The 72,089-nt window shown below is 37.9% G+C and overlaps 1 non-coding gene and 1 pseudogene across 1 annotated transcript; one reads left to right on the top strand and one right to left on the bottom strand.

Annotated features, from left to right (window-relative positions):
* Positions 1-31,311: 31,311 nt before the first annotated feature.
* Positions 31,312-31,417, bottom strand: LOC125493070 (small nucleolar RNA R71). Its single transcript, XR_007269451.1, has one exon. It is a non-coding gene; the product is annotated as a small nucleolar RNA R71 (small nucleolar RNA).
* An 18,928-nt stretch (positions 31,418-50,345) lies between these two features.
* LOC130589865 (uncharacterized) lies at positions 50,346-56,546 on the top strand (annotated as a pseudogene).
* Positions 56,547-72,089: the final 15,543 nt, after the last annotated feature.

Here is a 72,089-nt window from a genome sequence, read left to right as displayed (position 1 = left end):
GCTACTTCTCATTACATTTCTATCTCAAAATGTCGAGGAACAAAGATTTTCCACCTAAATTTCCCTCATCCTTGCATAAGAATTAAGGACTAGACAATAGATACTGAATCATAATTTACATCTGCAAGTCCATTGCTGGGTAAAACACAACAAAAAAAGTCCAATTTTCATTACATGATAATCGCTCATTCAAGGAAGCAGCCACATCCTCCAATTCACGCACAGATTAAGCCAAACACAAAACCACACACTAATCTGATTTACAGTGATAAAAATAGGGAGATGGTATTAGTAAAGTCTACATCTTTAGGATGCAACCTGATTTTTCCCCACCATTTACTGGAGAACTTTTAGAAAACCCAACCCAAAAACAAATTATTGCAAACACCACGAGTATTACAAATTAAAGATGGTATAACAGATGGTATAACGCAGATTACAAAATCAGGAATTCTCTAAAAACTGAAAATTTTCAAACTGGGAATTCTCTCTTACTTAGAATTTCAAACTGAAAAATTAATGAAATAATGAATTCGATATATTATTACTGTCAATTTTCGCCCAAATTCACTGGTGGCCTGGGTAATTCGGGTTTACAAGTGATGACCAACAGAATCCGAGTAGAAAGATGAAATGCCCAGTATTATCGCTGAAGCTGACGCCGGAGCCGATGCCGCTGCCGTGAAACAACGTCGATGCCGTGGACCAACGCCGAAGCCGACGCCGCTGCCGTGAACCAGCGCCAAAGCCGACGCCGGTGCCGTGAACCAACGCCGAAGCCGACGCCGGTGCCGTGAACCAATGCTGATGCCGTGCGTCGCTGCCGTGATCCAACGCCGAAGCCGATGAGTGCTGCAACGTTTCTTCGAAGGGTTTTGGAGGGAGTTTTGTGTGAGAATTGTAAGAGACGTGAAAAGAAAAAGGTGCGAAATGGTAGTATATGTTTTATGTTAATTGGGAAACTAGGAATTATTATTTTTCGCAACAAATATATTCGCAGCTTTAAAAAAAAAGTTTAAGGTAACGAGATTCTTTTGTTGCTGTAGATAACTACATTTACTCTAACGAAGTACTTGTTGCTAAAAATATCTTTTTTTTTTTAAGGAAATCCCCCCTCGTAAGTATGCGTGGAGGGAAAACGAAAATTCATTTATGGTAACAATCTGTAGTCACGACTTATATAGTTTGTTGCCAAATAGAACTTTTAGTAACAAAATTATTTGTTGTTGCCAAAAATTGTTGCCAAAAATTGATTTTCGTGTAGTGAAGTTCAGGTTTGATTAAGTACGATTTGGGAGCAAAAAGGCCAAAATAGGCCCGAAATGGCATTTTCGTTCCCGAAATGCAACCAACAACAAATGCAAGCCTATGAATCTAAAAACTAGTTACATTATACCTCATATAATCATGTTCAAAGAGAATTTGGGGTTAAATGACTCGATAAGTATGATTTGGGAGCAAAAAGGCCAAAATAGGCCCGAAATGCCCTTTTTGTTCCCGAAATGCAACCAACAACAAATGCAAGTATATCAATCTACACACTAGTTATATTATGCATCTTATAATGATGTTCAAATAGAATTTGGGGTTAAATGACACGATAAGTACGATTTGGGAGCGAAAAGGACAAAATAGCCCCGATATGGCCTTTTCGTTCCCGAAATGCAACCAACAAAAAATGCAAGTCTAAGAATCTACACACTAGTTATATTATGCCTCATATAATGATGTTCAAAGAGAATTTGGGGTTAAATGACTCGATAAGTACGATTTTGGGGCGAAAAGGCCAAAAGAGCCCCGAAATGGCCTTTTCATTCTCGAAATGCAGCCAACAAAAAATGCAAGTCTAAGAATCTACACACTAGTTATATTATGGCTGATATAATAATGTTCAAAGAGAATTTGGGGTTAAATGACTCGATAAGTAAGATTTGGGAGCGAAAAGGCCAAAACAGGCCTCAAAATCTACACAATAGTTACAAATTGGAGAAATTACACAGACCTGAGTTTATGTCTCATGATTTATTGACCTTCCGCCATTTCTTAGGATCCTCAAGTACATGTATCCCTTCCGTGTGATCTACACGCATATAGTTCTCCGACATATTCACATCATCTTCCACACTAATTTCAGGATAGGTAAAAGGGGAGAGGTCCTCAAATACATCATATTCTTCCTCATTATTAGCATCACCAATACGGAGGATACTCCTTTTACCAGGTACAACAATTGACCATTTATGATCAGCATGATCAGTTACAAAAAATACTTGATTGACTTGTGATGCAATTACAAATGGCTTCTCAGTTTCACGTAGACGACTAAGGTCAACAAGAGTGAATCCGCAAGGATCATCGTCTCTTACACAACGTCAATTATCGTCAACCCACTTGCAACACAAGAGGCAAATATTAAAAGCACAGTAGTCCAGCTCCCATATTTCTTGTATTCGCCCATAATAGTTTCTTTCAGCACGTACATGCGACTTATCTTTCGAGCTTGCATATTGTGTAGACGACGCCACAAGTGAAACACCATTATTTTGTTGCGATCTTGACTTCAGATATTGACGTTCAGTCCAAAATGTAACCATTAATATCATAACCCTCATAAGAGCGTACAGTTTCACGAGACCAAATGCTAACCACTTGACTGTTTCAGGAACACTTTCATCCAAATCATTCAGTACTCGTTTATGAAACCAATCAATGAAAGTCTTGTTATGCATTTGCGTCAATGCCATCACTCCTTTTCCAGGATTACTAACACGTAATTCCTCCATATGTTCATTTAAATAAGGATGGACAGCTGGTCTGTGATGCAATACAAATAAGTGAGCTTGTTTACGCTTTTCTAGGGAAGGTGTGATCAATTTTGAACCAATTGTACCCTTGCCCTCAAGTCTTCCCTCGTGTCGGGATGTCGGAAGTCCAACAAGATCAACACTAGCAAAATACTCAGCCACAAAATTACTGATCTCTTCACCCAGAATCCCTTGAATTATACTACCTTCTTATTGTGCAGGATTCCGAACTTTATCCTTCGGCTCGAAAAAAATCCCTTGAATTATACTACCTTCTGATCTCTTCACCTATAATGCCATACAATGACTCGAAAAAAAATCCATTTCTCTGCACGCGACATCATGTAGCAAGCTGGTGGCAAATAATTCTTCTCCGAATCCTCCACCTTTTTACTTTTCTGAGTTTCATCATCAACCCTTTCCTCCCCTATTTTCTTCTTCCTTCCGTCCCTTTTCTGAGCCCACAACTCTGGTCGAAGCCCCTTTTTCCAAGTAAAGTCGTGACGCCTTAACATCTTTTGTCTTGCCCGGAATATTCATAAGTGTCGCGAGAATAGCTTCACAAACATTCTTCTCTATGTGCATGACATCCAAACAATGTCTGACCTTTAGATCTTTCCAATATGGGAGTTTCCAAAAAATGGATTGTTTTTTCCATAATCCTGTAGGTCGATCAACCTCACTAGCAGGTTTACCAAAGACTGTTTCAATGCCCTTCACCTGATTATAAACTTCAGTACCAGTTAATGGTCTATGAGCAACTTCTTCTTCAACCGTCCCATCGAATGCCTTCTTCTTAAACCGATAGGGATGGTCGCGGCTGAGGAGCCTTCGTGTGCGCATATACACATGTTTGCAGCCCTTAAGGTGTGTAGATTTCATGTCATCTAAACAAATCGGGCAAGGTTGTTTTCCTTTAGTCTTATACCCAGATAAGTTCCCATAAGCTGGATAATCGTTCATAGTACAAAAAAGCATGGCACGCAGAGTGAACATCTCATTAGCATACGCATCAAATACTAACACTCCTTCGTTCCACATCTTCTGTAAATCTTCAACAAGCGGCTGAAGGTATACATCTATGTCATTTCCAGGTTGTTTGGGCCCCGATATAAGAAGCGACAACATCATGTACTTGCGTTTCATGCACAACCAAGGAGGCAAGTTGTAAACCACTAAAACTACTGGCCATGTACTATGTTGCGAGCTGAGATTGCCAAAAGGGTTCATGCCACATAATCCAAGCCTCAGATTCCTATCCTCATTACCAAATGACTTATGCACCCTGTTGATAGTTTTCCACTCAGGCGAATCAGCCGGATGCTTGAGCAGACCGTCTTTCTTCCTACGATCTGCATGCCACCTCAAATTCTTCGCATCTCCTTTAATTGAGAACATGCGCTTAAATCTAGGTATTATGGGTAGATACCACAACACCTTGCTGGTGGTCCTTCACTACCTCCAGCTCCTTCACGCTTGTACCTCGACAATCCACAACGTGGACACTCATGTAAATGCTCATACTCATTACGATAAAGCACACAATCGTTAGGACAAGCATGTATCCGCTCGTACTCTAAACCAAAGGACACATCAGCTTCTTCGCATAATAGTACGACTTTGGCAGTTCATTTCCATCAGGGAGCATCTCAGCTAAAACTTCCAACAACGATGTGAAACTAGAGTCCGTCCAACCAGCGTTCGACTTAATGTTGAACAGTGTTACCACCGCGGAAAGTTTGGTGTACTTTGTACAACCTGGATACAACGGCTTTTCAGCAGCCTGAGACATAGACTCAAAAATACGAGGTCGTCTACACGACTGATCTTCAACCTCGTGTATCATCTCGTCTACCCGATCCCTATCGTCATCTCCAAATTCATCATCCAAATTCTCATCCCCTAACTCATCATCACCCTTCTTTTCTTCACATACATCATTCTTTACTCCAGAGCTTCCATATACCTCCCCTGCTCACCATGCCAAACCATACGTGGTATTGAGGCCTAAACCCACGGCGAAAGACATGCTCCCTAACCACATGTATACTACTAACCTTGCTCACATTTCTACAATCAAACAAGGACAATAAAAGTCGACTGCTCCAGAGGATGTTTGATATTCTAATGCATTTACAGAATTCCGAGACCCCATTCACAAACTCAATCGATTCACGACTACCATACATCCAAGTACGATCCATCTCATTCAAGAAGACCACCTCTAATAATTAAACACAACATTCATTATAATGCATCAATCATTATTAAAGTACATACACTCACATATTCAAATCACACACGTATACAACAAGCTAAGATAGTACATGTTCAATTGTATGCATGCAGCGCAAGATCCTTATCACTCCAACCTAACCCATCCTTGGACGTCTAATCTCACTAGTGAATATATGCCAACTTTTCAATTCTAAGGAAAATCCGGCAGCATTTCCCTACAGTTCTCCAAGTACACAATGTAGATAATTGCTTATCTACATATGTACCCAGAGAACAATGTAGAGAACGATAAGCCAAGATTTCCTCAGAATTGAAAAGAAGACACACATTCACCACCTAAGTGAGATCAAACGTCCAAGAACAGTCCCAAACCGGGGACTATTCAAGACTTACTCCTAATGAGTAAGTCTTGAACGGGTATCTAGGCATATGATGATGATTCAAACAACTTGTAATTTCATATATTAGCTAAATCACATTGCGTTTTCATACAATATCATATCAATAAATTATAATAACTTAATAATTTAAAATACAATTTACTCATTATCAAATTAATCAATAAAAGACAACGAAATTAAACTAGTTACCTCTTAACACCAACGACGAGCAATGAAGAGAAAAGAGATACTTGGAACTTTATTTGCCTTCCTTAGCCTCTTCTTCCTACAATTGACAAAACCCACATTGCACATTAATCATTTAATTCAATTAAGAAAAACAAAAGTAACTTAAAAACAAATTAATTCATACTTCTTAATCACTAACCTAAACCACTCAAATGGTGGAGAAGAGAAGATAAGAGAAGAGAAGAGAAGAGAAGAAAAGAAAAGAGAAGAGAAGGGTAATGGTGACGTGTGGTGCGCAAGGTGGTGGGCGCAATGTGTGGTGTGCGCAAATGTGGTGGTGCCAAATAACCACTCGAATTAATGTGTGGGGGTGCAGTGGTGGGCAGCAATGTGGTTGTGGTGGAGCAAAGTAGTGGGCAGCAATAGTGGTGGTGGTGGTGGTGCACTCGAATTACGGCAGCAGTAGTTGCTGTGGTGGTGGTGATTTTTTCGCTCGTAAATATTCTCTAAGGAGGGAAATAGAATTGCTCTTGATGGGTATACTCTACTATACATGCACGCAATATAATTTCATAAAAAAAAATATACATAGCGTTGCGCTTGTAAAAAAAGTGCAGCCCTACATAACAGAAGGGTTGCGCTTTTCCTACAAGTGCAGCCCTACTTAGTCAGAAGGGCTGCGCTTTTTTAACAAGCGCAACCCTTCACTTAGTAGGGTTGCGCTTGTAGAAAAAGCGCAGCCCTTCTAAATGTAAGAAGGGCTGCACTTTTTCTACAAGCGCAGTCCTACTAAGTGAAGGGCTGCGCTTTTCTTCAAAAGCGCAGCCCTTCTGTTATGTAGGGTTACGCTTCTGAAGAAAAGCGCAACCCTTCACTAGTAGGGTTGCGCTTGTAGAAAAACCGCAGCCCTTCCTTTTTTTCCCCTAGTGGATGAATCTCCACAACACAAGATGTATGCACTTACAGTTTGATGATTTGGGACGACCAACAGGTAATTATTGATTGTAAAATAGTTATAATTTATCATGCTTATTACAATTTAATGTTTAGATTTCTAATTGTTATTCTATTAGGTCTGTGGCAAGCAATGTATGGTATTTCAGACGGGTTTTCTATATGCAGGCTTAACATCAATTGGAAATGGAGAAAAAATTCTCCTTCATTGTTGGATTTTATGTGGACAGACATTATAGTAAGATATGTTAGAACCAAAATAGGCTATTTTAGCCCATTTTAGGCCATTTTACTTCGAAATGAATGAATATGAGTAGTTTGAAGTTAGCTTAGATTATAAACACCTCAAAAATTATATATATACTTTGTTTCATGTGTTTAATAGTAATTTTGATTGATAATACAAAATATAGACATGTTAGAACCAAAATAAGCCATTTTAGCCCATTTTGGGTCATTTTACTTGAAAATGTATGAATATGAATAGTTTGAAGCTATTTTAAGTTATAAATACCACAAACTTCATATATATATAGATATATATATATATATATATATAATACAAAATATAGACATGTTACTTTGTTTGGGTCATTTTACTTAGTTTTATGTGTTAAATAGTATTTTTGATTGAAAATACAAAATATAGACATGTTAGAACCAAAATAGGCCATTTTAGCCCATTTTGGGCAATTTTACTTGAAAATGAATGAATATGACTAGTTTGAAGCTACTTTTTGTTATAAAACCCTCAAACATCACATATATACTTAGTTTCATGTATTTAATAGTAGTTTTGATTGAAAATACAAAATATAGACATGTTGGAACCAAAAATGGCCATTTTAGCCCATTTTGGGTCATTTTACTTAAAACATAATGAATATGAATAGTTTAAAGCTAGTTTAAGTTATAAAACCTCAAACATCATATATATACTTAGTTTCATGTGTTTAATAGTAGTTTTAACTGAAAATACAAAATATAGACATGTTAGAACAACAATAGGCCATTTTAGCCCATTTTGGGCCATTTTACTTTAAAATGAATGAATATGAGTAGTTTGAACTCTGAAAATTATAAACACCTCAAACATCATATATATACTTAGTTTCATGTTTTTAATAGTAGTTTTGATTGAAAATACAAAATATAGACATCTTAGAACCAAAATAGGCCATTTTAGCTCATGTTGGACCATTTTACTTGGAAATGAATGAATATGAATAGTTTGAAGCTAGTTTAAGTTATAAACACCTCAAATATATATATATATATATATATATATATATATATATATATATATATATATTATATATATATATATATATACTTAGTTTCATGTGTTTAATAGTATTTTCGACTGAAAATACAAAATATAGACATGTTAGAACCAAAATAGGCCATTTTAACCCATTTTGGGTCATCTAACTTGAAAATGAATGAATACCTTGAAGCTAGTTTAAGTTATAAACACATCAAACATTATATATACACTTAGTTTCATGTGTTTAACAGTAGTTTTGTTTGATAATACAAAATATAGACATGTTAGAACCAAAATAGGCCATTTTTGCCCATTTTGGGCCATTTTACTTGAAAATGAATGAATATGAATAGTTTGAAGTTACTTTAAGTTATAAACACCTCAAAACTTATATATTATGATAGAAAAAAGAATATGTTTCACCTTTACGACGAGATTCCATATAGAAAGCACTAGTTGTCTACTGTGAACACTAGATGGAGGGATTTTAAGAGCAAATTGGTATCTTGTTGGAACACAATGACCAAAGTTAGATCAAAGAAAGATAAAGATAGATGATACTTCGTCAGATGTATGCAAGCACATCAAGAAGTAGGATTGACTTACCTTCAAAGAGGCTATAATGTCAGATGAGGCTGTAGTAAGTTTATAATCTAATTAGTAACTTTGTTTTATTAAATTAAATTATATTCTACTAACTTAATGTGTGTGTTTTTTTTTTTTTGGCAGAAAAAGCGAGAAAAGGCGCTCGAGAGTGCAAAAATGAACACACATCATCACCACTTAGGTCAAAGGAATGATGGGGATACTAGAGAATTGTGGAATCAGGAGAACTTTTGTCCACCTAGTTTTGATTTTGAATCGTCATTTATTACACCATCCTTCTCAGTGTCCTCTCATATTAACTGGGGTGATGATTGGTGGTGCGCGATGCGTAAGAAAGATCATGTTACTAAATTGCGATTTATACGAGTTGAGGAAACAAAGGTTCCAGCTCACAAATACGTATGTATATCAATATAACGTTTAGTTTGACATATGAATATATTTTTCATTTATTAACTACATTATTACTTTTAACTTGTTTTTTAGGAAGTTGGAGTAGAAGGAGAAGCCCTTTTTATGGCTCTTGGAGAGAACCTAGATCATTCGGGTCGTTGTTATGGTTTTGGAGGCGTTAATGTTGGCTATAGGAAGGCTTTTGGGCATCCACCTCCTAGGAACTATTGGAGCTCGAGTTAGGAACAAGAGGAAACATTAATGCAGAAAGTGACTGAAAGGTTGAGAAATGACATTGCCACATGCAGAATGTGGTGATTTCACAGCCCACTCAACCACCTACTCAGACACCTACTAGACCATATACTTTTTTTGCTTCACCATTTTCTGTGCCATCTCCTTCATAGCCCACTCAACCACCTATTCCACCATTTGCTTCACCATCTATAGGGCCATCTACTTCACAACCCACTCAGCTACGTACTCCACTATCTGGATTTTTCGACACTCATTCTCCTCAGTTGAAGGTATATATATTTATTATATATACATGTACTTTATACAAATAATTATCATATAAACATATGCGTTATACAAATAATTATCATATATACACGTGCTTTCTACAAATAATTATCATATATATACATGTGCTTTATACAAATAAAATTATATATTCACGTGCTTTAAATAAATAAAAATTATATATTCATGTGCTTTATACAAATAATTAACTTACATAATTAATTATAACTTTATGTTGTTGTTAGGACGAGATTCCATGTCGATTGTATTTGATAAATCCAACTAGTGGAAAGACTTGTCTAGTGGCAGATGCACATTTTTATGCTTTTGATGAGACCACTATAGTTCATGGGTCTAGAATGATGAATGATCACCTTGTAGTGAAAATTCATCGTTTTGTAGAGAAGCATGGTCATTTTCCACTACCTGTCCCCATCCCTACATATGAAATCGACACTATAACTACTGCTTTGGGTACGTGGGTGCAATGCCCAAAATATTTAGTGCAAACATTAGATTATGAGGTAATTGTTCAAATCTTATCCATTTTTGTAAAAATAATAGCATTAATTTAAATTTTCGTAATCTTATGCACATTCTCAACAATAATTATTAGGTTACACTGACACCTAATAATAAAAAGGGATTTCGGGGAGGCTGTTAGATGTTCTAGCCAGCAGCTTTCGGCCGGTTCGGCTACTAGTTATAATCCAGTTGTCGATGATGTATCGTTCTTGGACTCTCTCACTGATGACTATAGGGAGTTTGCAGATACACTTGCCCTTGCCGTCGCAGACGATGATGTTGTTAGTGTTACCTTGCTCAGCTCCTTGTTCCATTATTCAGGAGATGCCACCACTTATTTGACCAAGGAGGATATTACTTAGTTCCTGAAAGGAGAGATGCTTAATATTTCTATTATCCAAGTCTAAATGAGGTAAAAATAATCAAAGTTATGATTTTTTTACATTTCATTATATGGTAGTTGTATTTTTCACATAAAATTTACTTTTGCTAATGAGTTTAGGGCAATACAGTCTGACTTAGATGGATTTGGGGATGCTATCGAACGTCTTTGTTGCATGTGTTTGGAGAGTACCGTGGATGTGAATGCATTGGAGAATATAACGAGTTATATTCAATGTGCTTTGACTGGTTCCGTCGTTCTTAGTGTTAGAACTAGGGGAAAAAAAAGGAAGGGCTGCGCTGGAAGGGTTGCGGTTAACAAGAAAACGCAGCCCTTCTTATTGTAAGAAAGGCTGCGGTTTTTGGGTTAACCGCAACCCTATTAGTGAAGGGCTGCGGTTCGTCAAAAACTGCAGCCCCATAAGTAATAAAGGGCTGCGATTATGCCTTTTTTTTTATTATGTTGAAAAGGAATTCGAATTATTAGACGCGGGTGGGCTTAAAAAGATAAGTGTACACCTAGCTAGGGTTGTATTAAAGTTCCCTCATTCTCTCTCCTCCCTCATAATACTCACCACGCACCCGTCGGCCGTCTCTCTCTCCTCATAATACTCTGCGTCGCCTCCTTCACAATACGAACCACATCTTCGACGTCGACGATGAAGTTATGGCAGATTTCAACTCTAAAAATTCCTACCTATCTTTTGGGCACTCTTTTCTCTCTCCTCATCACTGCGATTGTTGTTGTACGCTCCTTGTTTTGTTCGTTGATCTGTCCGTTGCTATTCGTTGATGTTTGAGAAAATTTCCTACACAACCCCACCGTTGCTGGTTATATTCAGATCCGTGTACACAAAGAGCCACGATGTCATCGACGAAAAAATTTCGCTCATTCTCAGGTTTTTTGGATTTTTAGTTGTTGTATTACATTAGCTGTTGAGAAATTCGTTTTTTAGGATCTTTAGATTTTTTAGAGTATCTTTTTTTGGATTTACGAATGGTTGCTTCAATTTCATCGATATACTTCTACATTTGTTCAGATCTGCACGCTTCTTTTCTCAATTTCATAACTGTTGATGTTAATTTGGTGTTGTGGAATTAATTTCGTGTTTTTGTGAAGGAATTAATTTAGAATTTCGACGAACCACATCTTCTATGTAGTTTTTATCAATTTGAAATTCTTTTTGTAATTTATTTGTTACTTGTGATATTTAATGTTTTTAGTTGAGCTGTGACTTTTTTTTTGTATTTTAGGTTTTTTATTTCATTTTCTTTTGTGGAACTAATTTGATGTTCTTGTTGGCTTATAATCTCGTTTTGTTGAAGTATTCATTTGATCCTTTCATCTATAATGTTGCGGTCACAAGTAATTTTGTTTGTAAATTTCAGCTATTCTTGGTATATTTAGGAGTAAAAAAAATGCAAAAAAACAAAAACAAAAAAAATTATTTTTTTTAGGTCAAAAGGGTTGCAGTTTTGGGCATAAACCGCAGCCCTTCATTTTTAGTGAAGGGCTGCTATAGAAAGGGCTGCTGGCCAAAAACGCAACCCTTAGGGTTGTTTTAACCGCAACCCTTCCGTTTTTTTCCACTAGTGTAGTATCATCTTCACGCCAATCTTTTAAGAGTAATAGTCTATCTTATATATAGTTTTACAAATATTGATGATATGTGATTTTCTTTAGTAATTATTGTTACTCAATCTTACAATAGCTGTCATTGGATGCTCCTTGTCATATGTCCCTCGCTCGGGATAGTTTATGTCTTTAATTTCGCTAGCTTACACAAGGAGCGAAAGTTAAGGATTAGAACACCTATGATAGCATAAGTTGATCGGTTTGATATTTTTTAAATAAATTAAAATTATAACATACAAATTTTAACATCTAAATCATTTGATGTTGTGTAATATAGTGCTTTTAGGAGGTTTCGGTTGAGCGAAAACACAGTTCGTCGGGAGAAGCTTTTTTAGAAGCATGTTGAGGCACAATAGACTTGTTTTATTCAATTAAAAGCCTACGTTATTCTCGTTATACAGTAAATTTCCTCATTTTCTTAAAACTTTTGATAAAGTGCCCACAATAACAAGGAGGCACGAATTGCGGTTATTTGTCATGCGATACATATTATTGACATACCCGCTTCATATTTTGGTTCGCAGAATTTCGACGAAGTAAGTTTTTGTTTACTTATAATTATTCATTTCATATTTTATGTATTTAACTATTTGAGGCTAACTTTGGTAAATTATTTTCAGGTTGCTCGTACCTTTACCCATGATCCTTATACGGAAGATCAAATCGATGTGAAAAATAAGTGGGCAAGATACTTTATTGATAATTGCATTGCGTAGGTTAGGTAGTTAATGTTAATTTTCTTTATTTTTCTAACTTTCGACGAATATAAATTAGTGCAACTTGTACAAACCAACATTATCGTACTGACTTGGATTTGATGATATATATATATATATATATATATATATATATATATATATATATATATATATATATATATATATATATATATATATATATATATGCTTGATTCGTACGATAACTGTGTTGGATTCAATCATTTATTTATTTTTAAACTTGGAATTTGGATGTGGATGTTGGAGGAAAATTGGTTCTTAGAGGATGATGGATGTTGGTTGTTGGATGAATTTTGGAGGATGGATGTTGTTTGTTGGATGAAATTCGGATGATGGATATTGGTTGTTGCATATAATGTTGTACAGGTTAATTCCCAATTATTGGTTTATCCAATTTAAAAACGGAGCTCTTCGAAATTTGTACAAAAAATTTTGTTGCATTTTTCTTGTTGCATCCTGCTTCCTGCATAAGGCGGTTGGAAGGGAAATACGTGCATAAAAATATGAAAAAAAAAACAGTATATTGCTTCGATTTTTGGGGAAAATCGCAAGAATATGCTGTATTTAATAATAAAAAATATGCATAAATTCCAACAATATGTGTATTTTTTATTATTAAATACGGCATATTGCTGCCATTTTCCCCATAAACCGCATCAATATTCTGTACTTTTTTGATATAAAATACTAATATTGCTATGGTTTTCCCCAGAAACCGCAACAACATGTTGAAATATTGCAGCGGTTAAAAACCGCATCAATATATTATTTACCTATTGCTGCGCGGCCAAAACCGACGCAATAGGCCACTTAATGACCGCAACAATAAGCATTTAATCTACTAGGGTCAGCTTGTCTTTTCGGACCCATATTTTATTTACATATTTTACATCTTTCGCAACACTCCTTTTCTTGACATTACAATTATCCATAAGGTGTCCATTTTTTCCATAGAAGTTGCAAATCAAATATTCAGGTAGATCAACATATTTTCTTTTACGAAAGTCACTTTCAAAATTATTGGCATTGTGCGCTTCTGGTATGTATACCCTAAACCAATTATGTTTCAATTGCTAGTTGTACATGACATATAATCTATGGTTTTTTGAAAAGATGGCCATTTTTCATACATTTTTGAAGAAATAACTAATTGTAATTTCAAGAAATCAACAAAAGTGTTTAGATCACTATTTATTTTTCTCGAAATTTCCAATTCTCTTTTTACTTTATCAAGTTCATCACTTAACTTAGCATCATGAGGTAACATTAGTGGAACAATTCTACATCTTTGTCATGATTCCTTTAACTCAGTTAGCTGAATTTTTAAAGTTTCATTCTATTTCTCAAGACCCAAATTTTTAGCTTCCAGCACAATGTATAGCATAGTGTTGTTAACAACTTCATTTTTTTTTCAAGACTTAAAATTTTTCTCTTCAACACTTTTTTCAAATTCGTAATTCTTTTGCAACAATCCTTTACAATCCTTTAATAAATGCTTATATTCCAATTCCACACCAGTCTTTTGCTTAGATAAATTTTTTACTTCTTTTTTCATGTTTGAAAATCATCATTCATTTGTCGACAATCATCAAAGGCATTTCCAAGCAAAGTAACAAGTGGTTTTTTGAAAGAAGATGCATTGAAATTTTTAGTGAAAGAAGAGTTTTCTCATTGTCTTCAGTTTCATCTCGTGAATTCGAATTTTTTTCCATTGGACATAAGTGAGATTCGTCCAAGCACTGTGCCTTTCTCTGAGTTGTCTATACAACATTCATACACAATTTTGCCTCATTGCACTGTGCCTCTGACTGTTCTTCATAGTTCGAATCTCCCCCAATGACAACAATCATTAATTTCTCGAATCTCCTTTCTTTAGGCTTCTCATCATCCCATAAGGGAAATTTATTTATCTTGTAATTGTACTCACCATACTTGAGACAACCAAAATTAGGAGCACTTTTCTTAAAGTTAGAGGTAGCGCTCTTACCTTTCAAATTCCCACCTTTTTTTATGATTGTTGTTTTTGTTCTTTTTGAGAAAAAATTTAAATCTCCTATTAATAAGATCAACATCACCGTCGCTATTACTACCTTCAGTTCTTAAAGTTATGCCCTTTATTTTTGGTTCACTAGTCTTAGAATCTAAAACAAGTTCATGAGTCATTAATGATCCAATAAGTTGTTCTAGCGAGAGGTTTGTCAAATCTTTAGCTTCTTGAATAACAATTATTTTGGGGAGACAACCATTTGTTAAACTTTTTAACACCTTTCTTACTAAATCTTCATAAGTATAGGTTTTGCTTAGAGAACGCAATTCATTAGTGATTAGTATAAATCGGGTAAACATCCCTTTAATAGCTTCAATTCCTAATTCATAGAAAATAGTTCATATTGTTGCACAAGTAAATCAATTCGAGATTATTTTACCTCATTCGTACCTTCGTGGGCCAATTCTAGAGTGTCCAATATCTCCTTTTATCTAGTGCAACCGGAGATTCTTGAGTATTCATCAGGTCCAATTCCATATTGGAAATTTAAAGTTCTTCTCGGATTTAGCATAGCCGACTGAATAGTACTCATTTTCATCTTTGTCGACCATCTTTCCTTTAGTATTTTTGGCTTCGATAAGGATTGATCTTTTCTTATAATTTTCCAGCATTCATAATCCCATCATTGGATGTAGATCCTCATCCTAGCATTTTCCACCATTCGTAATCTTTTCAGTTAAAAACCGAAAACTTTGAGTGTCTTTCGCGAGAGTCATCTTCCATGTTCATGACTTCTATTCTTTAGGTATGAGCCTTTTGAGAACAGCCTGCTCTGTTACCAATTGTTGGAGTACAAGATGACATTCAAGCAGGAAGGGTTGAATTGAGTGATAAAATCTAATCGATTTCGTAAAAACAATCATTTGGCACAATGCCTTACCCTAAGTTATTCGCACGTAAACTCTCTTTTAATGTTTTCGCTCAGTTGAATTTGTACCAAAATTAAAAACAATTAAGTCAAATAACAAGACATACACATGAATTTAACGTTGTTCAATATCACTTCTGAGATATACTTCCACACTAGCGATGATGATGTTGATCTTATTAACTGACCCCCACCAACAAACTGACCCCCACCCTCATCCACCACAACCTGACCCACACCCTTACCCACCACCACCTAACCCCCACCCTCACCCATCAGCCCCCTTTCCCCCCACCTCCATAAGCCCCCCTTTTTCTTCCACTACCAACCCCCCTCCCTACTCCATCCCACAACCCTCCCCAGGACCCCAGCCCGCGGCCCCCCTCCCCTTCGAGTCCCATAATGAGGGTTTTACTGGTAATCCAATCTTCTCTAACATCTTTCTTTATGTTAAAGATGAGATTTGTAGACTGGCGCAAGAAGATGAATGAAAGAGAGAGGAGAGATAAAATCATAATTAATTTTAACCCCCAAAAAAATTAATTTCTACTTTGCAATTTCGTGAAATCCAACTTGTTATAATAACAATGGATTCGAAGGGGAGGTAGGGAGGGGGAAGTTACGGGATTTGAAGGGGAGGGCGGGGCTGGGGGATTGGGTGGTCGGAATGGTAGCAAGATATGAAGGGGTAGGGGAGGGGGAAAGGGGGCAAGGGGGGTGACAGTGGGGGTCAACTGGTGGTGGGTGAGGGTGGCAGTCGGTGGTGGTGGGTGAGTATATGGGTCACGTGGTGGTGGTTTAATTTGGGTGGGTTAATAAGAGAGTTGAGAAAATTAGGGTTAGGGAGAGAGATGAGAGAGTAAGTTAATCATCCTAATTTCATATATCTAATTCAGCATAAAGTTCTAATATGTTAATTACATTGCATACACTTGAAATCAAAATAACTAGACCTAAACTTCCATATCCTCAATTCACCGGGATTTCATGCACATCCAACCTTGATAACGTTCTTAGATCACTGTTACACACATTCATGTTATTGCATAAAGTGTTTATCATAATCAAAATATCAAACTTAAAATCACAACAAACTTGTTGGTTAGAGACTTCATCATGTACAAAGTCTCCAATTTCAACCATAGACCAGGCACGGTTTCCTCCTCCGCGACCTTAGTAATGATATCTTCTGCAAGACACAACATGATTGTTGAATATGCCTTCTCTTCCATAACAACCATCTCACCGGTAGCCGGATTTGATGACCACTTTGCCAATGGTGCACCCTTGTTGCCTTAATAAAGCACACAACTTGATTTGCCATAGACTAAAACTATTCTTCCCAGTGAGTCTATCGATTTTCACATTCAACCCAAACATCTCTCTTATAGATCAAACCCTAACTCTTGATACCAATATATTTTAGCAAATGTGAGAATGAAATAAATAATGAATGTAAAAGCAATAAAATCACACACAAATTTAACGTGGTTCACCAACAATGTGTTGGCTACATCCACAGATAGGCGAGAGAAAAAGCTTTATTGATCTTGAGGAATTGTAGAATTACATAAAATCATTTCACACTAAGGACGACTTAAACACCTAGGATTAAAATATATAAAAATCCATGTAAAAGAGTGCAGCTCGGTCTGCCGGGACAAAATTACTCGGTCGGGCGCTGCTGCCCTGTTGGACGCGAGAGCAGAAAATTGATACGAAGAAAAAAGTTCGTCGCCCGGGCGGGTGAGGGAAGCAAGAAACTTCGACGTTCTCCTACCTCCTTAGCATTAAACACATCAACTAACACAAACAATCACTAGGAATTACAAAGCATGATGATATATGGATAGAATCGGTTGAAGATCTTGTGTAGTCATCCCCGAAAGTTCACCAAAAGGTAGCACACATCCATTAAATCTTTGTATTCACTGACCCTTCAACAAGTTCCTCCGTGATAGCTCACAGCAATATAGATATTGGTATATATTATGTAGGATGTACATAGGTTTAATATCTCGCTTGGAAAGAGATGTCATCAATCCCTTTCATTAATTTCACACGTCAATTGCAAAATCTTGTTCAAACAAAGGAACGTAACAGTACTAATATCCTCAAAAAGTGCCATAAATAGTCTTTAAATGGCTTATGCCTATCATGATATTGATAGCGATACCAATGCATCAAAAAATGGCCTTGATTTACTGTATTCCCGCGCACAGTGTCCGATATATAGAATCTAGATAAGGAGACTTATAATTGGGTGATAAGCATTTGCAGCGAAAGAGTGGAGCATCTATCTTCTTATTACGAAAAAGATAAATGAGAGTCGCAAAGCCACGTATATAACTGCATGGAAAGTGTACATTAGAAGAAGTTGAAAAGAATAACTTTGTAATATTATTCAACTAATCTTATATGCAATGCATTTGCGCTACTACCTTTTCGTTCTTTTTTTTTTGTTTTTCTTAAATACATTTTTTGCCTGACATCGAACTGTCAATAGGTCATTTTTGGAATTTTTGCTTTATCTTTCCGAAAGAACGTACATATATAGGATGGAGTGGGCGTACGACAATAATATTGATGCATGTAATTTTAGAGGCATTGTGATTTTGAAATGTGGTCTCAAGTACCAAATTTAGTGGTTTTTGTCAAACTCTATTTGTCTATATTAATGTTATTTATTATCATGGCTTAGACATATAGCATTTTTTTAACGCATTCAGTTATATTTTGGGAGCATTTAAAGGGTAAAAGAATTTTGATTTTAGCGTTTCTTATCCCCGTAACCGTCTCCATATCCATTTCCGAGCTACATACTGTGTGACCAACTATTTTTAGATTCGTGGATCCACCACTGGGCTTTAGAGTATGTCAAAGTTAGATCAATAATCACAATTGTATTCTAAACTCCCATCAATTTGGATCTATCTTATACTATGTAGCATTTTCGCACACACCTCAAAATTGCATTTTCAACAATTGCAATGCTAGAAGAGACCGACGACACATGCCACAATACGCAATAGGGGCAGACAATGGATTTAATCCAATAACACAAAGGCTTGATAGAGGATACAAGAAGCGCAAACACAAGAGGTTAGTGGACTCATTGGCTTAAATGCGGCAAAAACAACATACCATACACAATGAAGGCCTGGGTAGCACACAATTTTGTGTCGTTAGTTCTTCTCCTCAGGATCTAACAAGAGAATATGTCGCCACAATGCAGTTTCTACAATTACGAAGACAGAAACACATTTAAATGAGGCACATTTATCTTGTGAAGATAGGCATGATCAGAAGTGGTTCCCCATAGTTAGGAAATATCTGCCCACTATTTGACGAAATAGAGAAGAGGAGTGCAATATCTCAACTATGTCCGAAAATCAAGGGATTGCACAACTCTAAGAGTTCGTTGTGTATTCAACTATAAAAGGAGGAAGATTATTGATAGAAGGATGCATATCCATCAATCTACTCACCATAAGCTTAGACATTTACACGATTACAAATACTACATATGTGTACTTAGCATAAAAATTCTTTTATTTAAATACCTACTATACATTGGTGACAATATTTGGTGATGGAACATTAAAATTAGTGGATTGAGGGACTCATTACAACATGCGATTTTACCCACCTTTACTAGGATATTTCGCGACACCATCTCATGTGTCTCCTCTATTTACTTACTTTTATTTGCTTTCGTATCTATTTGCATCATCACCATTGATCATTAGTTTAGTCGCTCCTGTCCTAAGTCAATCGACTTCGTTAGACTGAAATTTGCATAAACAATGTGTTGCCCACTGTGGGGCAACGACTAAATCCTTTTCCAAACAAATTCCATTCGGATTTCAAACAATATTCAATGAATGGCCCATTCTGGTTCCGGAGACACTACACGATTCTCTGCTGAGGAAATGAAGAATGCCCTTGAGAAGTTGAACTCTGAAGTGGTGGTTCTTTGTCACGTAAATGAGTGTCTAAGTTCGCTGAATATAAAAATGAAAAATAAGTATATGACATCAAATCATGCCCTAGAAGGTTTGAGGCAGAAGGTGGAGTCAACAAAGTGTTGAGTTCCCTGTTTTGAGTTTTGAATGATGACAAACCACATTGAACTATTATATTGCATGCATGTTTCTGTTTACATGTGTAGGTGCCAAAGTACGAGTTCAATGGATAGAAAGACGAAGCTTGTGAAGCCAAGTCTTGAAGAATTGCATTAAGGCCAAGATCATGTTGTAGCATTTAGGTCTTAGATGCAATGTAAGTGGTATAAAGGTGTTGATGCACTATAAAGGTTTGGAACTAGAGAGATGAGTTAGTTGTGGATGACAAGAAACCTCGGTTACTTGTCATACACAACTACAAGTAAACTTGGTTGACTAGAACAGTTTGGAAACAGATCTGAACCAGTCCTCTAGGGTTTATTTCATACATTCGTATTTTAGGAAAGTTTTTTTATCCGCGCAAAATTGATTTTCAAAATACACGGATGCATGGTTTGTTGTGTGAGCAAGATTTCTTAAGTATGGTAAGTGTGTTATATGATCTTATACTGATTTTATTTATTATCAAATAAAATCAGTGAGTATATTTTCCTTGGAATAATTTCCATACTTCCGAGGAAAATATACTCTCATAAGATCATGTAACATTTACTTACCAAAGGCTTATTTAAGGAGTTATGCTAGCACACAAATGGGCAAGCTTTTGCACGCATATTTTCATAATACTCTAAGCAAAAGCACTTCATCTCTTGAACTCTTAAATCTAAGCATAAACCCGAATACCACACAGATCTTAAATTACTCTCATTCTAAGCGTGTAAGGCTGTTTGTTCTTGAGAGAAAATTTGTTGTAAGTGAGTAAATTGTGAGTTCAGTTTGCTAGGGAAGCTGATCGGGGATCAACTTCATCTGAACCATCATAGTTGGTGGTTGGGTCGAACTTTCATAGGCGGAAGTTGGGGAATTATCTTGTGCATAGGTGCATAAGTGATTGAGTGTAATTCTTTTGTTATTCTAGTTGATTAATAAAAGAGTGAGTGAGTGGAGGACGTAGACTTATTAGAAGTCGAACCTCGTTAAATCCTTGTGTTGTTTATTCATTGCTTTTATTTCCCTGCTAGAGAACTGTTCTTTACTGTTCTTACTATAATCGAAAAATTACAACATTCGGACAAACACTCAATTCACCCCCCCTTGAGTGTCACTTGCACTTCAATTGGTATCAAGCCTAACTTCTTGAAAGGGTAACACCTAGAGAAGGAAGACAATGACTACTCAAGAAATGACTGTGGACCCGGAGGATCAAGGTTGCCAAAGTTCAATGGAACCAACTATCCTTGTGGAGAAAATTGCATGAGAAATCTGATCATTGGCACAGACTATGAGTGCTGGATGATCATCAGAATGGACCAAGGAAGGCTAACAATTCAGATGGAACAGAGAAGAAGGAGAGTGAGTACACTACTACAGATTGAAGACTCTCGAGAAGAATGCAAAGGCCATGTCACTACTTCAACAAGGTATTGCTGATAATGAGGTAAGCCGTATCTTAGCATGCTCTACTGCTAAGGAAATATGGGAAACCCTAGAATTAGCCTATGAAGGCACTAGTGAAGTCAGGAGATCTAAAGTTGATATGCTTATGTCTAAATATGAAACTTTTGATATGAACCGAGATGAAAATATAAGAGATATGTTTACTCGTTTCATGAAAATTATCAATGAACTTAAATCTCTTGGAACTTTACTAATGAAGATTTGGTGAGAAAGATCTTGAGAAGTTTGACAGGTAAATGGCTGCCCAAGGTGACTGCTATTCAGGAGGCTAAGGATCTAACGACCTTGTCCATAGAACAACTTATTGGGTCATTAATGACTCATGAGATGTTGGTGGATTCAAAGGAGGAAAGCACAACAAAAGTCGTGGGTTAGCTTTGAAGGGTGAGGAAAATGATGAAGATCTGATGAGATTGGACTCATGGCTAAGAGGTTTGAGAGGAGTCTCAGAACGCAGTTCAAGGGGAAGTCTTGGAAGAACAAGGGCAACTGAAGAAGACCAGCTCCAGCACTGGTTGCTTCAAATGTGGAGAAACTGGACACATGATCAAGGATTGTCCAGCATGGAAGAATGATAAAGGAGGACAGAGAGAGAAGAAAATGACTAAGAGGGCTATGCTAGCCGCCTGGGGTGATTCTGATTCAGGTGGTGAAAGCGAGGAAGATGAAGCCCTAATGTGTGTGACTGCACTGATTGGAGACATAGACCAGAAGCAGACCAGTTTAGGAAAGAAAGGTCACATGTGTTTCATGGCAGGAAGCAGCTCTTCCGACGAAGAACAAGTAACTATTTCTAATATGCAAATGAGATATTGTGATAGAGATGATTTACTAGGTTTTATTGATTCTGCTATTGAACAAAATGTTAAAGGAATGCTGCTTATAAAGCTAACAAAAAGAAGTTGAGAGAGGTAACTCGAAACTTAGACCTAAGTGAAAGCGTTTGCTGAACTTGAACTTATTTGTACAGAACTGAAAGAAAAAATTTCAGAGCTTGAAATAAGTTTGGATCAGAAGATAATTGAGCTTGAGATGCTAAGACCTCAATCAGATTTTTCAAAAACTGATTTTTATCAAAACAATGATAGAGGATTTAGTAAACTCAAGGAGGCTGAAGTTGAAGGTATAAATTTCGAGTTACTCAAACAGAAAAGCTTTCTTTAGAACATTCTGATTTAATTTTGGCTCATAATTATCTAATTGATGATGTGGAAGAATTGTTCAATGAGTATGTGGATTTGAAAGCTTCTTTTGCTAGCACAAGTGGTCCTAGTGTTAATGTTGAAGACTTATGTTTGGAATATGAGGGTAAGATTTGTGATCTTCAATCCGAAATATACGAACTAAGAAAAGGCAAGAACATTGCGACCACTTCTGAACCAGATCCAGAACTGGTTTCAAAACTTAAGGATGAGCTTCATAAGGCAAAGTTGGATCTTGCCATTGCTGCAGAATTTAATGAAGCTCAACTTAAGAAACTTGAAACCAAGGAACAGGATTTGAGTGACTGCTTGAGACAGATGAACAGGTTGCTCGATGCTCAGAGTACTTTAAACATTCTGACCTCACAACCTGGTAATCCTCAGAGGTTTGGATTAGGGTATTCTGGAACCAGTTCCCAACACCACCAAAGTTGGGAAGAGATGAGACTTGGATTTCTGAATTCAAGAGAGGTAAGTACGTGTTTGCAAAGGACATGCACGTATGTACCTACTGTGGTAAGAATGGTCATGTTATTAATACTTGTTGGACTAAGCAAAAACATGATAAAAGAAACCAGTCTCATGTTCACAATGCCTTTCAGAAGGGTCACACACACAATTGGTCTAACAATGGAAAACATGATAAAACAAAGAAGACCAATGTAAAACAAATCTGGGTTAGAAAGGACAGAGTCAAACCAGTTTCCAAGGACAAGGAACCCAAGAAAATCTGGGTTCCTAAAACTAAACCTTGATTTGTTGTGCAGGTTAGAGTGAGAGCAAAACCATACTGGTATTTGGACAGTGGTTGCTCAGACACATGTCAGGAGATAAAAGTCAATTTCTCTCACTCGTAGCCTATGAAGGAGGAAGTGTCACCTTTGGAGACAATAGCAAAGGTTTGATTAAAGGTATAGGTAAAGTTGGTAAGACACTTTCTCAAGCTATTAATGATGTTTACTTTGTAGAAGGTTTGAAACTAACCTCTTGAGCATTTCTCAACTATGTGACAAAGGAAACCATGTTGAATTTGAAACCAATCTTTGTCATATAGTCAACACTGAAACAAGGGAACTGGTCTGCAAGGGATTTCGACATAACAATGTTTACATAACATTTTTAAGTCAGATTCCAAAGACCAGTGCCACTTGTCTTAGTGTTATAAAGGATGATCATTGGCTGTGGCATAAGAGACTTGGACATGTAAGTTTTTCTTTGCTAATAAACTGAGATCTCAAGACTTGGTGACAGGTTTACCTAACATCAAGTTTGCTGCAGATCATATTTGTCATGAATGTGCTAAATGTAAACATGTCAAGTCCTCTTTTCAGCCAAAGAAGTTTGTAAGCACAACTAGACCTTTCAACTTGTACACATGGACTTGTGTGGGCCCATGCGTGTGCAAAGTCGAAATGGTCATAGTTATGTGTTTGTGTTAGTTGATGATTATTCTCGTTTCACTTGGACAATCTTTTTAAGTTTAAAAATGAAACTTTTGAAGAATTTGAAATTCTGGTAAAACAGTCCAAAACAAGATTAGTCATCAACTGGTCTCTATCCGGTCTGATCATGGTTCTGAATTTGACAATGTCAGCTTCGTAACCTACTGTAATGATCATGGTGTATCTCACAATTTTTCAGCTCCTAGAACTCCACAACAAAAGGAGTGGTTGAAAGGAAAAATCGCACTCTAGAAGAAATGGCAAGAACAATGCTTCTAGAGAGTGGTCTTCCTCGAAACTTCTGGGCTGAGGCTGTGAGTACTGCGTGTTATATTTTGAATAGGGTAATGTTGAGACTTTACTGAAGAAAACACCTTATGAGCTCCTTAGGGGAAGAAAACCAAACATTGTACATTTACGTTTTTTGGGTGCAAATGTTTTGTACACAACAATGGTAAATCAAGTTTGGACAAGTTTGATCAGGAGTGATGAGGCTGTTTTCGTTGGATACTCTTCACACAGCAAGGCATACAAAGTTTTCAATAAAAGAACCTTGTGTGTTGAAGAAAGTATCCATGTCTTGTTTGATGAGACTAACATGTTCAGCAAGCATGTGCAGGTTGAAGATGCTGATGAGTTCGAAATTGGTATGCTGAACTTTACAGGAGCTAAGGATGAAGAAGGTGCTGAACCAGGCTCACCACAACTCTCATAGAGAGGAAGAGTCTGGTCCAGCACAGAATCAGGTAGCTCAAGAGGTAAGGGAAGGAGATAGTGACTCAGATGCTCATCCACATGAAGATGATGCAAATGAGACCACTATGGAAACTGGTTCACCTGCTCAAAACAACAATGAGACAGGGGGAACCAGTACAGGAACAGGTTCAACATTAGAAGGCACAAATGCAAACTTTGATATGAACAAATCTTTTAAGTACAAGTCCTCTCACCCCACTGATCTAATCATTAGTGACATTAACAAGGGGGTGCAGACAAGGAACTCTACTTTGCAAAACTTTTGTGCATTCTATTCCTTCTTATCAAATGTTGAACCTACTGACTATAAGGTTGCTTTAACGGATCCAGATTGGGTTCTAGCCATGCAAGATGAACTCAATCAGTTTGAGAGAAATCAAGTATGGCATCTTGAACCCAGGACGGAGAACATGTCTGTTATTGGAACTAAATGGTGTTCAGGAACAAATTGGACGATTCAGGAATTATAGTCAGAAACAAAGCTAGGCTAGTGGTTCAAGGGTTTAATCAACAAGAAGGAATTGATTATGATGAAACCTTTGCTCCAGTAGCCAGGCTTGAAGCTATCAGGATATTAATTGCATTTGCTGCTCAAATGAACTTTAAACTCTTTCAAATGGACGTTAAGACAACCTTTCTTAATGGTTATTTGAAAGAAGATGTTTATGTAAAGCAACCCCCTGGTTTTGAGTATAGTGACTTGCCAAATCATGTTTTTAAACTCGACAAAGCTCTTTATGGTCTTAAACAAGCTCCTAGAGCATTAGTATGAGAGACTTTCCAGTTTTCTTTTAGAAAATGGCTATAAGAGAGGATTAGTTGACAAGACACTATTCTTGAAAGAAAGGGGAATTGATCTGTTAGTGGTCCAAATATATGTTGATGATATTTTGTTTGGAGCTACTAACCGATTTTGTAATGAGTTTGCAGATTTGATGAAGAGCGAATTTGAGATGAGTATGATGGGAGAATTGGATTCTTCCTTGGCTTCAAATCAAGCAAACCAAAGATGGAATCATGATCCATCAACAGAAATACCTCAAGGAGCTGCTGAAGAGGTATGGTCTGCAAGATAGCAAGTCCTATGAAACACCTATTCCAACTTCTACAAAATTGAGCCTTGATGAGAAGGGAAAGGATGTTGAGGGCAAGCTATACAGAGGTATGATTCTCATTGCTTTACTTAACAGCCAGTAGGCCAGATATAGTGTTTTCAGTAGGGTTGTGTGCGAGATTTCAAAGCAACCCTAAAGAATCTCACCTAAAGGCTGTTAAAAGGATTCTTAGATATCTCAATGGTACTGATGATATGTGTTTTGGTATCCAAAGGGCAGCAGCATGAGCCTCATTGGATACACAGATGCTGACTTTGCTGGTTTTATTGTGGACAGGAAGAGTACTTCTGGAATGGCCCACTTCTTAGGTTCTTGTCTCATTTCATGGGGATCTAAGAAACAAAATTTTGTAGCCTTATCCACAGCTGAGTCTGAGTACATTGCTGCTGCTTTGTGTTGTGCTCAACTCTTGTGGATAAAGTCACAACTAAAGGATTTTGGGGTCTGTTTCGGAAGTGTTCCTATTTTATGTGATAACACAAGTGCAATCAATATTTCGAAAAATCCTGTCCAGCATTCTAAAACCAAGCATATTGAGATTAGGCATCATTTTCTAAGGGACAAGTTGAAAAAGGTAATGTTGAGTTGGAGTTTTGCAGGTCAGAAGATCAACTAGCTGACATATTTACAAAACCTTTGAGCAGAGAAGTGTTCATCAAGCTTCGTACCTTGTTGGGTATGATTAAGATTAGACAATGAGCTCTTAGGTCTTGACTTGTCCCTTTGGCTAGTCAAATGATGTCAATTTGTGTATATATTTCTTTTTCTTCTGTACTTTTTTTTTCTTTTGCTTTTTAGGGCTTACAAAGTTCTTATGCGATGCTGAACTGATCATCTTAGTACTTGGGTACTTAAGCATAAGTCTTAAAAAGGTAAGTTGGCACAGACCAGTTGCAGACCACTTGGGAACCAGATTCTTGAGGCGGTTATTCTCTGAATATTTTTCAAATTTCAAATTTGGAAAAAAATGAAGTGACGGTTGTAATTAAGGCAACTGCAGTTTGCGAAGAACGGATATATCCGGTTGGTTATTTTCTTGCCATCTTATATATATATTCTTGCATGTGATCTTATTTCTTTCTTATTCTCTTTGATCACATATTTCCTGATATTCTTTTCTTTTCTTTGCTTATATTCTTCGATCAAACCCTAATTCTTTCTACTTCTTTCTTTCTCGAATTCTTGAAACACAAATTGTTCAAGTTTTCTTTTCTTGTTCTTAAGTGCTCAAAACAGAGTGAATTCAGTCTCATCATGTCAAAAAGGAGGAGTTCTAGGTTGGTAGAAAAGGAGGTTGAAGAATCTCCCGAAATTGAAACTAAAAAAAACAAAGGTTGTGGCTGAACCTGTGGAGGAACCAGTTATGGAGGAAGAGGTTGAAGATGAGGAAAAAGAACCTTTAATACGGAGGAATTCAAAGAAGCCCGCAACCACAAAATCCACCACTACAAAAACAACTAGACCAAAATCCACCACAAAATCTACCACCACAAAAGCGGTATTTCCAAAATCAACCGCCAAAATCACCAAAACCGCCACTTCCAAAGTTACAAAAACAACTACTCCCAAAAAGCCTGTCACACCAAAATCAAATACTCCCACACCAAAACCGGTTGAGGAGTCTAAGCCAGAGGAGTCGGAGAAGATGGAAGTGTCAGAACCGGAAACGGAGTCGGAGCCGGTGGGTGATTCAGTTGCGGAAAATCAAGAAGTGGAGGAAGAAGAAGTTGAGAAGGAGGATGTTGTAGTTGAACCACAGAGGAAAGAGATGCAAGCAAAGAAAGTTGCTGCCAAGAAACCGCCATCAAAAGCGGTTAAGTCTGTTGAGAAGGAGGTTACCAAACCCATCACCACAAAACAGCTAGTTAAAACCACCAAACCCAAACTCCCTACCCCTAAAATCACACCCAAACCACTGAAGAAATTAAAGAAGAAGGAAGGTGCTGATGTTGAGTGGGAAGTTACTAAGAAGGAGGTTGTTGCTAGCAAGGGTTCAAGGGTAAAGACGGTTGCTAGGAAGGGTGCTGAATCTTCCAAAGGCAAGGAGATTGTGCAGGAACCAGAACCAGACCGATTTCCTGCTGACAAAAAGAGGAAGCTGCCTGCTATTGTTGCTGCAGAGGGTTCTAAACCCAAGAAAAGTAAGTCTATCACTCCCGAGCCTTTGTATGATTTGAGGGATAGGTCTATTCTGGTTGGTTTTTCTGTTGCCAAGAGTTGGGTTGATCAGAGATTCTTGCATGAGGTTAAGGAAGTTTTAGTGTTTATGTCTTTGGTTGAGGAATTTTATTAACACCTGCATACTAAGGACGATGGGTCCTACTTCGCTTTTGTTAAGGGCACTCCCATTAATTTATCTGAGAAGCTTTTGGCTGAAATTCTCAAAGTCCCAAACAAGGGACTTGATGAGTACTCAAGGGAGAATTGGCCCACAGTTAAAGGAATCACAGCAGAACAGATCCAGACCAGGTTGTTCACCGGTCCACCTGACCCTAAGCAGAGCTACACCATTGGCCACTTAAGGGAGCTAATCATGAGGATATTTCATACCATAGTGTTAAAGATTGTGTTTCCTACAGCATAAGGTCGCATGAGTGTACGGTTGATGGATAGTGTTCTCATATACTGTCTCATGGAACATATTCCAGTCAACCTCCCTGCTATGATGTTGGGTCACATGATCTGCTGTGTAGAGAAGGCTAAGCATGCACTGCCCTATGGAGGATGGCTGACCTTAGTATTCAAGCATAGGAAAATTCGTATGGTGGGAGACTATGGCACCATATCTCATCTTACGAGTCAGATTATAGGTCAGAAGGGCATGTCCTATGCAGATGGTGTTCTGAAGATGAAGGGTGAAGCAAAGGGTGATGCAGTTGGTGCAGGGACCAGTACGGAATCAGTTCAGGCTACATGCCTTGGTCAAGCAGTTGAGTGACCAGAACCAGATGATGCAGAATATGTTGAATAGTGTTATTCAACTTTGCACTGCACTTCAGGAATCCTACAGCAGATCTTGTTCTATGCCAAGAGATGTGATAGTTGTCAAAAGCATGGCAACATATATCAAAAGCCGTCCAATTATTTGACTCCATTCCTCTTCCCTTTGCTAAATGGGGAATGGACATTCTCGGCCTTTTTCCTATAGCAGCCGGCCAAAAGAAGTTTGTGATAGTAGCCGTCTACTATTTTACAAAATGGGTGGAGGCTGAAGCAATGAGAGGCATTACCACCAACGACGTCAAAGGGTTCGTTTGGAAGAACCTCATCACAAGGTTTGGTATGCCCCAGTCCATTGTCTTTGACAACGGACCACAATTTGAAACACCCAAGCTCCGTCAATGGCTGGCCGATCAAGGAATCAGGGCCCACTTTGTTGCAGTTTCTCACCCGCAGGCTAATGGGCAGGTTGAAGCTTTTAATAAGCTCTTGTCGGCCGGAATCAAAAAGAAGCTAGATAATGCAAGAGGATTATGGGTTGAAGAGTTACAGTTGATTTTGTGGTCAATAGAACAACGGCCAAGAACTCAACTGGAGAAACTCCATTCATGCTAGTATATGGCTCAGAGGCCGTTCTCCCCATTGAAGTTGAGGAACCAACTCTGCGAGTCATGATGTACTTAGAGGATGCCAACTGGGCTGCTCTTCGGACGGCCTTGGATCTGGTTCCTGAGGTCAGGGGCAATGTGCTGTTGAGGATGCAACTCTACAAGCTAAGAATGGCTAGAGAATTTGACAAAAGAGTAGCAAGGCGGCCACTGAAAAAAGAAGATCTCGTCCTGAGGAAAATGGAAGCAGTAGGCCGAGCTAAGGAGCTGGGCAAGCTCACTCCAAATTGGGAAGGCCCCGACAAAATCATCGAGGAAGTTGTTTTCTCTAGCCTAAAAAATGTTCATCACCATGCACAACTTCTAAACCACAAACTCATATTTTCTCTCTCCTCCCCCTTAAATGGCGACGGCGACATTCAAGTCGACGTCGAGAAGAACCTCAATCGGAGGAGACGCCAATTATTCAACTAGCAGCAACATAAAAATAAGAAACCAAAAAAAATTATACCTTTTTCATCTATTAAAGTAAGATTAGTCCATTTTATTATTGATTTCTCTTATTTTTTCTAATCAGTAGCTTAAATTTTATTTTGTTTTTCGATGGAATAGTGAAATCCTCTCAAATGGTTTGTTTGTTTCTTTGATCATGGATTTTGATTTAGATTTCTTTTTTTGAACTTGTTGATGATTAATGAGTATATTTCATGCTAGGGTGAGGTGATGCCCCTAAATTGAGTAATTGAAGAAACTTTAGGGATGAAGTAACTTCGATCTTGAGATAGAATTTGCATGATTGTACATGTTTTAGGAATGATCAACCTAGTGAAGGCATCTTCATGGAGCATAGGTCATTTATGGCATAAGAATATGTGCATAATTTGCATCACTCGCGTTTCGTTTGGGATTCATGTCCTTGATTGCTAGATTGTAGTGAAAACTAAGACTAGGATAGTGTCTTCATTATTCATTGAGCTTTAATTGCAATTAGTCGTTATTTGGTAGTTGTTTGTGCATTCCTACCTTTTCTAATTTTTTAGCTTAGGTCTACATCCGAAATCCCCAGCACTTTTCCTATTTGCATATCCTAGATTTTAATTGTATGGATTTGTTATTTACAAAGTATATATAGTAATAGAAGTAATTCAACCCAAACTTGCTTCCGAATTAGCTTATGCATACGAAAACTAGCTATGCAAATTAACATTCCTTTACGATCAACCCTAGCTTGCCCCAACACTTGTTTTTGGTAATTAAGGCTTTAAAATAATTGTTTGATAGATGGATTTGCTTGATTACAAACTACCTTACTTTTCCCTTCTTCAAATTGGTGTCGGTTCCTGGGAATGGCATAGATTTGAGCATTTAGTTCTTCCATGACTCTATTTTATTTTTACTTTCTTGCATCGTTCTAAAAACAAAAGAAAACACAAAACATATTTGGTTAAAATCTTTGTTTTAGCTATTGGTTGTTATTGCTAGCATTTGTCTTATCTTTTATGCAAAGAGGTTGGACACGGTCAAGATCCTTGGTACCATTTGATCCGGAGATTGAGAAAACGATAAGTCGATTGAGAGTATGAGCAAGATCATACTCAATATCCGATTCTCCTACTCCAATCGAACGAGAAGGTTCTCAAGAAATGGTGGAGAATAAAAATAGGTCATTGGAGAGTGATTATCCTGCAACTTGTAGGATATAAGCACCTACAACTCAAGCAAATCCCTTTAATATTCGACCCATCCTCACATAACTCATTGAAATCATCCATTTTGTGGCGACAAGAGTGAATATCCACACAATCATTTGAAGGAGTTTGAAAAGTATTATAATAAATTGGAAGCGAATAGTGTGAGTAAAGAGTTCCTTCACTTATAAACTTAAGAAATCAAGCACTTAAACAAAATAAATGCTAAAACTAATAAAAGCAATAATTAAAATGATCTAGTATGGCCCCAAAACTTAGGAAACAATGACATGAAGCTATTCAAATTCTCTTTGAAGGATAAGGCTTGATATTAGCTCAATAAGCAGGTTCAGCCTAATTCATTAATAACTTAAACTGAGATCAAATCAACTTTTCTTTATCAATTCTTCCCACAAAGGAAAACCACGAGTTAAGAGCAAAGATCTATGGTTTCATGCACAAATCGGATAAAGGTTTGTATGAAGCATGCGGGCGGTTTAAGGAATATGAAAGAGAATACCCTCACCATGGAATTTGTAAATGGCTACACCAAACTTTTTATCTTAGGCTGAGTCTCTCCTCCAAAACAAGCCTGGATTTTAGAGCCACATGTCCCATCATGAAGAAGAATGAAGATGATGTTGAAGACATCATATAAGATGTGGTCCAAAACTATCAAACATGACAAGAAGGTAAAAGAGAGTCTACAGGTAGAGGCACGATCTATTCTCTTCAACAAGGCAACATTGTTGAAAGTATCACTTCTCGACATAAGAAGCTAGAGGCCACTCCTCCTCTTAAGGTGTAAAACACTTTACATTCACTTGCTTAGGTAAGGCATCTTCGTATAGCAGGCCTCATGACACTACATTTTGCAACGTGTGTGCCGAACGAGATCATATGTCTAATAATTACAACTTATTGAATAGTGTTGACAATTTTGATTCTTATGATGAAAGTGATGTTGTGTTCATGCTTTGAATTAGGGGGATGAGGCTTAGAAATGACAATTCTTTGTGTTTAAGGCCATAACTAAGGGTTTTAAAAGTTTGGACCAAATTTTTATCAAGGCAAATATGGTGGCCATTATTACCATAACCAAGATAACTATAGGCCAAGGCAATTTTTAAAATCAAGGCAACTTTGGCCAAAATCGAGGTTACGGTAATCAAGGTCACTATAACCAAAGTGCTTACGGAAACCAAAAATCACAATTTTGGTGGTCATAATCAAAACTAAAGCGGTAATGGAGGCTAAAACTCCAATTTTGATAATTACAATCAAAACCAAGGTGGAGGCCATTACAAGGGCAATTTTGGTGGATACAACCAAGGGGGTATGATTCGAAACATGCAATCTAATGTTTCATATGTTGTTCAATATGCACCCCCGAGTTTCAACAATCAAATGGGTCATGTGAATCAATTTTCTAATATGGGCCTCAATTTCCAAAATCAACCCCCAAAGATCATGGCCCAAATGTTTTTTACATTTATAAAGAGAGCTAACGAAATATAGAGACCCGCAACAAGATCATGAGAATCAAATGGCCTAAATTGCTAATGGTTTAAAGGAGGGCACAATCTAAAACACCACTCTTCCTAGCGAAGGTCTAGAGCCTAAAAAGCATGTCAAAAATTAGTAAGAGTGGGAGAGTTCTTGATGATATTTCCGCCAATAGCTCTAGCATTAGCGAGAAAGAGTCAATATTCGTTGATGAGGATAAGCTTAAGCGAAAAAAGTGAGGTAGAGAATCCTAGGAATGAGGAAGGGGAAGTTGAGATGTCCAACCAAGATTGGACTCACCTACCCCAAAACGTTCACTCTGTTTAATCTTGATGTGCAACTTGGTAAATTTCATGAAATGTTAAGGAAAGTTCACCTTTTTATTCCTTTCACATATGCCACTAAGCAAATATAATGCCTAATTACGTACTCTCGTTTTCTCAATGCATTTTGAATGGAAACAGAGACTGTGAAGTGGGAGAGATCATGAACTTCGGAAAAATTATAATGCCCTAATTCAAAATAAACCCCCACTAAGATGAAAGACACCCGAGAGTCTCTCTATTGCTTGTGCTATAAAGAACATGAAAATATACAATCATTTGTGTGATTTAGGGGATATTGTTAGCCTTATTTCCTATTTGGTTTTTCAGAGGCTCAATGCTGGAGAGCTTTTTCCTACTAATGTCACAGTCCAACTAATTGCCAGATCGGTGAAATACCCTATGGACGAGGTGGAAGATGTGCCTCTTAAGGTGGGCAAGTTTGTGATTCCCGATGATCTTGAAGTTCTGAGATGGATGAGGATGTGCATGTCATAATCGTCTTAGGAACACCATTTTTGGCCACAGCGGGAGCCATCATTGATGTTAAGAATGAAAATGAGAACATTCTTTTTCATTTCCATGAGACTTTGAGATATCCTTCTTCTTCTTATAGAGATGATTTCATGCGCATTGATACAATTTAGCACAATATTAATGCTAGCACTTGTGGGAAAAAGTGGATATGATACAAGATAAGTTATCTGGTTAGGCCCTAACCGAATCGGACCAGCTAATGTACTTAAGCCAACTCCCCTCATTGCCTCGCTCCTATATTAAGTAACTGATCTGGTTGGTACAAATGATCGGATTAGTATGTTAAGCCTTATAAAAGGTTTAGGCCTGGATTATTTTCCCCCATTCTGCTCCTATCAAACCCTAGTATTCTTCAACCCCTACCTCTGTTTTAGGGATGGCAGGTGGGTATAATTTGGCGGGTTTCGCACCGCATCCGCCCTAGTTGGGGCGGGTATGGATATGACTTTGATGGGTACTGGGTGGGTATGGATATGAAAAGTCAAATCCGTCATGGGTAGTGGGTAGGTGGTGGATATGAGGTCACATCCGCCCCAAATCCGCCCGCCCCGCCCCATATCCATCCGCCCCGTGTAATATTTACTAATTTACCTTTTATAAAATAAAGAATTATGTTCATAAAATTAAAAAGATGATGGAGATAGAAGATTTAGAGGATGAGAGTAAAGTTGAATTGACTGATGTTTCTTGAGATTTATTAGTAACAATGAAACTGTATTGTATAATTGTATTTGTTTGTTAGTGTTTCGTGAACTTATGTATGACAAATAATGTGTACCTTTTTTTTCTTTGAAATGAGTGTTTCTAATAATTAATTTATATAATAGGTTATATATAGAAAATAAATCAGGTGGGCGGGTGGAAATCCACCTATGTAATGGGCGGGTATAAGTGGGTAATGGATATCCACTTGGGTGGTGGAGCGGATGTGGGTATAGCCTTAGGGCCTGTTCTCTTCGGCATAAAACAGCTGAACTGAACTGAACTGAACTTATTGGAGCTGAACTGAACTGAACTGAACTTATTGGAGCTGAACTGAACTGAACTGAACTTCTTGGAGCTGAACTGAACTGAACTGAACTTATTGGAGCTGAACTGAACTGAACTGAACTGAACTGAACTGAACTGAACTGAACTGAACTGAACTGAACTGAACTGAACTGAACTGAACTGAACTGAACTGAACTGAACTGAACTGAATTGAATTGAATTGAATTGAATTGAATTGAATTGAATTGAATTGAATTGAATTGAATTGAATTGAATTGAATTGAATTGAATTGAATTGAATTGAATTAAATTGAATTAAATTGTATTGAATGTAATAACTATATAAATAATATTTTAAACAATAATAATATGAATATTAAATGATAATTATAATGATAAGTAATAATAATAATAATAATAATAATAATAATAATAATAATAATAATAATAATAATAATAATAATAATAATAATAATAATAATAATAATAATAATAATAATAATAATAATAATAATAATAATAATAATAATAATAGTATTTTAGATATTTTTATGATAGTTATAAATAAAAATTATTAATAATCATAAATTAATAATAATAATAATAATAATTAATGATACTAATGATAATTAATAATAATTATTTTATATTATTTGTATTAATATATTAATACTTGATGATGATATATAATAACAAGAATATCTAAGAAGTTAATTAATATTACTATTTTAATAATTAGATTTAATAATATAAAAATATTTAGTAATAAAAATAATGATTAGGTTCGACAGCGAAAATTACATCATAAAACGTCTTGACGCGATTTGATTGGTTTATGGGCTAAAAAAAGTGGGTTTATTTGTTCTTTGACCTAAACCGTGTTCCTCCTAATAATAATAGTAATAATAATGAGTAAAGCTATAATAAACAAAATAATATATAGAAACGACAATAATAATAATACTTAATAGTAATGATATATATTTAAATAATAATAATAATAATAATAATAATAATAATAATAATAATAATAATAATAATAATAATAGTAATAATAAGAGTAATTAGTAAAATAAATTATACCAACATAATAATAATATTTAACAAAATAGTTATAAAAGAATGGAGCTGAACCGAACTGAACTGAACTGAACTTATTGGAGCTGAACTGAACTGAACTGAACTTATTAGAGGTGAACTGAACTGAACTGAAAATAAGATGGGGAGAACAGGCCCTTATACCCACGTGGGCAAAGGTGGATATGGAAACTTGTACCCACCATGGTTGGCGGGCAGGTGGCGGGTATGGAAAATTTAGGTGGAGGTGGGTGTGGATTTAGGGGTATTCGCATACGCCCCGCCCATTTGCCATCCTTACTCTGTTTATTCTCGCTCTTTCATCCTTATCTCCTCAAACCTCACTTCCCCTCAATCTTTGATCCTCACCACTCACAATCGCCACCAATCACCCTCACTTCAAATCGCGTCACCATCAACGCAAAATCGCTCTCCTCGCCACCATCAAAACGCCATGAATGACAAATAACGAAAACCAGATGTGATTCCCATAATAGCTTCTCCTTGGGGGGCACTGTCTTCTTCCAGAACACCTTGTCATGCCAAAGCAGGACTCGTTGTTGACTCTAACTGGGGGGCAATCTCACTTGATGTAGTGACGGTGGGCTCATCAGTATGTGTAATATTGGGTTTATTAAAATGAACACCCTCCATTTTTTTGTCCCGAATTAACTGTTGTGGGAACGTGCATAGCAGTTGAACTGATAAAGTTGGGATTTGAAGGTTGTCTAAGATTAAGTGTTGCCGGCCTATCCAAGGATGGATCATCAAGATCTTTGGATCGGACTTAGACTTTATTGGACCAGGTGGACCTGTAATGCACAATCGATTATGCAAAGACAGATTATTACTAAAGATAAAGCCCGATATCAAGGAATTGAAATAGATATATATATACATGTTTTGGTTCCTTGAAGTTTTATTTTTGGAAAGATTTGAGATATGGTCTTAGCGTCCTCTTCATCTCGTCAGAAGAAACATTGAAGTGCTGGACGACAGAAGATCCTTCCAATTTAAAACGTTTCCTATATGAATGTCTCAAAGGTTTTAGAGCTGAAGGGGAGCTAATGACTTTAGGCTGACATCGTTAATACAAGTGAGAGATTACAATGATACTTTATTTTCTTCTGTGTAGTCAAGAACACTATGGAAAACTAGTAGAAATATGAGAGGGATCAGTCAATATTAGCTAGAGGGATAACTTCAGTTTACACCAGGTATATATATACAATAAAGAATATTCTAAACAACCGTTATTATGCTCCCCTTTGAACGGGCCACACCAGTAAATTATGAAATTGCATCCCCTTTCCTCTCATTGCTAGAACGTCAATATTTATCCCTTCTTGACTTCTTCATATCTTCTTATAGCCCAACTTCCTTATCCTTCTTATTCAAATATTACCCATAGTGCCACTAAAACACCAAATCCTAGGCCCAACTATTGCCCCTAATTGACGTGGATTGTCCTAAAACTATTTTTGGGAAAACCGTCAATTACTGGCTTTGAAATAACCGCCTGCTTTACCAACTCCTCACGCCTTCTCTATTTAAGACTTGTCCCATCCCAATTTCGTCTATTCATCTTCCTCCTCCAATTCTCTCTCCTCAATAACTGTTGTGTCTTCTACACTCAAGGACTTCCACTACTCAAGCGTTTCGTCGGTTTCGGACAGTCTGAGAACCAGGTAACTTCTTCCTTCTTAAAATATTAAACTTACTTTCATGGCCCCCAAAGAAATCACCAGAATTAGGAAGTCTAGAAGAACCCCAAATGTTATGGAGAGTTTCGAAAAAGTTATAGTGGTTGATGCAGGGGTTATCGGGGGAAAGAGCGTGGCTAGTGAGTTTTCCGAACACGATATAGACGCATTTTTGGAGAAATCTGGTCTTCCAATCTCCAAAAAAATTAGGGCTCCTAAGGTAGATGATCGCCCTGATGATTGTCCCGAGGGTTGGGTAGTTCTTTATGAGTACACTTTCAAAATTGGGTATAAATTTCCTCTTAATCCTCTAATTACTTAACTCTTGACTACCATACAAGTTAGTCCTGCCCAAATTATGCTCTTAGCTTGGAAGTTTGTTCACGTAATCGACAAATTAACAAGTGACATGAGTATGGAGTTTATGTTAGAGAATCTATTGTACTTGTATAAGGTTAAGAAGGTGGAAAACACTAGCTACACCTTTTTCTTGAACTATGGGCGACATTCTTTAGTAGAAAATTCAGGGGCAAATGACAGGCGTCTGAAGAAAATATACTTTTTTGTGAATAATAAATCGTTGGGGAAAACCTACGACTTCTTGCGCGACGGGTGGAATGCCGAAGGTATTTATCAACCACATTGTTATGTCGTCTATTGAATGTGTTGTTGACGCCACCTAATTTCTTTTAAATCTGCATAAGTGCTTCCTTTGCCGATCGAAGAAATAACCTATACCAAAACAAAAGTTAACCATTTACTAAAGAAGTATTCGGCGAAATAATGGACGTTCACGAACAGGTTTGAGTTGTCGACACCCGACAGCGACACCTTGCCCCAGTCTACCGATGAACATACCAACAATACCAACGAACTGGCAAACAACACGTCTCCATCTATGGCGCCAGGTACTCGACTTCTCCTTCCTATTGACATACTTTAAAATCTACCTCTGTTTCTTTTTTTTAAGCTAAGGTTGTCCATAAAATTTTTGATAGCACCATGTCCACTAGATCCAAGACGTCAAGGGTCGTTCTATCCGAATCTAAAATGTTGGACCGACAAAGAAAAGAAAACAGTCTTCTAGAAGCACGGGAATGGTTCCACCCAAGGTTGCTAAGACATCTGTTACTGCCAACATCCCCAAGGGCACAAAGGTACCGCTGCAGTAAGGGGAGACTTTCACCATCACCCTTCCCAAGAATTGCTGTGAAATTACCGCGCCGACCATCTTCTCGTTGGCAGAGAAATTGACGTTCCCTGCTCCGCAACATCGTCTGTCTGGTCTTCCCCTGACGATGATGGCGAGTGAAGGACTTGCTCTTCAGATCCACGTAAGTTCTCCAATGCATATTATGTGTTTTGTAAATAAGTGTACTTACTGACGGCGTCGATTTTTCTAGGTTGTCTAAAACTCCCTAGTTCTACGTTCTGCAACCCTCACGTTGGAGAAGGAGTGCAAGACTCTGCGTGAAAAGATAGATACCACAGCTTTAACGGCGGCAGAGAAGAAAGTCACGAACCTCTCCGTAGAAGTTGATAAAGAAAAGAAGTTGAACGCTGATCAAGCAACTGAGCTGACGTTGCTGAGAGAAGATATGGATATGATAGTGGCGGGCCTTCGCGAGGAGGTAGTTGACGACGCCAGCCACGACACTTAGAAAACCAAGGCTAGGCTGATTAAACAGTACATGGAGGGGCAGACGTCGTCATGGACCCCAGAGGCGGATGTTAGGCAACTCTTAGAAGTGTTTGGGACTCCTGAAGATCTCCTTCCCGACGGCATCAGCGCCAATGACACCACTGCTACTGCTGATTCTAGTATCAATGACAGTACTACCAAAGCTGTTTAGCTTCTCTTTAATTCCTGCAAGATGCTGTGACACCTGTAGAAAATAGTTATATTTTTAACTTATGATGGTGCCATGTCACCAAGTCTGGATACTTTATTACGTGATGGTGTTAGGACACCGATTTGATGATACTTTGGTTTTTTCACTCGCTTGTTTTCAGCTTTTATGACAACACTTTACTTTGGCTTTGTGTGTTGATATATCATGTTGTATTTGTAATGTATGTCTTCTGTATATGCAATTATGTGTGTAAATATATCTATGTGTAAAGTACCTTGATCGTCGAGACCTCGTGGCTTTTAGTTGCAATGAAGGACTTGACGCCGCTTCGAACTAAGCACATTGGTCTATTGTGATAAGCTTTTGTATATGTTTGTCTTTGTAATATAGAAGTTGCGTCAGTTCATTTGACGTCATAGAGCGTTTGATGTGTGTCAACAAATAGCATACTGGTCCATAGGGGTTTGGATGTTGCCCTTGTACTGATGTTGAATGACCATGGATGTAATGTCCCTGAGGGTCTGACTCCAGATGGACCTGTTCTCATCAACGTGATAGAATAACCTAATATGTCGTCAATAAGTTTCAAATACTTAAGTTAGTAAAGCATTAAAAATGACGTTAAGGTAGAAGTGAATAAAATAGTTGTACCATAACTTAAATGAGATACTACTTACCTTCAATGGCGTTGTCAAATTGATTGATACATGGATGAAAAGTAGCAATGTTTAAGGTGGATGACATTCCAACTCCTTGGGATTTGCTTACCATCTTTAGTTCATAGGCGATAGGCGTTGTTACCTACTATTTTTTGGATACGGTATGCGCCTTCCCATGCTCAGGCCAGCTTACCTGCATTGAGTTCCTTGGTATTCTTAAAGACTTCCCTCATGACCCAATCTCCAACTTTGAACGTTTTGGCCTTGACATTCTTATCGGGCTCTTAGCAACTATTTGTTGTTGTGACGCCATGCGGACAAGTGCGACTTCCTAAATTCCTCGCTAGTAACGATGTCATAGCTCATTTCTTCTTCGTTTCTGGCCGGTGTCAGCAGCCTATATCTTGTTGTTGGTATGCACACCTCAGGGGGTATGACAGCTTCACAGTCGTGTACTAAGAAAAACAGTGTCTGCCCCATCGTCATCCTGGGAGTGGTCTTGTTGGCCCAGAGAATCGACGGGAGTTCTTCTGCCCACTTTCCTTTGGCCGCCTTGAGGTGTCTTTTGATAACTTTGATGATTGACTTGATACTTGACTCGGCTTTGTCCTTTTGTTTGCGAATACCTTGGCATTGTAGTGCTTAGTTATATATTCCACTTTGCTAAGAAATTTTGTGTGAGGGTACTAATGAATTGAGAGCCGTTATCGCAGATGATTTGTGACGGGACGCCAAACTTGCAAATGATATTTCACCATATAAATATAATAACCTCTTTGTCATGTACCTCAGTAAAGGAGTCCGCTTCGATCCATTTGGAGAAGTAGTCTGTTAGGGCCAACATGAATACTTTTTGCCCTGGCGCTTAGGGAAGTTTACCAACAATGTTCATCCCTCATCTCATGAAAGGCCATGGGGTGATGGTAAGATGTAACTTTTCTGCTAGTTTATGTGACATGGCTACATGTCGCTGGCACGCGTCGCATTTTTTTTTTTTTTTGCGTACTCGCTAGCGTCGTGGCGCAATGTCGACCAAAAATATCCCATACGCAGGATTCTGTTAGATAAATTGCGTCCTCTCGAATGGTTGCCACAACTTTCGTCATGCATTTCTTGTAGTACTTGTTGGCGCTCGTTGCTGTCAAGGCATCTCAAAGTAGACTGTAAAGCAGGATGTACATTAAAGATTTAAAAGGTACCTTTCGGGCTTGTAGTTTATCTTTTGGGGAGGACGTCGTCTTTAAGATATTGGATAATCGGCGTTTACCAACTTAGTGACAGCGTCGCCACCTCATTGATGTCGCCGTCTACGATTGGTTTACCGATTGCTGCGTCAACAAACGTACGATGGGTATGTTCTTGAACCCTGATTTTCTCATGGTTGAGCCAATATTGGATAATGCGTTCGCTTCTGTATTTTGGTCCTGAGGATTTGTAAGATTTCAAAATTTGCAAATGCTTTTACCTTAGGTTGGATGGTGTCTAAGTACGCTGTCATTTTGGAGTCCCTGGCGATTAGTAACGAATTGTTGTGGGTGGTTTTAAAATCGCAGCTGATAGCTCGAGCTATGATGTCCCCTTGTGGCAACTTCAGCGATATTCCGAGCCCAGCGCCTCGGAAATTGGAGGATCCATCTACATGCAAGATCCATTTGATATTAATAGTACTAATGTCAAGCATACTTACCTCGCTTTGCACTGATGCCTCTAGCCTTGGGCTGAAGTCAGCCACAAAATCTGCCAAAGCATGTCATGTCAATTATGGCCGTATCAAGATAGACTTAATAGGATAGTTAGTTTTCACGTAAATACCATGTGCCTCCAAATAATTTTTCAGTTTTTTGGACGTCGTCACTAATGTTAGGACGAGTTTTTCCAAAGAGGAATACCTGGTTTCGGCGTCGACGAGGGATTAACTTACATAATAAAAAGGCGACTGTCCTTCTTGTCCTTCTCTAGCTAAGACGGAGCTCAAGGAAGATTCGCTGACGGCGACGTAGAGTTGTAATGGCTCGTCTGCGGACGGTTTAGAGATAGCAGTGGCGGCGTCATGAGATATTGCTTCAGGTCTTGCAAAGCCTGCTCATGCTCGTCAGACCATTCGAAACCTTTTTTCTTCTTGAGAACATCATAGAACAGTCGACATTTGTCAGATGATTTGGAAATGAATCGATTCAGCGCGGTGAAACATCCAGTGAGTTTCTGCACTTCTTTCAGATTCCTTGGTGATTGGATGTTGAGGATGGCTTTAATCTGGTCGGGACTAGCTTTGATGGCACGTTGCGTGACTATGTATCCCAAGAATTTGCCTGCAGAAACTCCAAAAGAACATTTTGTGGGATTTAATTTCATGTCATACCTTTGGATGACGTCAAACGACTGTTGCAAGTGTGAAACGTGCTCGCTTCCAGCCATTGATTTTACAAACATATTATCAATATATAATTTCATAGTGTCCCCTATCTGATCTTTGAACATGGCGTTAACGAGGAGTTGGTAGGTTATGCCGGCATTCTTCAATCCGAATGGTATGACTTTGTAGAAATAGATGCCACGGTCGGTGACGAACGATGTCTTTTCCTGATCTTCTAGATGCATGAGTATTTGATTTAACCGGAGGACGCGTCCATAAATGTTAATAATTCGTGCCCAGTAGTGGCGTCCACTAAGGTGTCGATATGGAGCTGAAGGAATGGATCTTTCGGGCAAGCTTTGTTGAGATCGGTAAAGTCGATGCAAACTCGCCACTTGCCATTCTTTTTTCCTACAACAACAACGTTAGCTAACCAATCAGGATATTTGACTTCCCTTATCTTACCGGTGTCAATCAATTTCTGGACCTCGTCATTGATAATTTGATTTTGCTCGGGAGCGAATTTCCGTCTTTTCTGTTTTACAGGCTTGTAAATGGGGTCGACATTGAGTTTGTGCGTGATAATGTCATAATTTATACCTGTGACATCTTCATGTGACCATGCAAAACAGTCAGTGTTAGCCGTCAGAAATTCAATTACCTGTTGTCTAACGTCGGGAGACAGTGATGCCTCTATTTTGACAGTTCGGTCGGGCTTGCTTGGATCTAGTATGACTTCATCTACTTGTTGTTCATCAAAATCTTTCTCTCCCAATGCCTTTATCTGTAACTACTATGCCTTAATTTTTTGCGGTTTGAGGGAAGTCTTGTAGCACTCCTTAGCAATTCGCATGTCCCCTTTGATCTCTTATACCCCCCATTTGGTGGGTAATTTCAGCGATTGATGGTATAACGACGGGACATCCTTCATGCTATGAATCCAAGGCCTACCTAAAATAACTTTATAAGAAGAAGGACGGTCGACGACATAAAATTTAGTTGGCATGTTTACTCCCTTAGCATAAGTGGGTAGCGTCACTTCTCCCATAGTATGTTTAGCTTCGCCGCTAAATCCGATGAGAACAGTGGATTTCTGGATGATGTCCTCGTTCATCGATACCATGTCTTCCAAGGCGTCTTTCATGAGAACGTTGGCCGAGCTGCCATTATCAACTAGCACATGTTTCAGGAAACAATTACTAACTGTAGGGATATTACGAGTCCGTCGTTCATAAATTGAGAATGGCGTCGTCAAACGAGATGGGCATAGCCTCAAGTTCAGCGTCACGTGGATGACGAAATTCCTTTGGGAAAGCGTCTTGATTCGGGCTATCTCTTGTGTGTCGCTTAGCTGCATAATAGGTTAGTCCAGATATCTGATCCACCACTAATAACATTGATTACCTTTACGTGTGTCGGCGACGAAGGTGGATGTCGTTGATCCTCACATTTTGACGTCTTCTCCTTTCCTCTCGCGGTCAACAGATCTTTAAGGTGACCTTGTTTGAGGAGGTGGGCTACCTGTTGTCTCAATGCGACACATTCGTCAGTATTGTGCCCATGATCGCCATGAAATTCGGCTTATCATTCCTGAAAGGCCATTTAACCGCGTTACCTAAAGAATTTAATGTATTTATGAGACCTGAAGTGTTGACGTTGAAGCCATATTCAGCAAGCTTAGGAGGCAAGCCAGGGTCGCTTTTCCAATCCTTGGCAAATCCGGTCTGATGGACGTTGTGAACATACTGCGGACGCTCATAGGGTTTTTGACGCCACGAACCCTGTTTGTTGGTTCAGACTTCCGGCTATCGATGCTGGCATATGCTCTTCTCAACTGCATGTCCTCTTCCAATCTAATTTGGGCTAGAGCCTTGGCTTGGGTGTCCTCAAACGTTGGACAAGGGCATTGGGTCAGCTCCTTGTAGAGATCCAATTCCTCATCCAATCCTCGCCTAAAGGCTTCAATGGCAGTCCTGGCGTCGCAGTTTGGGATGGATACTTTCTCCCTGTTAAACCTGTTCACAAATTCTTTCAAAGATTCATCAGAGTTTTGCACAATCCTATGTAAATCACTAGCTTGTTTTTCCATTTTCCGACTACTAGCAAGTTGCATATTAAATGCATTAACTAATTGAGCAAAAGAGGAGATGGTCCCATTATTGAGATTGATAAACCATTGCAGTGCTGGACCCGTCAAGGTCGAGCCAAAGCCTTTGCCCCTACACGCTTCTCGCATGTTTTTCGGGATGGAGATGGTGATCATCCTTTGCTTATATAGAGCAACATGATCGTTAGGATCAGTGGTGCCGTCATAGAGCTTCATGGTTGGAACAAAAAATCGCTTGGGCACCTCGATCAAGGCAATGGGGTCAACAAAGGGTGAATCTGCATAGTTGTTCCGTATTGCCTTCTCCATAGGCCGAGGAACTCTCGGAATACGAGCAATCATATCTTTCAACTGTTGTAGACGCTGCTGGACGGGATCATCAAGGCGGATGCGTGGTTGCGCCTGGGACGCCCTTTCTGGGGGATTGACGCCATCGCCATCTTCATTACCATCGTCCTTGTCTGACTCGTCGCCATTATCATTAATAGCACGACTTAATGGGGTCTCGAATCCTTCGGCGTCCAAGTTTGCATTTTGGGGACGTCGCCAGTGTTGCGAGACTTCGGCCCTTTCGAGTGTTGATGGGTGGATTTCATACTTTGGTTCTCCATACAAGACGCGACGTATCTCTCTTTCAATGCGGTCATTTTTGCTTTGACGTGATTGAGTTCATCAATGACCTCATGAGTGCTGATCCATTGGCCTACCATTGAAAACACAAAAAGAGGGGAGAAAGTGAAAGACGGGTGTATGCAAAACAACGAAAAACAGAAATTGTAGAAAGATGTGTAGAAATCTTGTGGTGGCCCCACGGTGGGCTCCAAATTGTTTATGTCGATTTTGTACTATGTGCTCAAAAGGAAAAGGGAGCCAACAATAAGATTCATATACTTATCCAAATTATAAAGTTACAGGATTAAAGAAAATACGAAAGTAAAGTATTAGAAGAACAAACAAATTGTTGACGCGGAAAATCCGAATGATGGGAAAAATCGCGGGTGATGCTCCTGATCACCAATCCACTATTAGGCTAACGCCGTCAATAGAAGCGAGAGATTACATTGATACTTTGGTTTCTTCTGCATAGTCAGGAACAGTTTGTAAAACTAGTTTGAATATGAGAGGGATAGGTCAATGTTAGCTAGAGGGAGAACTTCATTTTACACCAGGTATATATATATAAACAATAAATATTATTCTAAACAACCGTTATTACGCTCCCCTTTGAATGGGCTACGCCAGTAAATTATGGAACTACATCCCCTTTCCTCTCAACCGCTAGAACGTCAGTATTTATCCCTTCTTGACTTCTTTATATCTTCTGATATCCTAACTTCCTTATCCTTCTTATTCAAATATTACCCACAGTGCCACCAAAACACCAAATCCTGGGCCCAGCATTTGAATAGGAATGAAAGAGGATCAAAGGAAGGGTCTTCTCCATCTTTCCCTTTAGCTACTTCAAAGGTAGGAAGGGGTTTAAGTACCAACAAAAGCTTGAAAATTATGTATGGCCCCAACAAGTCAAGAGCCATAGGAGTCCAAACTCCTTATCTGTAGAGAAAATGGGAGATTCAGAGGTAGGAATGCCAAAACCTTTGAAGGACTCTCTACTTCTAAAGAGGCATCTGTAAAGTTGTCCTAATAAAATAGGAGTTAAAGCAAATTCCTCATAATTGTTGGAGATGTTCACAGTTAGACATAGCCATAATGTTACTACACCTCCACCCCTAGACATCATCAGTCTGGAAAAAGCAAAGGTGAGGAATAATACTTCTTCCTAGGGAGTCACTACCTCACTTGAATTCTTATTGGTGAAAAAGTCAACAAACCTTTGAAAGCCACACTTGCTAGCACTGGCAGAAGGACTAGCAATCTGGCGAAAGGTAGATAGACATTGACTATATAATTCATTGTATTCTTTCACATGATGGAAGATAGGGAGGTCAATCCCATACTTATTTGTGGGAGAAGTTCCGGTGATGAAGGCAATATCAGCTAAGGTTATAATCATTGGTCCCCCATTTGAAAAAGAAATAATTGATGACAAGATCCCAACAAGCCAATAAAGCAGTAGAAAGGGCTCCATCAAAAGGAATAGTTTCATAAGAAGCTAGCCTCAAGAAGGAAAGTATCTTATTCTTGGTCCATTTTTCGTGAAAGGGTTGTATGCGCATAAACCATACCCTTGCATCCACTCCTGAAATCCAACCCTTAAATTGTTTACTAATAGAGGCCAATGTAAATGGAAAGTTGACCTTGAAGTGAAAGGAAGCATCTTGGGCTTTCCATATTCTAAGATGATGTGATCCAAGAATTGGTAACATTGCTCCAGAATAGGTTGACGATGTTGGTTCCTTAGCTTAAAAGGAAATTCAGGTCCAATAGCAGCCGTTTTCTCCTCCAAGCGCATATCAGGAGTATCAGAACATTTATTCGCATACTAGAATACTTGGATTTATAATACCTAATGTTCACTTTTATGGTGTTGCATAGTTGGCGAGCAGCTTCGGATTGTATGGAGGTAGCCTTTGAAGCCAGCGCCTCACTAATTTCATTTTCGCGGTGAGTCCTTGCTTATTTAGACATGGTGAATTTAAATTTAATTGATGTATGTGAGTTTGCGAAAGAATTAAATTGGTCTGAAAGATTTTAAGTTTTCCTGAAATGCTTAAAGGGATATTAATGGAGAAGACAACTGAAGAATAGAACATGTGCATAAAGCATGTCTTTTTAGTTTGGGTCATCTTTTAATGGGTCAATTTAACGCCAAGTTCTAAATATAAGGGGCTATAGGTCACATATGAATCCATTTTAAATGAATAATTGACTAGGAAGCCCAAACATCAAATAACCGGTTAAGGCCCACTTTTAATCAAAGAGGCGTAATTTTTTAACTTAATAGGTTTTCAAGAGATGGCAACTTTCCTTATAAAAGGGAAGGATGTAATGACAAAATTCATATCCATCTCCTGATATTCAAAAACCTCTTATCCCCCAAAAAGATCATCATGGATTCTCAGACATCATCTTCAGAATTCTCCTTTTCAGAAGAGGTTAACTCCCATTAATAACCAACCTTGGCCCCAGACGCCAACCCCTCTCCCTTGTCCTATCTTAATAAAGGAGTTAGAGGAAGAAGAAGAAAGACACTCCTCCTCTAAGAGGAGGAAGAGGAATCAAAAGATGAGAGGGGGAAACCCCTTTTCCTCAGAGGATTCCTCCTCTAGACACTCATCGTCCTCTTCATCAGATGACTCTGATGGAGATGATGGTCATGATGAAGAGGAAGAGGAGGAAGAAGAAGAAGAGGATGTCCCTCCTCCTTCCACCAATGGGAGGAGGAAGAAGATGAAGATGACCAACCTCCTGCAAAGAGGAGGAAGGTCCATGGGAGTAGCAGCAAGTCCAAGGCTAAGTACCACTATGGCCCGACCGAAGGAGACACCAAGGGCATTGACTCTGAGGCTGACTTAGATGCTTACAAGCACGCATCTCCAAAAACTTAGTGTAGCCTAGACTTAGGAAATTAATATTAGTTTTCTAAGTTAATTAAAGATTCTTAAAATCTTTAATTTAGTCTAGGCTGTACGTTTTTATTTTTACCCTTTTAATGAAATATAAAAAATATTTTTTTTTATCTCCTGTGCGTTTTAATTTAATGCAATTTTAAGTTTTATTTTCATTATTCACTTATTTTTGCATCTATATTTTTCCAATCATAATTTAGATTTTTAAATAAGATGAACGCTTCATAATAACCATCACATCAAATAATGCATGTCAAATTAATTTCCATTAAAAAGACATACTTCCTCCATTTCTAAATAAGTGCAACATTTGCATAGTATTTACTATTCACAATTTAAACTTTAAATAGCTTTGGTGATTTACATTTTAGGAAAAATATAGTCATGTGGAATCTTGTTAGATTCGTCTGAATGTGAAATTTTTTAATATCAACTTTTTATAATTTTTACTTATTGATAATTGAAGATATTAATGGTTAAAATAGTGCATTGGCAAACGTGAAAACAAGAAGTGTTGCACTTATTTTGAAACGGATGAAGTATAAAATGACTCTTGGGATACTAAGAAATCTATTTAAACTTGGAATACGATTGCTTCTAATAGTAATGATGAGGGTTCCACTTGTACGCCATTAATACTAATGGTTTAACTCTAAAAATTTACAAGTACAATTTAAGAGTTAAGGGGTACATAATGGATAAACCATGTTCACCCACTGTACCCACTAAGGGCCAAAAAATGGGGATATGGGATCACTAATCAGACTTAAGATAATTAAGCAATTTAATTAAATATTTATAAATAAGCATGACACTTGGTTATCCCTTACAAATAGGAATAATTGTTTTGAGAAATGTAATATCATTAAGTAGTTAAGTTTGATTACTGCTATAAAATCCCTCTTTTTACACAAAAGTTTTTCATTCCAAACAGAATGGACAATCCTCAAGTTGATTATATCCCTAACTTTCCTGAGGAATGTTGGAGGAATAAATTCAAAATTGATATTGTCAAGGAATATTGGGAAGAATTCAAAGAAATTGAAATCAAGAAATGGCAGGATAAAGTTTTCAAATATTTTGGGGAGGGTTCAAAGATCCAACCAAGAGATATAAAGAAGAAATACTTTAGTGCCACAAGTGTAGGAAATAACATAGATTTCCTAGCTAGTAATTTGTGGCCCCTACTAGGAAAAAATGATCCACTCAATCTTCTGGCAGTGTGCAAGGATTGGGGGAAAAATATTGCTTAACAGTTTTTTTCTCCGGATTTGGCCTATATGTACCATAGATCAATCATTTGTGAGAGCAGCCTAGGGGTGTTTGATGTGTCCAAGTTATCCGCCAATCTTAGGCGAATTTCGAGGCGTTTTTGGTGTCGGTACGAGCTTAGTGTCGGGATTTAGGAGATATTTGACGTTAGGAGGTGTTGCCGGAGGATGTTGTGATTTGAGGAGTTTAGGAAGTAGTTTACATGATGGCACACTCGAGGGCCGATCTTACCCCCGATCACTTTTTGTATCCCGGAGCCCTTGCTCGTTGTCCTTTATGATGCATCTTCCGAGTTTCGAGGTCCGTGGTTCGAGCTTCATTGTTATTCGTCGCCCGAGGATTGATCACTTCAGTTCTGCAGCTTCATGGCTTCCTCAAAAGCCAAGTTATTTATTCTCTCCTTTTATTTTTGGTGTTTTGGATAGTTTTGGGGCAGACGACTCGTCGCGACCCGCGATCAGTGTCGCGAGTCGCGACCTTCCTACTGTCGCGAGTCGCGAGCTTTGTCGCGAGTCGCGCCCCTGCCGCTGCACTTTTTACTTTCTTTTCCTCCCTTGGAGGGAAAGGGGATTGAGGTTAGTTTTTAGTTTAGCTTTACTAGGAAAAAAAGGTAGAGAGAGAAAAGAGTTCCATATGTTTCTTCTACTCTTCCTTATTAGATTTGTAATGAATTTCATGGATTTGCTAGCTTAAACTCCATCTTGGATTTGGTTATTGAAGCTCTAATCTACTTGTGAGAACTTCTTACTCTCTATCTTCTTATGGTCATTGTGATGCTTCTTGTATGTATTTCCATGATATTTGCATAATCCTTGCTAGGAACGTTACTAGTAAGTTGTGTGAATCATCTAATGCTAGTTTTAGGTGCATAATCGGATTGTTGTGTTCCTAGCTCCATGTAGCATACTAGGTGTTTGATTAAATGCTGAACATTAATCTTGTGCACTTAGAGAAGCATAGCTTATTACTTGAATGTTGTTGCTTTAATAACATTAGTGATCCTATTGTGTTCCTCGTTTTTAATGCTACTTTGGTTTGAACTTAAGTGCGATTCATTTGAGTTAATTCATAGTAAGAGCGGTTCAAACCACGCAGATCGTGTGTTAGACACGATCTAGGAGGATAGAAGTATCGACTTCTCAATAGGTGACCATAGGAGAGGTTGAGGGTTAAGGTTTCGTGATCACAAAGTAGGTTAGGGTGGATGCTAACCGAGTCCAAGGCCTTTTTATATTGTAATCTCTTCGTGTTTTAGTATTGTGAGTAGTTTAGATCACTTACATTGTTCCAAATCCCCCTATTCGGTTGCTTTGGCCTTAGTACATACTAGGGTTCTTGATTTGCTAATTTCCAATCAAGTTCATTTGCTCCCTGTGGATACGATCCCTGCTTCCATTATACTTACTTAGTGTGCATGAAAGTAGGTTAATTATATTTGGTTAGGAGTAACGACAAACGCCTACCAAATTTTGGCGCCGTTGCCGGGGAGCAACGCATTACTTGTTTGTAATTAGTGAATTTTTATTCCTTAGGTTGTATTGCTTTGTAGTTTATGGTTAATACTCGTGCTACTAACCAACATCCTTTGCAGTACGATCGAGATTTGGAATTAACTCTTTTCAGGTTGAGAAGAGAACGGCGTGAAAACTTTAAGGAGCTTCCTTTTGCTATCGAAATAGAAGAAGAGATGCCTCCGAGAGTCGAGCCACGCACATTGAAGGAGCTCACAGCTCCTAACCTTGATCAGCAACCTTTATGCATTACATTCCCACAAGAAGATGAAGGGGAAAATTTTGAGCTGAAATCAGGATTAATACATTTGCTTCCGACATTCTATGGGCTAAATGGTGAGGATCCGAATAAGCATCTTTCGGAGTTCCATGTGGTGTGTAGCAGCATGAAACCAAGTGGCGTGTCGGAAGAAAAGGTGAAACTCAAGGCATTTCCATTCTCATTAAAAGGTGCGGCAAATGATTGGCTATACTACCTTCCACCGGGTAGCATTTCTACGTGGGCTGATTTGAAAAAGGCTTTTCTCGAGCAATATTTTCCGACTTCAATGTCTTCGGTGTTGAAAAAGGAGATAAGCAACATCGAGCAAAAGAGTGATGAAACCTTTTATGAGTACTGGGCTAGATTCAGGAAGTTATGTGCTAGTTGTCCTTATCATGGCTATGCAGATGAAGACTTAGTGCTTTACTTCTATAATGGATTAAGTGGTGAAGATGCACGAATGGTTAATGCAGCAAGTGGAGGTTCAATTGTGAATAAAACTGCACAAGCTGCTAAAGATTTGATAAACGAGCTAGCTGAGGGCTCGAGACAATTCACTAGAAGATCAGGAGCTCGTCGTATGGCTACCGAAAGTCCTGGAACTTCTAAATTAGAGGATCAAGTGCAAGCATTGACATCTATGGTTCGGGAATTCATGACAAAGACAAGAATACTCAACATGTGAAAGCTTGTGGCATTTGCTCTTTAAATCATTCCACAGATTTTTGTCCTCATTTGCAGGAGGAAGCGAGTGAAGAGGTGAAGGCGGCCGGATTTCAGGGCCAAGGTTTTCAGAAGCGGTATGACCCATATTCCAATACATATAATCCTGGCTGGCGAGATCACCCCAATTTGAGATATGGTAATGTTTCGGGAAACCAGCAGGGACCGCACCAGTATAACCGTCCTCCACCTCCTTACCCGAGACACCAGGAGCAAGGAGCTCCACATTTTAGGCCACAAGGCCAAGTACAGGGACCGAGTACCAGCATGTCAACTGAAGATATGATTAATGCTTTAACTAAAAATGTGACTAACATGCAGGGAAATATGGTTCAATTTCAGGAGGAGACCCGATCGAGCATCAAGAATCTGGAGCAACAAATGAGTCAGGTATCTGGAGCAGTGAGCCGATTAGAGGCGCGAGATTCGGGAAAGCTACCGTCTCAAACGGAGCTTAATCCGAAACAAAATGCAAGTGCAATCACTTTGAGGAGCGGAAAAGAGATAAAAGGAAGAGATAAAGAGGTCGAGGAGGAGATTGTTGTTTATAAGCCAGAGCCGGAGCCTGAGCCAGAACCAGAGCCCGAACCTGAGCCTTCCACATCTCATGAGAAGTCCAAGCAACCACCACCTCCACCACTTTATGAGCCAACTCCTCCTTTTCCAGAAGCACTGCGAGATACTCGGAAAAAAGAATGTGATCGTGATATTTATGAGACTTTCCGTAAGTGTGAGGTAAATATTCCCCTTTTGGATGCTTTAAAGCAAATTCCTAGGTATGCTAAATTTCTTAAAGAAATGTGTACAACAAAAAGGAAACAAAGGTTAAGGGGAGCCCAAAAGGTAAAGGTTAGCGAGCATGTCTCTGCCATGTTCCAAAAGGCACTTCCTCCGAAGTGCAGTGATCCGGGCATGTTCGCTATCCCTTGCGTGATTGGGAACACCACATTTCCTAGGGCTATGCTAGATTTAGGGGCTTCGATTAATGTTATTCCATATTCTTTGTATGAGTCTTTAAAACTAGGCACCCTACATGAAACTGGTGTTGTGATTCAGTTAGCTGACCGCTCTAATGCTTACCCGAAAGGGATAGTAGAAGACGTGTTGGTTAAGGTCGATAAGTTAATCTTTCCTGCTGACTTTTATGTTTTAGATATGGAGCATGACAAGCACGCTACTCCTATTTTGTTAGGAAGGCCATTTCTAAAAACTGCTAGAACAAAAATTGATGTGCATAGTGGATGTCTTACGATGGAATTTGATGGAAGCCTTGTAGAGTTTAACATCTACGATTCCATGAAATTCCCGAGAGATGACCACTCTTGTTACTCCATAGATGTCATTGATTCATATTCGCAGGATGTTTTCGATATAGGTGGAGAAGATTCTTTGCAGGTAGCTCTTGAACATAGCTTGGAAGGAAATGATGTTGAGTATGTTTTAAGTGCTAACTTGCAGGAAACAGTCCAGGCTTTGGAGGAACATGTGACTTTTCCACTCGTTCCTTCCTTTGTGGGTCCTTTGCCTTTGACTATCCCTCCGGGGAAGCTTTTACCATCTATTTTGCAGGCACCCGTAGTTGAGCTGAAATCATTGCCTGAGCATTTGAAGTATGCATTCCTTGGAGATGGAGATACACTACCGGTGATTATATCAAGCAAGCTCTCCCAGGAACAGGAAAGAAAACTCATCGAGGTGCTAAAAGAGCATAAGGAGGCGATCGGGTGGACTATAGCAGATATCAAGGGAATAAGCCCAACCACTTGCATGCACCGGATTTTGTTGGAGGATGATGCAAAGCCCGTGCGACAGCCTCAAAGGCGGCTTAACCCACCTATGATGGAGGTGGTAAAAGCCGAGATTCTGAAACTTCTCCAATCTGGTATGATTTTTCCAATTTTTCGATAGCAAATGGGTTAGTCCGACCCAAGTTGTTCCAAAGAAGTCTGGAGTCACAGTTGTAGAGAACAAAGATGGTGTCTTAGTTCCCACCCGTGTCCAAAATGGGTGGCGAGTCTGCATTGATTACCGTAGGCTTAACGCGGTAACTAGGAAAGGATCATTTTCCATTGCCTTTTATTGACCAGATGCTTGAGAGATTAGCTGGTCATGCTTATTATTGCTTCCTAGATGGATATTCTGGATATTTTCAGGTGGCCATAGCGCCGGAGGATCAGGAGAAAACAACCTTCACGTGTCCTTTTGGCACGTTTGCTTACCGGAGGATGTCTTTTGGACTATGCAATGCCCCTGCGACTTTTCAGAGGTGTATGGTAAGTATCTTTTCAGAATACATGGAGCGATTTGTCGAAGTTTTCATGGATGATTTCACCGTGCATGGAAACTCCTTTGAAAATTGCTTGGAGCACTTGACTATGGTTTTGAAACGATGTATTGAAACTAACCTTGTGCTTAATTCTGAAAAGTGTCATTTCATGGTTGAGCAGGGAATTGTGTTAGGTCATGTCGTCTCTGTGAAGGGTATAGAAGTTGATAAGGCAAAAATTGATACTATTCAGTCCTTACCTTACCCTACTAATGTGCGAGAAATCCGTTTCTTTTCTTGGTCATGCAGGTTTTTACCGCAGGTTTATAAAAGATTTCTCGAAGATTTCATCTCCTCTTTGCAGGTTGTTACAAAAAGATGTAGAGTTTGTGATGGATGAAGCATGTAAGAAGGCATTCGAGAATTTGAAAGGGAGGCTAGTTTCGGCTCCTATCATTCAACCTCCAGATTGGTCCCTTCCATTTGAGATTATGTGTGATGCAAGCGATTATGCCGTAGGTGCAGTGCTAGGACAAAGAGTTGGAAGGGTGCCACATGCCATCTATTATGCTTCTATGACACTAAATGAGGCGCAGCGTAATTACTCCACGACTGAGAAGGAGTTGTTAGCTGTGGTGTTTTCATTGGAAAAATTCCGATCCTATTTGCTCGGGACGAAAGTAATTGTTTTCACTGACCATGCAGCTCTCCGTCATTTAATGGCGAAGAAAGAAGCCAAACCTAGGCTAATTCGGTGGATTCTCTTATTGAGCGAGTTTGATTTGGAAGTTCGAGACAAGAAAGGAACTGAGAACTTGGTTGCAGACCATTTGAGTCGATTGGTATCCTCTTATGATCTAGAACCAAGTTCGGAGAAGCCATGGCAAGAGCCTATTCGGGAAGAGTTTCCAGACGAGCAATTGATGGTCCTAGGATGCTTACACCCATGGTATGCCGATATTGTCAATTTTCTTGTTTCTAACTGTTTTCCTCCTCATTTTTCCAAGGCACAGAAAGATAAGCTCAAGAGCGATGCCAAGCATTATGTATGGGACGAGCCTTATCTCTGGAAGCACTATGCAGATCAAATAGTAAGGAGATGTATTCCTGATGAAGAGGTGACTTCTATCCTTACCTTTTGTCATTCCCATGCATGTGGAGGTCATTTTGGAGCAAAAAGGACAGCACGAAAGGTATTGGAATGTGGTTTTTATTGGCCGAGTCTTCATAGGGATGCATTTCATTTCTGCAAATCTTGTGATAATTGTCAAAGGGTCGGGAATATATCCCAAAGAAATGAAATGCCTCAAAGTGCGGTTTTGTACTGTGAAATCTTTGATGTGTGGGGCATTGACTTTATGCAGTGGCGGATTCAAGGGGGGGCCTACCTAGGCCATGGCCCACTCCATGGTTTTAGTTCTTTACTAGTATTTAATGTTGCAAATATTTACATGCAATTGTGGTAGTTCAGTTGGTATTAGTGTCTCATTGATTTTACTAGATCTCGGGTTCAAATCCTCTTGAAGACTTTTTTTCCCACTTTTGCAAACATTTTGCCATTTTTGAAAAAATATATTTCTTCCTGATTACTGTTCCAATTTTGAACATATACAATATTATCTTTTTTTTCTTTTTCAGTTATGATAAATTGTTCCTTTTCTACCAAAAACTTCTAATTATTACTATACTACGTTTACTTTCTATTAGATACTACTATACTTACTCTGTTACATCTGCTTTTTCTATTTAAAAAAAAGTTATATTAGTTATTGCGTATTATAAAGCTTAATCACGGAGATAATCAAATTAGCATAACAATAATCAATAATATACAACTAAATTATCTTTATTGTTATAAGAATATTTGATAGATTTTTGTAATTAAGGATAAAGAACTAAAAAGAAAAAAAGTGTAACTACTTCATATCTTCAATATTTGCGTAATTATGGATAATTAAAGTTATTTTATATTTTTATGATAAAAAAGTATACGTCGAATTTGGCCCACCCAATCTAAAATTCCTAGATCCGCCACTGACTTTATGGGACCTTTCCCGACCTCTTTTGGTTTCCTGTACATTCTTTTAGCAGTGGATTATGTATCAAAATGGGTGGAGGCTAAGGCCACTCGTACTGATGATGCTAAAGTGGTTGCAGATTTTGTCAAATCTAACATATTTTGCAGATTTGGAATTCCACGAGCATTGATTAGTGACAAGGGAACCCATTTTTGCAATCGAACCATTGGTGCACTGCTAAAAAAATATCATGTGACTCACAAGACCTCAACGGCCTATCATCCACAAACAAATGGCCAGGCGGAGGTATCTAATCGAGAAATCAAATCGATCTTGGAAAAAACGGTGAATCCAAGTAGGAAGGATTGGAGCTTGCGATTGGAAGACGCATTATGGGCATATAGGACAGCTTATAAAACCCCCATTGGTATGTCACCATACCGATTGGTGTTTGGAAAGCCATGTCACCTTCCAGTAGAGCTTGAGCACAAAGCCTACTGGGCCGTCAAAAGCTTCAACATGGCCCTGGATGAAGCTGGATTGCACCGGAAATTACAATTGCAAGAGTTGGAAGAGATAAGGAAAGAGGCCTATGAGAACGCGGCAATTTATAAAGCAAGGACTAAGGCTTGGCATGATAAGCTGATTATAAGAAAAAAGTTCAAGGTGGGCCAAAAGGTCCTCTTGTTTCAGTCCCGCCTACGTCTTTTTCCAGGGAAATTGCGTTCTAGATGGATTGGGCCATTCATTGTTATGAAAGTGTTTCCACATGGAGCTGTGGAAATCCAAAGTGAAGCCACATCCAAAATTTTGAAGGTCAATGGTCAGCGGCTTAAGCCATACTTTGAAGGATTCAAGCAGGTTGGAGCCGAGGATGTTCCTCTCGGCGACCCAGACTATGGTTAGGCCATATGGTTGTAGGTCGTGTCGACGACAGTAAATAAACGAGCTTGTTGTATATAGTGTAAAAAAATTAGTTTCCTTTGGTTTTTGGAAGATATTATGCTTTTGGTTTTTTTTTGTTTTGCAGGGAATAGAAGAAAAGCTCGTAGTTTGTGAAGTTGTTGTGTGTGAAATGTGGATGAGTGAATTGGTTATTGATGTGTTAAAAAAAAAAAAAAAAAAAAAAAAAAAAAAAAAAAAGAGAGCATGAAAGAGTAATGAGAGTCATAGGTGGACAAGAGTGAAGAGGGAGCACAGAAAAAAATGAGAAAACGTTCTTTAGTTAGGAAGAAAATCAAAGAAGAAAAAGAGACAAAAGAAAAAACAGAAGACCCTCGCGAGCCGCAACCAACATCGCAGGTCGAGACTGTGCAGGTCGCGACTCGCGACAGTGATCGCGACTCGCGATGACCCCAGGTCGCGACTCGCGACACTGATCGCGACTCGCGACAGAAGCCTGTTTTTCTCTACTAGCAGCTCACTTAAACCCTCTTTTTCTCCCTTAATCCCATTCATTCGAGCCCCCTCCTTCCTCTATCACTCTCTCACTCTCAAAACTCACTCAAACTCCTCTTTTCATCTCCCACACTCCAATCTTCACCTCCAATCTCTTCTCCTCTTTCTCTCTCAACACAAATTCTACATTTTCTTCTCTCCTTCACATCATAATCACTCCAAAATTTCTGAAAATTCACACCTTTTACCAAACCCTAGAATTTGGGGGTTTTTGATTTTGAGCACCACCATCCAAATTGAAGCTTGGAGGATCATTCTACATGGTTAAGGAAGCTATTCACAAGTTCTAATCATCCTACACAACACTACATGACCTACATTTTGGTATAACATTCTCTTTTCTACTTCTCTTTGATTTTGCTTGAAATATCCCATTCTTGCTTAATTGTAGAGTTGTAGTTTGATTGAGTCATTGTTTGTAGTGATTGATTGGAATTGTTGAGTTGTTTGGTGTTGTTGGTGTGATAGTTGAACTCATTTGGGAATTGGTGGTTGGTTATTGTTGTGTGGAGGGTGTTTGGAGTGTAAGAGTGTCATTGTTGGTGTTCTTGTGTTTAACCCCTACTGTTGATAGTTCTCCTAAGTTGAAAGAACCATGAGCAAAAGAAGCCGAACCGAATCCGTCCCCCACATTAACTCCCGTGGCCTTAAGAAGCTTAGTGACCATGCTAAGAGACGTTGGGACCGCCTTGATAGACCGGGGAGGACAATACAAGAAACTAAGTTTGCGGACTATCCTACCCTAGAAAATTTGGGGTTAGCTAGCTCAGTTGAATATCTTCTTAACAAAGTTGGCCTCAAAGACTTTCTTTGGAAGAGAGCCCGCACTTGCGAAAGGTATACCCTGGAGTTTCTTTCAACCCTGCAAAAACATCCCGAAACTGAAGATGAATCTGCATATATTACTTTTTCTCTTAATGATCACCTATATAAGATGACATATGCTGAGATAGAAACTGCTTTTGATTGGGATTTTTTGGCTGAGGAAGACTTTTCGGAGACGGAAAACTATAACCCTGCTGTCTTTTGGTACAAAATCACTGGTGGTGGCACGTGGCATAGCCACTGTAAGAGCAGCGCCATTCCCCACCCCGCCCTACGATATGTGCACCGTCTTTTGTCCATGACGGTCTTTTGTGCAGGTGAGCCTACCAATTTACCGGAATTTGATTTGAAATGTCTTTGGGCTATGACACCACAGGGGAGGGTGTCCAGATTGGGTCAAGATTTGGGTAGATAAGTGCTTAGCCCAGTCGGCAGAGGGGAAGACATCTGGGAAGTTGAGTATGGGGGGTATGATCACCCTTTTAGCATCCCACTTAGGTGTCCAGGTGCCTGTGGATAGGAAGGGCGAGCCCATATTGACCCCCTTAGGGACTGCTAGCAGTCGGCTTTCTCGCGATTCCAACTGTTATGATACCATTGCCTTGAGGAGTATTACTATGCTTAACTTCACAACCGTAGGCAATGAGACGAGATATGTTTGGCTCTTTGGGGCACGGAATGTTAGGTATATGACTTTACCGCAGGCGCGGGTAGCCATTACAGATCAGACTACCCATGAGCAGCTCTTCCTTTCCCCTGATGAGAAGTATGCCACCGTGGTGGCGGAGGAGTTAGGTCAGAGGGAGCCACAGCCAAGCCACAACCACAGCCACAGCCTCCACCACAGCCACAGCAATTCCAATACCAACAGTTTCAGCAGTACCACCAGCAGTATCAGCAGGAACAGGGTTACCTCCCTCACGCCCAATTTCAGGCTCAGGTAACTGAGCAACTATCCAGTGTCAGGGGCGATTTGGGGGAGATGCAGGATAGGATGTACGGGATGGAGGACCAGATTTATTCAGTTGGTTCCATGGTTTCGGCCATGAACAACTTCTTTGTCTCCCGTTATCCACCTCAGGGACCGGAGAACCAGGAGTCCCGGTACTCCGATCCCACATCCGAGATTGAGGAGGCGCGCATTCTACGCCGCCAGGAGAGAGAGGCCCGCAGGTTTGAGCGCGGGGGCCCCTCGGGATCTTAGAGCTTTTCCTTTCCCTTTCCCTCTTATTTGTTTTTGTCCTTTCCACATTGGGGACAATGTGCATAATTAGCGTGGGGAGAGATTGATTAAATGTGGTGATATTTAGTTTGTTCTATTTTGTTTGTTTTGTTAATATTGGTAAATTGATGAATTGAAAAAAAAAAAGAGCATGAAAAAAAAAGTGACAAAAAGAAAAAAAAAAGAAAAAAGAAGAATCCCGCTGAGTTGAAAACCCGCAAGGGCGGGCGACTCGGGCAAAATTGGGGGCTCGGATAGGTCGAAAACCCGAAAGGGCGGCCTATGCAAAAAAGAGCTAGTTGAGCGGGTGAGTTTTGTGAGCCAAAAGAAGAAGAGAGATGAAAAAAAAATGAAAATGAGAAGCTAGGATGAAAACCCGAAAGGGCTCCTAGGCAAAATGAGAGAAAAAAAAAAGAGAGAAAAGAAAACTTGCTTTGATTCTCATTTGTCGGTGGTGGCGTCATAAGGTGGCGGCATTCGGAGTTGGTGTTTTCGAGTTAGCTTAGGTTCTTGTTTTATGTCCTTTAAAGGCGGGTTAGACATCTCTTCTTGGCTTGTTTTATGGTATGTTTTGGATGGAGTAAGAAGCTAAGCGTGGGGGAATCACTCACCCTCGTGCCTTAGTTTCCTTGCATTTTGGGTTGGTTGGAGTAGGAGGTCATTGTTGATGATCGTGTCCCGATACCTTTTGGGATTCGAGGGTCATTTGTATAGGATGATTCTTTTGGGGTAGATTTTGTCGTTTGGCTTTTGTGTCTTGTGGAGGGCAAACCGGAGGTTGGCGAGGTATGGCGTATTTTGGGGCTTGGGTGTGTCGAGTTCTCTTTTTCTTTTACTCGAGGTCGAGTAAGGTTTAAGCGTGGGGGAATTTGATGTGTCCAAGTTATCCGCCAATCTTAGGCGGATTTCGAGGCGTTTTTGGTGTCGGTACGAGCTTAGTGTCGGGATTTAGGAGAATTTGACGTTAGGAGGTGTTGCCGGAGGATGTTGTGATTTGAGGAGTTTAGGAGTAGTTTACATGATGGCACACTCGAGGGCCGATCTTAGCCCTCCGATCACTTTTTGTATCCCGGAGCCTTGCTCGTTGTCCTTTATATTGATGCCTTTCCGAGTTTCGAGGTCCGTGGTTCGAGCTTCATTGTTATTCGTCGCCCGAGGATTGATCACTTCAGTTCTACAGCTTCATGGTTCCTCAAAAGCCAAGTTATTTATTCTCTCCTTTTATTTTTGGTGTTTTGGTATTTTGGGCAGACGACTCGTCGCGACCCGCGATCAGTGTCGCGAGTCGCGACCTTCCTATTGTCGCGAGTCGCGAGCTTGTCGCGAGTCGCGACCCATGCCGCTGCACTTTTTACTTTCTTTTCCTCCCTTGGAGGGAAAGGGTTAGTTAGTTTTTAGTTTAGCTTTACTAGAAAAAAGGTAGAGAGAGAAAGAGAGTTCCATATGTTTCTTCTACTCTTCCTTATTAGATTTGTAATGAATTTCATGGATTTGCTAGCTTAAACTCCATCTTGGATTTGGTTATTGAAGCTCTAATCTACTTGTGAGAACTTCTTACTCTCTATCTTCTTATGGTCATTGTGATGCTTCTTGTATGTATTTCCATGATATTTGCATAATCCTTGCTAGGAACGTTACTAGTATTGTTGTGTGAATCATCTAATGCTAGTTTTAGGTGCATAATCGGATTGTTGTGTTCCTAGCTCCATGTAGCATACTAGGTGTTTGATTAAATGCTGAACATTAATCTTGTGCACTTAGAGAAGCATAGCTTATTACTTGAATGTTGTTGCTTTAATAACATTAGTGATCCTATTGTGTTCCTCGTTTTTAATGCTACTTTGGTTTGAACTTAAGTGCGATTCATTTGAGTTAATTCATAGTAAGAGCGGTTCAAACCACGCAGATCGTGTGTTAGACACGATCTAGGAGGATAGAAGTATCGACTTCTCAATAGGTGACCATAGGAAGAGGTTGAGGGTTAAGGTTTCGTGATCACAAAGTAGGTTAGGGTGGATGCTAACCGAGTCCAAGGCCTTTTTATATTGTAATCTCTTCTGTTTTAGTATTGTGAGTAGTTTAGATCACTTACATTGTTCCAAATCCCCCTATTCGGTTGCTTTGGCCTTAGTACATACTAGGGTTCTTGATTTGCTAATTTCCAATCAAGTTCATTTGCTCCCTGTGGATACGATCCCTGCTTCCATTATACTTACTTAGTGTGCATGAAAGTAGGTTAATTATATTTGGTTAGGAGTAGACGACAAACGCCTACCAGTGTTCATAAGAAAGTATCGGGTGGTCTAGTTTGAAAACAACACTAGCTTCAGAAAGCTAATCCAATATAAGTGTACTTGTCGTTTGTGGCATGAGCATATGATGGATATGGGCTTTCATATGCCCTTAGATGAAGAATACGCGGATGATGATGATCCAGATTTGGAGGAGAATGAGGAGCCACAAATCATCATTAGCTTTGCCCATCTTAGGCCAAGTTATAGTATTAGAGTAAACATTGAATGTCATTTTATTCAGTTTATTAAACCTAGTTTAACAAAAAATATGCTCAGTATTTGTAACATTGGATGTCATTTTATTCAGTTTATTAAACCTAGTTTATCAACAATTATGCTCAGTGTTTATAGTTTTTATAAATACTATGTAACGTTTGTTGATAATTAATAAAGTGTACTTTTATTTCATTTTAATCTCAATATAGATTTTTTCCTTATATGTACAAATTACCTATTTATATTCATGATACCCAGTTATTAAACTCAAATGTTTAGGTATATAATAAATTGAAGAAGTAAAAATATAGGCCCTAAGGTCTATAAAATGAAGTCATCATGAGATTTACCAATAAATTGGTCAAGTTCTCTTCTAAACTTCTCGAAAAATGATCCAAACACTTAGTGGTTAATCCTAGAAGTTATTATAAAAATGACCAATATATGAAACAAACAGGTTATTTAAAGAAGTTTATGTTGAGAAGTCTCATTCATCATTCTATTCCTATCTTACAAAGTTTTAAAAAAAAAAAAAGCCTTTATCACCATTCTCCTCTCATGTAACAAAACTTAAAAAAGATGGAGTTCAAGAATCATGAGGATGTAGTAGGCGACCTTGATGAAGATTGTTTCAACCACCACCAATCACTAGATATTATCCAAGAAGATAAAGAGGCCTTCATAATAATGAAGACAAAACAGTGGGGTGAACAAATGGCTAGGATCCTTAGAGATGACCCAATTGTGGAGCCAGAAGATCCAGCACTAGTAAGATCCTGCACTATCAAAGTTGCCACCAGCATGGATATACTAGCTACTTATATTTGGCCAAAACTGCTAGATAGTTCACAAGATGAACGACTACTAGTTTGGAAGAACTGGGGGAAAGAAGTTGCAAACGCCTTCAATTTTTCAAGATCTCAAACTCTTAATTGGGCCTATGCCAAAAGTTTGGTTCTCACATGTACCCAAACCTCAGTCAAGGTGGTAAGGGTTGAACCAGGCCAAGATGAGATAGAGGGAAGGACATTACACTTTAATTGTGTATGTCAACTATGGGAGTTATGGGCCTTAGGAGGCTTCTTCCCTTGGATGTACCTAGCCCTTCTAAATAGAAGATATACTTGGGATAATACTTATCGCAAGATGATCTTCAATGGAAGGTTTAATTATGGTCCTGGACATGGTTTCTACTCGCTGTCATAAGATATGCATCACGCGATGGAATCGAGAATGAAAAGTACCATGCCATGGTAGGGCTTGTTTGCATAGAGCATCTCTAGAGAATACCCATTAAAGCATTCGATTAAATGGTAATATTTATCTACAAATAGATAAATTTTAGTATTTAAAATTACTTCTAAAAGTAATTTCTTGAATGTATTGTGGAATGATAAATTATTACTAAAATAACTATATTTTATTGCATTAGAATAAGTTATCACGTGTCCTTTGATGCTTACTTTTCTCTCTAAATAAATATAATCTAATTAAGCGGTTAAGAAATTAAGTGGATAAAAGTTTAGGTCTCCGTCTATAAATATGTATGTAAAAACACCATATGTGAAGGTCAAGATCAGAAACGACATATGTGAAGGTCAGTAATGGATTTTACTCGTCTATCTATATTTCGTTCAATTTCTCCACCATATAAACATTATCCGTCCAAATGTTTAAATCATCATAAAGCATTGGATATGATGTCTGGAGATAAGGATGAATTCATAAAGGAATAATCCATTAGGTGGAATGGTACGAATAATAAATATTTTGGCAAAAATCCTATTATACAAAATGATCCAAAACATGTTGAGAAATCTAAGGCCTTTCAAATAGGGTCAGATTTAGATTTAATACAAGCATGGATATTTCCAAAATTTGATAGAAATGACCAAGTTACTTCTTTATTGGTGTGCAAATTTTAGGGTAAAGCCATCATGGAAGAAGTTTGGCAACTAGATATGCCTTGGAGATATCTGAGAAGACTCTTCGTTAAAGGAAATACAAAGAGTATAAAAGTCTTTCGAATGGTGAATGGATCATCTTCAAGAGATGTAGTGCAATACATATGTATATGCCAGATATGGCATAATCTTATGGTCCTTGGTGCAGATCCCTATTGGATGTTACAAAGTTATACCATGGGAAGAAGTTTGGCAACCATATATGCCTTGGAGATATCTCAGAAGACTCTTCGTTAAAGGAAATACAAAGAGTAAAAAAATCTTTCGAATGGTGAATGGATCATGTTCAAGAGATGTAGTGCAATACATATGTATATGCCAAATATGGCATAATCTTATGGTCCTTGGTGCAGTTCCCTATTGGATGTTACAAAGTTATACCATGGGATCATGTCCTAGACAAACTTTCTTAATGTATTTCACTTTGGCTAGAAGAAAAAAAAGGAAGGAATACATGACAGATTATTCTTTTCAACCAAATTTAGCCATCCAAAAAAGAGATTTATCAATCACCTTAGAATAATGGAAGAAGCTACTTTCAGGGCGTTATTAAAACAAATTAGGTATAGTCATTGAGCATATTCCTCTGCTTATAATTTGTGGGTTCTGAGCACATCACTTCACAAATCAGGGGGCAATTTGTTATTACCATTTTTATGTTTAGCTAACATTTATTACGATATATTGCATCAAGCCCCAAAGGGTTTAATGTTTAATGTTTATGTAAGTAGGGCGGCCCAACTACACAAAGATGCCCATGATAAATATTCAACAACTAGTAGCCCATAAAAGAAAGCCCAACATTCAAGAATGGTCAAGGGATGAAAGTCAAGCGACACCAAAGTATACAAGGATGTGGCTAGAAGTTAATTTGATTATGGAGCATGCAAGAACGTGGGTAAGGGGATGTGATCACTATGTCGCCAAAAGATGGCAATTGTGATTTGAATCATGAATTATTCAAATCATTTCCCTCCAAAGAAGCAAGAAAGTTACACATAGCTACGTAGTATAAATACAAGAAGGAAGATCAAAACAAAGAGAAAAAAACACAACACATAACAAACGTGTGTGCAATTTACTTTCTTCTCTAGCGTAGCTTTAACCTAGATTAGCCAACCCCCTTCAAAGGTTATAGTTAGTCCTTAGCCTATAATTAGAGCATGTATTGAGTAACAAGTTTGTTCAAAGTTTTAGTCGAAATTCATGGAGGTATTCATCTTCATGTTTGTCTTTTGATTGTCCAGCCTGGTTTATCTTCATGTGTGTTATAAAATAATCTTTCTAGGAGTTGTGATATATGTGAGAATATTCAGTTTAATTAATAGATTAAATATTGCATTAATTGACTCATTTAGTACTGATGGCCTTAATTTATTAGGCGTTGTAATTTAATTACATTAGGCTATAACAAAGTATCTTAGCATGGTTTTATCTAATTAAAACCGGTAACCCTTAATGATTAAGACTCTTGTGACACTGAGTATCTAACTATTAGGTGTGTATTTACTTGTTTGCAAAGAAATAAATATTTTGTAGAGATAGAAAACTATTAAATAGTTAGAATAGTCTACTCCTAGCAAGTCAAATGAAAAAACAGCTTATCATAGATCGGATACAAATTCATCAGTTCAAAGCTTCACTTATGAGGATGTGTCAGGTTGATTTTGAGATGGATCATGCCTGATTTTATATTAATTTTTCCAACTCAAGTTAACTTTATTTTGACGAGTCAACCTTTGGTCAGCTCAAAAAAGTATTACTCCGCCAACAACCTGAGTTGCATCGTGCATGATAATCTAGATCGCTATACTCTTTATTATCCGTGTGAACTTGTGAAGTGTGGGACCGGAGAAAAGAACAAAGGCAAAAACGGAGGCAGCTAAAGCCTGATGGGAAGTGGGTCAAAGCACATCGCGTATTTGGAGATGTGAGGGATTAGGGCAGTCGGCTATAGATAAGATCCAAGGCAAGAATCTTATTTCACACATATGGTTCTCATTTCAGCTCTCATACACGACAATCAATCAGCGCAGACTCGTAGTCATTGAGAGTTCTACTTAAACTTTAGTTATTCAAATAAAATGCGTGACTGAAAAGAGACATTCTTGCATGAGTTGCATCTAACTCATTACGTTAGTTGTATTCAGAATTCTAATGAAATATGCAACCTATTCGAGAAATGCGGTAAATTCTCTCTATCATTTTATGATATGTTACGTTCCGTTTGGAAAGTGGTTATAAAATGGGATGATGTATTTATAATGCTAATTTGTAAGACAATTCTAATAACAATATTCATGACAATGTGTCTGTTAAATATGAATTTGGATTGCATTCATCATAAAGACAAAGAGTCCATTTAACAAGACAAAAAAAATTCCACCTTAAAACCATATGTTAAAAAGGGGAATAGAATAATCCTTTTGCATTATAAAGTCAACTCATGTCTCTTCTTTTATCAATGTGGGACACTCACATGTGTTGTACGCTATACATTATAGCTTCAATAGTGTCTTCATCTTAAGCATCTCATTTTGTTTTTAAAACTTTATTATCATTCATTAACACTAAAAAGTGTAGTAAAAAGATCATGTGTTTGGAAATGAGATTATATTACAATAGTCATAATCGAGTAGGGGATTTTCCACGCAAAATGCATATGATTTCATTATCACTAGAAAATTTAGTAAAATACGACCTAATAGTTTTTACTTTTTGAAAACAAATACCTATAAGTTTTTTTATTTGAAAATAACAATTACATATTTAGCAAGAGTGTTCTTGTTGTACATTTAGCAACAAGTAATTGCATCGTTCTTTAAAAATTTACAAATTTTGGAGTGAGTTACTATATTATCTATAAATAAGGGTTTTTACAATTGGGTAATTGGGCATGGTTATATACGAGGATTATCATTTTGGGCATAATTCTTCATCTCTTTGATGAGAAAATTTAATCGGGGTTGAAAATTTGCAAATTAGGGCTTCTAAAACTGGAATCAGGGGATAATTGATCTTCATATAGGGTCCATTGACGGAAGTTGTTAACAACATTCATCATTTGGCAGTAACATTCAAAGAAAAACTTAATAACAAGTATTTATTTTTTAACAAAAAAAACTTACTAGGTAGTTGTTTTCAAAACGTGAAATTTAATAGGTGGTTTACAAATTTTTACTATAAACATTATCATTTTATACCGCCTACCAAACAAGTTGTTAAAGTAGGGGTTCTACGAGTGACTGTTCATTAGTGTTCTTATAATTACTGAATTGTTTCAAGTTTTTGGAGCTTGTAAGTAGTTTCCAAGTTGTAAAAACTTCCATTGTACTCATCATTTAGTTCTTAAGGTTTGTTTATTGGGTTTATATTTTTGTCGATTAATTTGTTTTCTCTTTCTTATTGGAGTATGTAGCAAGATATTTCTAGCTATAAATGTAAGTACATGGTTGTGAAAGTCTTACAAATTGATTGATTATTGTTCATGTTCAACCTTTTACACGTTGTTTGCGTACTTTAAAATCTTCTAAATTTGTATGTTATCCTCTTATTCATATTTAGGTCATCAGATGGTTGATGGATGACGGTTAATGACCACAGGAGGGAATAAACTCCTAATCTAAAGTATGTACATTTTCTTATTTTTCTTTATTTTATTAATCAAGGTCATTTAGGTGGTTTAAGTTTTATCATTAAATTAGAAACATATATAAATCAATGGAAGACCAGTGAAAAAAAATGCTTTACGCCACTGATTGAAAGGCCAACGAAGAAGGACAAATCTCAGGAAGGAGAGAGAAAGGAGTGGCGAGGACTGCGAAGATGCTGAGAGGAGTTTTTGAACGGCCGACAAGTTGAGAGGAGTTTCTGAAAGACCGATGAGTTGAGAGGAGAGTGAGAGGTTGAGATGAGAGATGAGAGGATGAGAGGAGAGTGAGAGGTTGAGAGAAAATGGCGGGATGAGAGAAAGAAGCTAAGTAAAAAGTGAGGAACAAGAACCCTAACTGCCACGCCTGTCTTATTAATCATAGTCAATTGTTGTGGTTGTTTAGGAACTGCGGCAATAGGTTTAAATATTATTAAAAAAAATAGTTTGTTAATCTATTGATGCGGTTTAGCAGGAAACCGCAGCAATAGAATTGGTCAAATACTCAACCAAATTCGAAAAATTTTCCCATTGACATTTATTGTTGCGGTTTTGGCTGAAAACCGCAACAATAGGTGTATTTTCAATTTTACCATTTCTTTTGACGTGATTTATTGCTGCGTATGGGTAAAACCACAGCAATTCCTCTGCGGCAATAAGCAAAAATTCTACTAGTGTAAAATGAATGCAAATGGATTGAGATTGAGTTCATTGGACAGGATTGGATTGGATTAGAGGTATTTAGACTGCACTTAGAATTTTTGAAATTTGTTTTTGAAAGGGACCTCTTGTTTTTTCTTTTACTATGAAAGATGATGGATTGATTTTGAAAATATTTTTTTTATATGTTGTATAATGATGATTTATAAAAGTTTACAAAAAATGTAGAATAGAAGAGGGTGTATGACTAATTTTGAAAAGGATATGTTTTTCAAAGAGATGGACTATGATGGGGTAAGATTGATAGGGAAGATTTGTTTGATAGGAATAAAATAGGAGAAGATAGACATGCATGACAACTCTAACTCTAACTCGACCTTATATGATATGTATGAAAAGATTGATTTTTATCTTCAATTATGTGAGTTTCATTTTTAGACAAAAGTGACTCGTAGAATGATCATGATTCCACGCGAATGCAGACAGAAAGAACAAATGATTGACCACCACAAAGACTAAATCGACAAAGACATGAGATGAATAAGATGCGTGCCACACAACATAGTTACGCACGGCGTGCATCTTGTACGTCTGGCACGAGAGCGGTGTGCCAGGCGTAACTCAATGCATTTGGTGCATTCCGACATGCTTTGTGGCAATTTAGGCAGGGTTTTAGCTAATTCCATATAATTTAGGGACATGATGACAAACATGACATTGTGAAGGATTTCTTGACGGACTATTTGGACTTAAACGATAGCCGAATTGGGAATAACATGAGATGCAAAGGCAGCGCACCACGCAATAGTGTTGCGGCACAAGGCTGTACGTCAGGCGCAATGTGGTGCGTTTGGGCTTGTAGTTTTACTCTCGAAGCAGGGCCTTTGTGTCTGGCGCGAGGGTTGTGCTCCAGGCGCACCATGGTGCGTTTGGCACACTACCCCCCGGCATGCAATTTGTTCATTCGGTGAAAGTTTGGTCAATTTTGACAATCTTCATAGACGTGATTTTAGGTGCAATACATATCAACGTTTTGACAAGTTGATAACAAGAAAATATCGCAATCACAAGAAAATTTCATATAACATGAATACAAAAGTTATCATCCTAAAGTCCAGTTCTATGTTTCAGCTATGGACATGTTTAGTTAAGGCTGAAAAGGGCCCATAACTAAGAGATTAATCCCACGCTTCGTACATTTGCTTAAAAAAAGTGGCGACGTAAGACGCAATCAAATTCTCGAGTTAGGAAAAAGAGAATAGTGTCATGGTTCGGTTGGTCTACTTATGGCTAATATCCACGACTATCGCTCAGGAAGCGTTCTAAAGGACAAAGAGCAAACACCCGGGGTGGCCTTACGCATAGAACATGTGCTAATGAGGTAAGGAAGATTATCCTTATGGTGGCTTAAAGAATAGTCATGCATATGCAAAACTGTATGTCATTCTATAGTATAAAAAATAGTATGATACGTATTTTTCAAGTTTCAACCACTCATTTGCCTACGCGAGATGAGAGCATATTTGATAACCTCCTTGTCAAGGCTTTATTGAAAACTTTTTAAAAGTCGCCAATAAGTATTTAGAGGAAGACTCATAAACCTAATTGGATATTGAGAAATCATAGGGATAACTTAGGGACTTATCCAATGTAGATTTCTGCATCATGACTCCATTAATGGTCAATGAATCATAGATTGAGTTCGGTGTTGAGGGAACGAATAAGATCATAAATCAAATTCGTACATTGATGATCTCTACTTAATATCGATTCATGTCAAGTTTTGTGCAATTAAATAACCAAGAAATATTTTAATGCAATCTATATAATTAATCTATGTCGATCGATTCGTCAAACAAACAAAAGACTAAGTTTTTGGTGACATGTTATTATGCAATCAAATTACTAGAATCCTAACAGGTTGTCCAAATTATCTGAATTTGATATTGGAAATAGTTCTTTAGGTCTTTGATTAGCAATAATAATCATGTGAGATGATGAAAACATTAAATCATACACCATGCATATGAATATAATATCAATGTAATTAATGTAAAAGATAAAAAAAGAAAGGAAATTTAGAGAAGAATGTACATATAATGTTAATTCCTTCAAGATCATTGTTGCATGCGTCTTATGCAACAATTTTCAGGATGAGCAATCTTGAAGCTTGAAATAGGAAATTTGGAGGTATGAATGTGTTTTAATGTATTTAAATGTGTTTAAATGTGTTTAAATGTGATTTTGAGTGTTTGCTAGTAAAGATATCGAAGTATTGAAGTGTGGGAAAGTATTGTATTTTGATTTGCCAAATCATGGCTTATACATAGCAAAAATATTTAAAAAGACATAAAATTGAATTGTGCGGCGCGCATGAGAGTGTGCTGGGTGCACGTCACTGCTTGACGCACAAAGCTAGGTGTCAGACGCAAATAGGTGCACCTAATGCGGCATAGCCAATGCCCTACACGCACGTGGCGTGGCAGATGCACCGTCTACGTTAGACACGATTACAACATTTTTTCTTCAACACGTTTTTGTAGGGTTTTCTTTTAGGAAAAATTATTTTTAATAAGTTAATCTTTGGTTGATCCTCTCAAAATAAGTCAATCTTTTGATTATCTTAGAATAAGTTAACCTTGTATCTACTTCTGCTGTAAACAAGTTAATGACTTTGAAATTATAATACGTGTCACATTTTAATTAGATGACATTGTGATTTAACTAATTTTTAACAAAAGTAGATACAAGGTTAAATTATTCATAGTTAATCGAAAAGTTGACTTATTTTAAAAAGAACGTGCAAAAGTTAACTTATTAAAAATAATATTTCCTTTCTTTTATTCTTTAAATTCGAAAATCAACTTTTACAAGATAAAATCTAATTTTAATTAATTTTAGAAATATCTTTGAAAATAATTATTTATTTTTGAAAATATTTATTCAAATAATAAGTAAAAGCAATTAATTATCATGAATAATTAAAATGGGCTTTTTCAAAGGATTGAGCTCAAAACATGTTTTTTTGGGCTCAAAGTAAAACTAATTTTTAAACATAATTAATTGGGTTTTAAAATAAGATTGTGAAAATAAATAGGCTTTTAACTTTAACACTGTTTTGGGCCTGGCTATTTGGACTGCTCTCCCCCTAAGTCGTACCAATTAAAACCGCAGCATGTTTCATCAATGGGTCCTTAAATCAGGAGAAACGGTTATGTGTCTACAATATGCAACACTTTTTAGAACAAAACTTATAGAACATATGATATGATTTTTAGAACATCAACACATCTTTTTACTTAAGAACCTAATTAACACATACACATATATTGACATACACATGTTTTAACTTTTCAAGCTTATGTCCTAAATTATTTTGAGTATGTTCTAAAATATTATTTTAAGTGTGTTTCAAATTATTTCAAGTATTTATTAATTCTTTTTAACATGTTCTAAGTTGTTTCAAGTATATTATCAATAATTACAAGTACATTCTAAAATAATTCCAGTAAAATTTTAAAACATGTACATCATTTTGTAGAATATATACACTATTATAAGAACATGAATTTGCAAAGTTTAAAGCATGAAATAACAATTTTTAGAACATGAAATTGGACCTAAATAAAATCGAACTTAGAAATATTGATGAATAATTCGTTAAACTTGGTAAGAACCTTTGTTTAATTCATATAAATTTGTTGATTTATATATGAAGAACTTTGTTGAATATTATCTTGAATTTGGTGGAGTTTAATTGAGTAGAGAGAATGAGTATTCTTGAGTAGTGAGAATGGCCATCTTGAGAAAAGAGAACAAACTTGAATTCATTCTATATAATTTGAATCTTTTAAGAATAATTTTGTTGCACTTGCGAAGAACTTAATTAAAGTTGAACTTGGAGCTTCAACTAAGTCTACCAAAGCAAAGAAAATGGAATTCGTGAGGAGAGTGAATTAGTCTTCTAGGGGGGATAGAAACGAAATAAATTCGTAGTTAATGAATGTGAGCTAAATAAATTAAATTTTAGAAAATTTAATGAAGAATCTAGTAAAATTTGTGAAAAATGGTTAAACATTAGTTTGAAACTTTAATGGAGTTTTTTTTTGAGAAAAAGACATAAGTTGAAACATATAACTTAATTTATATAACATAGAATATGTTCTCACATAAATGAAGTGTGTTCTCACAAGAGCCTTCCCAGATCGAGATCCAGTGAGAATGGATC

Source organism: Beta vulgaris, chromosome 8 (genome assembly GCF_026745355.1).
Source record: "Beta vulgaris subsp. vulgaris cultivar EL10 chromosome 8, EL10.2, whole genome shotgun sequence".
In the NCBI taxonomy this organism is placed as follows: domain Eukaryota; kingdom Viridiplantae; phylum Streptophyta; class Magnoliopsida; order Caryophyllales; family Amaranthaceae; genus Beta; species Beta vulgaris.
This window is presented reverse-complemented; position numbering and strand designations above follow the sequence as displayed.